The 60,948-nt window shown below is 48.1% G+C and overlaps 1 protein-coding gene across 1 annotated transcript; it reads left to right on the forward strand.

The window, feature by feature from the left end:
* The first annotated feature begins 27,997 nt into the window (after positions 1-27,997).
* On the forward strand, positions 27,998-60,567 carry snrnp40 (small nuclear ribonucleoprotein 40 (U5)). Its single transcript, XM_072500933.1, has 10 exons — positions 27,998-28,156; positions 31,853-31,982; positions 33,541-33,634; positions 39,363-39,528; positions 40,917-41,039; positions 51,877-51,997; positions 53,471-53,553; positions 55,316-55,377; positions 56,607-56,710; positions 60,113-60,567. Exons 1-10 carry the CDS (start codon positions 28,052-28,054, stop codon positions 60,160-60,162), a joined length of 1,038 nt encoding a protein of 345 aa, XP_072357034.1. The 5' UTR covers positions 27,998-28,051; the 3' UTR covers positions 60,163-60,567.
* Positions 60,568-60,948: the final 381 nt, after the last annotated feature.

Raw genomic sequence — 60,948 nt, forward strand, 5'->3', positions numbered from 1 at the left:
ATGCTTCTAGCCAGGAGCATGTCAGAATCCATGACATGCTCCTTACTCTGATCTACAAGCGGAGGGGAGAAAGGGATGAAATTAGAAATTGCCGACCCAATTCACTATTGAATGTGGACTATAAAATTCTGTCCAAGGTCATCGCAAATCGGGTCAGGTCTACTCTGGAGTAGGTGATCCACCCTGACCATACCTGCTCTGTACCCGTCAGGAAGACCTCTGATAGTCTCACGCTACTCAAGTATACGATTGCTTGTTACGCAGAGGCCCCCGAGGAGGGGCTACTCAGGGAGCGACGGAACCTCCAGACGGAAGTCGACCTGTTGACCACGGGGAAAGCAGAGGCACAGTGGAGGAAAGCGCAAGGGGCGGTTTATGAGTATGGGGAGAAGGCGAGTCGGATGCTGGCACACCAGCTTCGTAAGAGGGAGGCAGCGAGGGAGATTGGTGGAGTTAGGGATAGAGGGGGGAATACGGTGCGGAGTGCGGTGAGAATAAACAAGGTATTTAGGGACTTCTATGGGGATCTGTACAGGTCTGAGCCCCCAGCGGGGGAGCAGGGGATGCAACGATTCCTAGATCAGCTGAGGTTCCCGAGGGTGGAGGAGAAGCAGGTGGCTGGTTTGGGGGTGCCGATTGGGCTGGAGGAGCTGGTTAAAGGATTGGGGAACATGCGGCAGGGAAGGCCCCGGGACCGGATGGGTTCCCGGTTGAATTTTATAGGAAATACGTGGACCTGCTCGGCCCGTTGCTAGTGAGGACTTTTAATAAGGCGAGGGAGGAGGGGACCCTGCCCCCGACAATGTCCAGGGCGCTGATTTCTTTGATCTTGAAGCGGGACAAGGATCCATTGCAATGTGGGTCGTATAGACCGACTTTGTTGACGCTAAGTTGCTGGAGAAGGTGCTGGCTACGAGAATTGAGGACTGTGTCCCGGGGGTGAGTCATGAGGACCAGACGGGATTTGTGAAGGGTAGGCAGCCAAATACAAATGTGCGGAGGCTCCTCAATGTGATTATGATGCCCTCGGTGGAGGGGGAAGCGGAGGTAGTGGCAGCTATGGACGCGGAGAAGGCCTTTGATCGGGTGGAGTGGGAGTATCTTTGGGAAGTGTTGCGGAGGTTTGGGTTCGGGGAGGGGTTCATCAGTTGGGTCAGACTGCTATATAGAGCCCCGGTGTCGAGTGTGGCTACGAACCGGCGGAGGTCGGAGTACCTTCGGCTGTACCGGGGGACGAGACAGGGATGCCCCTTATCCCCTTATTGTTTGCACTGGCAATTGAGCCGCTGGCCATGGCACTGAGGGAGTCCAGGAAATGGAGGGGATTGGTTCGGGGGGGAGAGGAACACCGGGTGTCGTTGTATGCCGATGACCTGTTGTTGTATGTTGCGGATCCAGTGGAGGGGATGGCAGAGGTCATGCAGATCCTTCGGGAGTTTGGGGACTTTTCGGGGTATAAACTCAAAGTAGGGAAGCGTGAGCTTTTTGAGGTGCACTCAGGGGACCAGGAAAGGGGGATAGACGAGCTACCGCTGAAGAGGGCGGAAAGGAGCTTTCGGTACCTGGGGATCCAAGTAGCTAGGAGTTGGGGGGCCCTGCACAAGCTTAATTTGACATGGTTGGTGGAGCAGATGGAGGAGGATTTTAAAAGATGGGATATGCTGTCACTCTCGCTAGCGGGTAGGGTGCAGTCGGTAAAAATGACGGTCCTTCTGAGGTTTCTCTTTGTGTTCCAGTGCCTTCCCATTTTGGTCTCCAAGGCCTTTTTCAAACGGGTAAGCAGGAGCATCATGGGATTTGTGTGGGCGAATAAGACCCCGAGGGTGAAGAGGGTGTTTCTGGAGCGTAGCAGGGACAGGGGGGGGGCTGGCGCTGCCAAATCTGTGTGGCTATTATTGGGCAGGCAATGTGGCGATGATCCGTAAGTGGGTAATGGAGGGAGAGGGGGCGGCGTGGAAGAGGCTAGAGATGGCGTCATGTGTGGGCACGAGCCTGAGGGCGCTGGTGACGGCACTGCTGCCGCACTCGCCGACAAGGTACACCATGGGTCCAGTGGTGGCGGCGATGCTAAAGATCTGGGGGCAGTGGAGGCGACACAGGGGCGAGGTGGGGCCCTCGATTTGGTCCCCAATTCGGGAGAACCATCGGTTCGTCCCGGGAAGGATGGATGGGGCTTTCGGAGCTGGCATCGGGCAGGAATTAGAAGAATGGGGGACCTGTTCATCGATGGGACGTTTGTGAGCCTAGGGAAGTTTGGGCTACCCCGGGAAACGCTTTCAGGTACATGCAAGTGAGGGCGTTTGTGAGGTCGCAGGTGAGGGAATTCCCGCTGCTTCCGGCACGTGGGATTCAGGTTAGGGTGATTTCGGGTGTATGGGTTGGAGAAGGCAAGGTTTTGGCGATTTATTAGGACTTGCAGGAAGAGGAGGAGGCCTCGGTGGAGGAGTTAAAGGGCAAGTGGGAGGAGGAGCTGGGGGAGGAGATAGATGAGGGTCTGTGGGCTGATGCCCTGAGTAGAGTTAATTCTTCCTCCTCTTGCGCCAGGCTCAGCCTAATACAGTTCAAGGTTACTCACAGAGCGCATATGACAGGGGCGAAGTTGAGTAGGTTCTTTGGAATGGAGGACAGATGTGGGAGGTGCTCGGGGAGCCCGGCAAATCACGTCCATATGTTCTGGTCGTGCCCGGCACTGGATGGGTTATGGAAGGGTCTTGCGAGGACTATGTCCAAGGTGGTGAATGCCCGGGTCAAGCCGAGCTGGGGATTAGCATTATTTGGGGTATCGGACGAGCCGGGAGTGCAGGAGGCGAAAGAGGCCGGTATTCTGGCCTTTGCGTCCCTGGTAGCCCGGCGGAGGATTTTGATACTTTGGAAGGATGCGTAGCCCCCTGGTGTGGCAGGGTTCATCAAGCTGGAGAGGATAAAGTTTGCCTTGCAAGGGCCTGTGCAGGGGTTCCTTAGGCGGTGGCAACCGTTCCTAGACTATCTCGCAGAGTGTTAGGAGGAGGTCAGCAGCAGCAGCAGCCAGGGGTGGAGGGGGTGGGGGGGGGGGGGGGCGGGGGGGGGGGGGGGGAGGGGGGGGGGGGGATGGGGGGGAGGAATGGGGGGTTTCTCTTGGGGTGGTGTTTGGGTTAAGGTGGGTTTTTTCCCCCTATTTGTGCTTTTTACTGTTATATGGGGGGTTACTGTATATGGGGGAAATCCATTGTATAATTTCTACTTGTTGTGTTCTTGTTGCTTTCCCACAGGGGTGCGGATATCTGCCTCATCAGCCTGGATCAGGAGAAATTCTTTGACAGAATAACACACACCTTGAGCAGCACAGTAGAAGAAGTGGATAGCACTGTGGCTTAACAGCGCCAGGGTCCCAGGTTCGATTCCAGCTGGGTCACTGTCTGTGCGGAATCTGCACGTTCTCCCCGTGTCTGCGTGGATTTCCTCCGGGTGCTCCGGTTTCCTCCCACAGTCCAAAGACGTACAGGTTAGGTGGATCGGCCATGATAAATTGCCCTTAGTGACCAAAAAGGTTAGCTGGGGTTTCGGGTTTACGGGGATAGAGTGGAAGTGAGGGCTTATGTGGGTCGGTGCAGACTCGATGGGCCGAATGGCTTCCTTCTGCACTGTATGTTCTCTGCACTCTATGTACTATGTACGTGGTGGATGTGCTCGCCAAAATGGGTTTTGGGGAGTGAATCTGCAACTGGATCCAACTGTTCTACCCAAACATAAGTAACACAATTTCAATCAACGGGTGGGAATCAGAAAGCTTCCCAATAAAATCTGGAGTCAGGCAGAGCTGCCCTCTTTCTCTCTTGTCTTGTTTGTGTGTTGCATAGTGATGTGTTAGGCAGGTTGGTTCGATGTGGACTGCACTCGGTGCAGGGAAGTTAGAAACAGACGTCTAACACAGGAGAAGATCCCACACTGTTTTATTCAACTAGATGAACTGCTGTACATATTCAGCTGTGGGTCGACACTATACTGATCTGACGAGTGACCTTGTAGTAGCCTGACCAGACTTACTAGCTCCCGCATGGTGTTTGTGCTTGCTAGCTCGTGGACTCTGACTGTCTCAGTGGCTGGGTCCCGAGAGAGCGGGAAACCTAGTGCCCTCTGGCTTTATAGTGGTCGTGCCCTGTCTGGTGATTGGCTGTGCTGTCTTGTATGCTTACTGGTCATCCTGTGTGTCAATCACTGCCTGTCTGCATCTCATTATATACATGTGTGGATATTATGACACATAGAACCTTTTGCTGAGTCCATCAGGAAGGATTTGGGCATAAGAGTGGCAATCTCAGGCAGTGGAGTCACTCAAGTCAAAGCCTCCCTGTACATGGATAATGTCATCTGCTCGGATCTGCTGTCGGTGTTCAGATAGATCAACATCTGCGACCAGGTCGAACTGGCCCCCCTGCCCTGCCAAGTCACTCACCATTCTTACTTGAGAATATATCGCTGTTCCTTCACTGCGGCTGGGTAAAAACCCTGTAACTCCCTCTCTCTCAGAACTGTGGGTGTAATTACACATTAGGACTGCAACGATTCAAGAAGGCAGCTCAAGGGGCAATTAGAGATGGGCAATAAATGCAGGCCTTGCCAGCAGAGCCTCCATCCCATTAATGGAAAAAATAAAGGCCATGCAAAGTAGGTTCTAAATTATTCATTCGGCTACACATTATTGACTTCACCTATAATGGTGCTATTGAAATGAATGGTTTATTTATAAGGGTTACTATGCACTAACTGCCACCGATTTCTGGCAAATCTTTCCTGAAAACAAAAGACATGCATTATTAATCTTCCTGCATCCCAGCTGATGGTGTGAATGTAACAGTTCAGCTTAACACCCGCTGTGATTGACAGTACAGTATTGTAAATCAAAGAGTTCCTTCAGTGGGATGGATTCAACACTTCTGAAAAAAATTGTACTCGCCAAAAACATGGATGTCTGCATGTTTATAATTTACCAGCATGTCCCGCTTTGTGTCAAATCTCTACATGTTTGTAATGGGGACTAGGGAATGGCAGACTAACTGTGATGTTTCACACTTCATTCTGAGGCAGGAAGGCACACAACTGAGTGACTGTACAGCCTCAAATATTTGACTTTTAAACAACACATTTATGACATTTACAAATAATGTTCACCATTATTCAGAATCAGCAACAATGTGTATTTATATACAACAGCAAAATACTTCACAGGTGTTGGAAATTGCAATAAAAACAGAAAATGCTGCAAATATTCAACTGATCTGGTAGCAGCTGTGGAGAGATATTGCATCTCTAATGTTTTTCACTTCTGATGAAAGATCATTGACTTGAAACGTTAGCTCTGTTTCCCTCTCCACAGATGATGCCTGACCTGCTGAGTCTTGCCAGCATTTTTACTTTTTGTATAATGCCTTTGATACAATAAAACCTTCCAAAACGCTTCATTGGAACACAATTAGACACAAAATCAACAACTAGCAAGAGCAACGGACATTTGCCCAGATGTCACAATGGCAAAACTGTCAGCCTTTGGCATCATTACTTTTGTGAAATTAATATGAACTGCCATCATCCGCACATGTGCAGTTAAACACGGAAATTCAAGAGTTACCAACAAATACCTTCTTCAGCTATTTCAGCAATGACCATCCATCCGTCGTATGATCAGAAGTGGGGATACTCACCGAGGTATCCAAGTGGCGCGGGAATGGGACCGGCTGCATAAATTGAATCTGGCCCGGCTGGAGGACCAAATGAAGGACAATTTTCATTGACTCTGGCTGGGAGTGCGGTGGACTGGCTGGAACGGTGAAGATGACGGTCCTCCCGAGATTCCTATTTGTATTTCCGTGTCTCCCCATTTTTATTCTGCGGTCCTTTTTTAAGCGGGTCAACAGAGTGATCACGGGCTTCATCTGGGCAGGCAAGACCCCGCGAGTAAGGAGGGTAATGCTTGAGCGGAGTCGGGGAGAGGGCGGGCTGGCGCTGCCAAATTTTAGCAACTATTACTGGCCAGCTAATATAGCCATGATCAGGAAGTGGGTGGTGGGGGAGGGGTCGGCATGGGTGCGCATGGAAGCGGCTTCATGTAAGGGCACCAGTTTGGGGACGTTGGTAACTGCGCCTCTACCGTTCCCGCCGGCACAGTACTCCACCAGTCCAGTGGTGGTGGCGGCCCTGAGAGTTTGGGGCCAGTGGAGGCAGCATGTGGGAGCAGTGGGAGCATCGGTTTGGGCCCCAATCTGTGATAATCACCGGTTTGCCCCGGGAAGTATGGATGGGGGGTTCCGGTTATGGCGGAGAGTGGGGATTGAGAGGATGGGGGATATGTTTATAGAGGGGAGCTTGCCGAATTTGAGGGCGCTGGAGGAGAAGTTTGGGTTGGCGAGGGGAAACAAATTCAGGTATCTGCAGGTGCGGGACTTCCTACGTAAACAGGTGTCAACTTTCCCGCTCCTACCGCTAAGGGGGATTCAGGACAGGGTAGTTTCCAGAGAGTGGGTAGGAGCAGGGAGAGTCTCGGACATTTACAAGGAACTTATGGGGGTCAGAGGAGACGCAGATCAAGGAGCTGAAGCGCAAGTGGGAGGAGGAGCTGGGAGGTGAGATGGAGGATGGTCCAAGGACGGACGCGTTGAGTAGAGTCAACACGTCCACAACATGTGCCAGGCTCAGCCTGATACAATTTAAGGTTGTTAACCGGGCTCACATAACAGTGGCCCGGATGAGCAGATTCTTCGGGGTTGAGGACAGGTGCGCAAAATGTGAGGGAGGACCGGCAAACCATGTCCACATGGCTTAGGGGATTTTGGCAGGGATTGGCGGACGTCATGTCCACGGTGTTAAAGACAAGGGTGACGCTGAGTCCAGAGGTGGCGATTTTCTGGGTGTCAGAAGACCCGGGAATCCAGGGGAAGAAAGAGGCCGACGTTCTGGCCTTTGCTTCCCTGGTAGCCCGGAGACGAATACTATTAGCTTGGAGGGACTCAAAGCCCCCGAAGTCGGAGACCTGGCTATCGGACTTGGCTAGCTTTCTCTGTTTGGAGAAAATCAAGTTCGCCCTGAGAGGGTCAATGTTAGGGTTCACCCGGAGGTGGCAACCGTTCGTCGACTTTCGACTTCTTCGCGGAAAATTAATCGTCAGCAGACCGGGGGGGGAGTAGTTTAGATTAGAGTAGAGTAGGGGGTCAATAAGGGTGGAACCTGTACAAGAGGTAAATGGCTTTTGCAATATGTTTATAGTTTCATGTATATTGTTTATTTTTTTGTTGTTGCTATGCCGAAAATACCTCAATAAAATGTTAATTAAAAAAAAAAGAAAAGTGGGGTTGCTCGCTAATCATTGCACAATGCTCACACAATCCTCAGGTACTGAAGCAATGCATGACCATAAGCAACAAGATCGGGACGACACTCAGACTTGATATAGTAAGTGGCAAGCATTATTCACACAAAACAAATCTAACCATCTCCCCTTGACATTTAATGGCATGACCATTACTGAATCCCCCGCTGTCAACATCTTTTTTTTAATATATTTTATTCAAGATTTTTTGGCCAAACATAACAGTACATGGTTTTTCTTTTAAACAACAATAAAGCAATATAAATAACAGTGGCCAGTTTTAAACAAATAAATAAATAATATATAAACAGAAACAAAAACAAAACTAAATGGCAACTGCCTTGTCAAAAATAAATACTCTCCAAAGATACAATCCAACAGTCCAATATACATTACCTATAGCAAATGTCTATACATATACAATGACATCCCTAAGAGCCCGCCCGGATCCTTCCACCCCCCCCCCCCCCCCCCCCCCCCCCGCCCCCCTGGGTTGTCTTTCTTTCTTTTCATTCCCTCTATCGTTCTGTGAAGTAGTTGACGAACGGTTGCCACCGCCTGGTGAACCCTTGAGCCGAACCCCTTAATACGAACTTGATCCGTTCTAACTTTATAAACCCTGCCATGTCGTTTATCCAGGTCTCCACGCCCGGGGGTTTGGCTTCCTTCCACATAAGCAATATCCTGCGCCGGGCTACTAGGGACGCAAAGGCCAAAACATCAGCCTCTCTCGCCTCCTGCACTCCCGGCTCTTCTGCAACCCCGAATATAGCCAACCCCCAGCTTGGCTCGACCCGGACCCTCACCATCTTCGAAAGCACCTTCCCCAACCCCACCCAGAACCCCTGTAATGCCGGACATGACCAGAACATGTGGGTGTGATTCGCTGGGCTTCTCGAGCATCTCCCACACCTATCCTCTACCCCGAAAAATTTACTGAGCCGTGCTCCAGTCATATGCGCCCTGTGTAGAACCTTGAATTGTATCAGGCTTAGCCTGGCACACGAGGACGACGAGTTTACCCTACGTAGGGCATCAGCCCACAGCCCCTCCTCAATCTCCTCCCCCAGCTCTTCTTCCCATTTCCCTTTCAGCTCATCTACCATGATCTCCCCCTCGTACCTCATTTCCCTGTATATGTCCGACACCCTACCATCCCCACCCATGTCTCTGAGATCACTCTATCCTGCACCTCCTGCGTCGGGAGCTGCGGGAATTCCCTCACCTGTTGCCTCGCAAAAGCCCTCAGTTGCATATACCGAAATGCATTCCCTTGGGGCAACCCATATTTTTCCGTCAGTGCTCCCAGACTCGCAAACGTCCCATCTACGAACAGATCTCTCAATTGTACTACCCCAGCTCTTTGCCATGCTCCAAATCCGCCATCCATTCTCCCCGGAACAAACCTATGGTTATTTCTTATCGGGGACCGCACCGAGGCTCCCGTCCTTCCTCCATGAAGTCTCCACTGCCCCCAAATTTTTAATGTTGCCACCACCACTGGGCTTGTGGTGTATTTCGTCGGTGAAAACGGCAACGGTGCCGTCACCATTGCTTGTAAACTGGTCCCCTTGCAGGACGCCCTCTCCAATCTCTTCCACGCCGCTCCCTCCCCTTCTCCCATCCACTTACACACCATTGAAATATTGGCGGCCCAGTAATAATCATTTAGGCTCGGTAGTGCCAACCCCCCCCTATCCCTACTACGCTGCAAGAACCCCCTCCTCACTCTCGGGGTCTTCCCGGCCCGCACAAAACTCATAATGCTTTTCTCAATTCTCTTAAAAAAAGCCTTCGTGACCATCACCGGGAGGCACTGAAACACAAAGAGGAATCTCGGGAGAATCACCATTTTAACCGCCTGCACCCTACCCGCCAGTGACAGGGACACCATGTCCCATCTCTTGAAGTCCTCCTCCATCTGTTCCACCAATCGTGTTAAATTAAGCCTGTGCAATGTACCCCAATTCTTGGCTATCTGAATCCCCAAGTATCGGAAGTCTCTTGTTACCTTCCTCAGCGGTAAATCCTCTATTTCCCTGCTCTGCTCCCCCGGATGCACCACAAACAACTCACTTTTCCCCATGTTCAATTTATACCCTGAAAAATCCCCAAACTCCCCAAGTATCCGCATTATCTCTGGCATCCCCTCCACCGGGTCCGCCACATACAACAACAAATCATCCGCATACAGAGATACCCGGTGTTCTTCTCCTCCCCTAAACACTCCCCTCCACTTCCTGGAACCCCTCAGTGCCATGGCCAGGGGCTCAATCGCCAGTGCAAACAATAACGGAGACAGGGGACATCCCTGCCTCGTCCCTCTGTAAAGCCGGAAATAATCAGACCCCCGTCCATTCGGAACCACACTCGCCATCGGTGCCCGAGACAGCAGCTGTACCCATCCGATATATCCATCTCCGAAGCGAAATCTCCTCAGCACCTCCCACAGATAATCCCACTCCACACTATCAAATGCTTTCTCGGCATCCATCGCCACCACTATCTCCGCTTCCCCCTCTGGCGGGGGCATCATCAATACCCCTAGCAACCTCCGTATGTTCGTGTTCAGCTGTCTCCCCTTCACAAACCCAGTCTGGTCCTCATGTACCACCCCCGGGACACAGTCCTCTATCCTCGTCGCCATTACCTTGGCCAGAATCTTAGCATCCACATTTAAAGGAGAAATGGGCCTATAGGACCCGCATTGCAGCGGGTCTTTTTCCTTCTTTAGGAGGAGCGATATCTTTGCCTCTGACATAGTCGGGGGCAACTGCCCCCTTTCCCTAGCCTCATTAAAGGTTCTCGTCAGAAGCGGGACCAGCAAGTCCATATACTTCCAATAAAATTCCACCGGGAATCCGTCTGGTCCCGGGGCCTTCCCCGGCTGCATGCTCCCAATCCCTTTCACTACCTCCTCCATCTCAATCTGTGCTCCCAGTCCCGCTCTCTCTTGCTCCTCCACCTTCGGGAATTCCAGCTGATCCAGAAAGCACATCATTCTCTCCTTCCCTTCCGGGGGCTGAGCTTTATATAATCTTTCGTAGAATACCTTGAACACCCCATTTACTCTCTCCGCTCCCCGCTCCATCTCTCCCTCCTCGTCTCTCACTCGCTGAATCTCTAAAATCTCCCTCGCTGCTCCCCTCTTCCTCAGTTGGTGGGCCAACAACCGGCTCGCCTTCTCCCCATATTCATACTGTACACCTTGTGCCTTCCTCCATTGTGCCTCTGCATTACCCGTAGTCAACAAGTCAAATTCTACATGAAGCCTTTGCCTTTCCCTGTACAGTCCCTCCTCCGGTGCCTCCGCATATTGTCTGTCCACCCTCAAAAGTTCTTTCAGCAACCGCTCCCTTTCCCTACCCTCCTGCTTTCCTTTATGTGCCCTAATAGATATCAGCTCCCCTCTAACCACTGCCTTCAACGCCTCCCATACCACTCCCACCTGAACCTCCCCATTGTCGTTAAGCTCCAAGTACCTTTCAATACACCCCCTCAGCCTTAAACATATCCCCTCATCTGCCAATAGTCCCATGTCCATTCTCCAGGGCGGGTGCTGTTCTTTTTCCTCCCCTATCTCCAGGTTCACCCAATGTGGAGCGTGGTCCGAGATAGCTATTGCCGTGTACTCCGTCCCTGTCACCTTCGGGATCAGCGCCCTTCCCAATACAAAAAAATCTATCCGTGAATATACTTTATGGACATAGGAGAAAAACGAGAACTCCTTACTCCTAGGCCTGCTAAATCTCCAGGGGTCTACTCCTCCCATCTGCTCCATAAAGTCCTTGAGCACCCTAGCTGCAGCCGGCCTCCTCCCGGTCCTGGACCTCGATCTGTCCAGCCCTGGGTCCAGCACCGTATTAAAGCCTCCCCCGATTACCAACTTTCCCGCCTCTAGGTCCGGGATACGTCCCAACATTCGCCTCATAAAATTGGCATCATCCCAGTTCGGGGCATATACGTTCACTAGAACCACCGCCTCCCCTTGCAATCTGCCACTCACCATCACGTATCTACCCCCGCTATCCGCCACTATGGTCTTTGCCTCAAACAGTACCCGTTTCCCCACTAATATAGCCACCCCCCCTGTTCTTTGCGTCTAACCCCGAATGAAACACCAGCCCCACCCATCCTTTGCGTAGTTTGACCTGGTCTATCAGTTTCAAATGCGTCTCCTGCAACATAACCACATCTGCCTTTAATTTCTTTAGGTGTGCGAGTACCCGTGCCCTTTTAATCGGCCCGTTCAGCCCTCTCACGTTCCACGTGATCAGCCGGGTTGGGGGGCTCCTAATCCCCCCCCCCTTGTCGACTAGCCATCCCCTTTTTTAATCCGGCTCCTCACCCGGTTCCCACGTAGCCGTATCTCCCCCCGACGGCGCCCTCCTGCCTCGACCACCCCACCCCGTACCAGCTCCCCCTTCTCCCCAGCAGCAGCAACCCAGTTAATCCCTCCCCCCCCCGCTAGATCCTCTTCTAGCGTAATTGCACCCCCCATGTTGCTCCCAGAAGTCAGCAAACTCTGGCTGACCTCGTCTTCCCTCCGTGACCTCGGCCCCTACTGTGCGAGGCCCCCTCCTTCCTGTTTCCCTGTTCCCGCCATGATTACCATAGCGCGGGAACAAAGCCCGCGTTTCCCACTTGGCCCCACCCCTAATGGCCGCCGCCCACAATTCCTCATCCTTCCCCCCCCCCCTCCCCCACGACATGGGGAAGAGAGAAAAGTTACAGGGTCGCAAGATTAACAACTTGAGAAATCATCCCTTCCCCCTTTTCCCCCCCCTTCACCCCACGTAATCACACCACCACTTTGTCCCAAACGTTCTTTTTCTGGCCCGCCTATTCCAGCTGCTCCTCCACAATAAATGTCCACGCCTCTTCTGCCGTCTCAAAGTAGTGGTGCTTCCCTTGGTGTGTGACCCACAGTCTTGCCGGTTGCAGCATTCCAAATTTGACCTTCCTTTTGTGAAGCACCGCCTTGGCCCGATTGAAACTCGCCCTCCTTCTCGCCACCTCCGCACTCCAATCTTGATATACGCGGATCACCGCGTTCTCCCACCTACTATTCCGAGTTCTCTTCGCCCATCTGAGGACCATCTCTCTGTCATTATATCGGAGAAATCTCACCACTATGGCTCGAGGTATTTCTCCAGCCCTCGGTCTTCGCGTCATAACTCGATAAGCTCCCTCCACCTCCAATGGGCCCGTCGGGGCCTCCGATCCCATTAACGAGTGAAGCATCGTGCTCACATATGCCCCGACGTCCGCCCCCTCCGCACCTTCGGGAAGACCAAGAATCCTTAAATTCTTCCTCCTTGCATTATTCTCCAACACCTCCAGCCTTTCCACACACCTTTTGTGTTGTGCCTCGTGCATCTCTGTCTTCACCACCAGGCCCTGTATTTCGTCTTCATTATCCGCGGCCTTTGCCTTCACGACCCGAAGCTCCTGCTCCTGGGTCTTTTGTTCCTCCTTTAGCCCTTCAATCGCCTGTAATATCGGGGCCAGCAGCTCCTTCTTCATCTCCTTTTTAAGTTCTTCCACACAGCGCCGCAGGAACTCTTGTTGGTCAGGGCCCCATACTAGACGGCCACCTTCCGACGCCATCTTGCTTTGTGCTTGCTTTCCTTGCCGCTGCTCTAGAGGATCCTCCGCAATCCGGCCACCTTCCTCTCCTTTTTCCATCTGTGTCCAGAAGGAATTCCCTTCTGGTTTACCGCACAGTGTTTTTAGCCGTTAAAATTGCCGTTGGGGCTCCTATTAAGAGCCCAAAAGTCCGTTCCACCGGGAGCTGCCGAAACGTGCGACTTAGCTGGTCATCGCCGCACCCGGAAGTCCGCTGTCAACATCTTGAGGGTTACCTGTTGTGTGATGTAGTTTGGAATAACACAGGCTGCCACTTGGTGCAGTTTTAAGTAAAATGAAATGATATAATGACAGAGAGATGGTCCTCAGATGGGCGAAGAGAACTCGGAATAGACTTTGAAATGAGTTCAATGTGTTTATTGAACTATTAGCACAGTTCTCAATGAGTTTGACTCTCTGCTAATCTAAATGTAACAACTCAGGCTAACTGAACCAGCCTTGCTCTAAGCCACGTGCTGGGGTGTGATGCTGAGGATACACCCTGTCTCACTCTCTAGATGTTGGTCTGTGAAAAGAGGCGGGGTGTGAATGCCTCATCCCTTTTATAGTGAGGTACCACCCCTGAGTGTCCTGACTGCTCATTGGTCGTGCCCTATTCTAAGTGTTCATTAGCTGCATGTTTGCATATCATGACATCTTCCCTTTTTTATGTTTTGTTGGTGTATGCGAATGTGTGTACATGTGAATGAGTCTGTCTAACGTGACTGACTGAGGAATACAGAACAAAGGAAACAAAACAAATGTTCATAAGTCCAGTCTCTGAGCTTGGGTCTGATCCTGGTCGACCACCGGAGAGGTAGTGGAGGGGATGACGGCGCCTTGACAGGTGGGATGGAAGCCTGACCGGTGGCCTCGTGGTTCAAGGTATCAGGAGGTGGCAATTCAACATGTGGAAATGGAGGGGAAAGTGGTTGAGGGCAAGCAACTTTGCGCAGTGCCCGTCGATTCCTTTTGCACGATGGAGCCAACAGCCTTACGTATAACATAAGAGCATTGTTGTACGAACGACAGCCAGAGCAGACCACCCACCATCCGGTATCTTGATCCTGACAGTGTCTGCCGGGGATAGCATGGCCAGATCGGTGGCATGGGCATCATAGCCCTCGTCCGCAGGTATCTGTTCATCAGGATTTGAGCCGGCGACATGCCAGTGGACAATGGAGTCGCCCTGTATGCGAGCAGTGCAAGGTGTATGTCGGAAGCAGAGTCCGCAGCCTTGCAGATGAGCTGTTTAACAATGTGCACCCCTTTCTCGACTTTTCCATTGGACTGCGGATAGTGCGGACTGGAGGTGACATGCTGGAAATTGTATGACCTGGCAAACGTGGACCATTCTCGACTGTGAAAGCACGGGCCATTGTCGCTCATGACGGTGATTGGGATGCCATGCCTTGAGAATGTTTCCTTACAGGCTTTGATGATAGTCCGTGAGGTGAGGTCTGGTAGCTTCAGCACCTCAGGGTAGTTCGAGAAGTAGTCAATATGTAGTCGCGACCATTCGCATGGAAGAGGTTGATGCCAACCTTGGACTACGGAGAGGTCTTTAGGTCATGCGGTTGGAGCGTCTCCTTGCTCTGCGCTGGCTGGAACCGCTGACAGGTAGCACAGTTCAGGACCATGTTTGTGATGTCCTGGCTGATGCTGGGCCAGTAGACAGCTTGCCGGGCTCTGCATCTGCACTTCTTGATGCCCAGGTGTCCCTCATGAATCTGGCGCAGCACCAAGCTCTGGAGACTGAGCGGAATGACAATCCTGTCCAGCTTGAGGAGGATGCCATCGATCACCGTCAGGTCGTCCTTAACATTGTAAAATTGTGGGCATTGCCCTTTCTGCCAGCCATTGGTGAGGTTGTGGATGACTCGCTGCAGCAGGGGGTCTTTGGCTGTCTCATCTCGGATGAGAACGATCTTCTCATCTGTCGCCGGGAGAGTGCTAGCACACAGCTGCACCTGTGATTCGATGTGCTGGATGATCTCCAGCGGCTCACTGGGCGAGTTGATGGAGCGGGACAATGCATCAGCGATGATGAGCTCCTTGCCAGGTGTGTACACCAAGTTGAAGTCATACCTCCTAAGTTTAAGCAGGATTCTCTGCAACCGAGGCGTCATGTCATTCAGGTCCTTGTGGATGATGTGGACCAGAGGCCTATGATCCGCCTCGACAGTGAATGTCGGCAGGCCATTGACATAATCATGAAATTTGAGGATGCCGGTGAGAAGACCCAAGCATTCCTTCTCAATCTGTGCATATCTGGTTTCAGTGGATGTCATTGCCGTGACGCGTAAGCTACTGGTGCCCAGGATGATGTGCCATCCCGTTGAAGTAACATCGCACCAATGCCATCCTGACTCGCATCTGTGGATATCTTTGTCTCCCGGTCTGGGTCGAAGAATGCTAGGACAGGTGCAGTGGTGAGCTTGGCTTTCAGCTCCAGCCACTCTGTCTGGTGTTCCGTCTTCCACTCAAAGTTGATTTTTTTTACCAGGTTGCGTAGGGCAGTGGTGTGTGTGGCCAAGTTCGGGATGAACTTGCCAAGGAAATTGACCATACCCAGGAAGTGCAGCACCGCCTTCCTGTCCTCAGGGATTTTCATTGCCTCGATGGCCTTGATTTTGTCTGTGTCCGGGCGCACACCATGTTGCGAGATCTGGTCGCCTAGGAACTTGAGCGTGGATGTCCCGAAACAGCACTTGGACCTGGTTAACTTTAGGCCGTAGTCATGTACACGGCGGAATACCTTCTGGAGACGAGACACATGTTCTTCAGGGGTCGTGGTCCAGATGATGATATCGTCCACGTACACACGAATCCCTTAAATGCCCTCCATCATCTGTTCCAGGATGCAAAGAACAAAGAACAAAGAAATGTACAGCACAGGAACAGGCCCTTCAGCCCTCCAAGCCCGTGCCGACCATGCTGCCTGACTAAACTACAATCTTCTACACTTCCTGGGTCCGTATCCCTCTATTCCCATCCTATTCATGTATTTGTCAAGATGCCCCTTAAATGTCACTATCGTCCCTGCTTCCACCACCTCCTCCGGTAGCGAGTTCCAGGCACCCACTACCCTCTGTGTAAAAAACTTGCCTCGTACATCTACTCTAAACCTTGCCCCTCTCACCTTAAACCTATGCCCCCTAGTAATTGACCCCTCTACCCTGGGGAAAAGCCTCTGACTATCCACTCTGTCTATGCCCCTCATAATTTTGTAGACCTCTATCAGGTCGCCCCTCAACCTCCGTTGTTCCAGTGAGAACAAACCGAGTTTATTCAACCACTCTCCGCCCAAGTTACCAAACAATCTAAATCCTGCTGTATCCTCTGATGCAATGGAATATCTCCAATGCCGAGATGACGCCAAATGGCATGCGATTGTAGCAGTATCTGCCAAAAGGCGTGTTGAAGGTGCAGAGCCTTCTGCTGGACTCTTCCAGTTGGATTTCCCAAAATCCCTGTGAAGCGTACAATTTTGTGAAGAAGCGCACGTGTGCCACCTCACTCGTGAGTTCCTCCCGCTTCGGGATGGGGTAGTGTTCACGTATTATATTCTTATTGAGATCCTTGGGATCAATGCAGATGCGCAGGTCCCCCGAAGGCTTCTTTACACACATTAATATGGATGATAATGGCATAGTGTAGGTTAGATGGCTTTTGTTTTGGTGCAACATCGTGGGCCGAAGGGCCTGTACTGCGCTGTATTGTTCTATGTTCTACGTTCTAGCATCGAGCTGACCCAGTCAGTCGATTCGGTGACCTTGGATATGATGCCTTTTTGCTGAAGATCCTTGAGCTGTGCCTTCAGGCGCTCTCTCAGTGGAACAGGGACTCGTCGTGGGGCGTGGACCACTGGCTTGGCATCAGGTCATAGCAGAATCTTGTATCGATACGGCAGCGTGCCCATCCCGTTGAACACATCTGGATATTGGGTGAGGATGTCGGCGATGCCAGCCTGAAGATCCAAATGGGAGGACATCGTGGTGTAAACACTTTGAATGAGGTTCAGCTGCTTGCAGGCGTGTGCACCTAGTAGGGATGCTCTGCCTGGCTTAACAATTTCAAAGTGTAACCGTGCTTGTGTGTGTCGGTTGGATACTTTCAGATGGCAGGATCCCAGTGCTGTGATGGCATTCACATTGTAATCCAGGAGCTCACAGGCAGCTGGAAGGACCATGGGGGGCTTCTTGATTCTTTTAAAGTCCGCCTGTGAGAGGAGGTTGACAGAGGCACCTGTGTCCAGCTTGAACTGGATGGGGCAGTGGTTGACCTTCATCACTGCGCGCCATTCATCCTCGGAATCCACAGGTAGGATTGATTGGACTTGCGATGTGTCTGGTGTGGCATATTCATACTTTGTAATAATGCCCACACAGTAAGTGTTGTCCAGGCATTCAGCATCTGGATCCATTGCACTGCCGGGGTCAGAATCCTGTAGGCGTTGTTGCACACTCCGGATGTGCCGTCGTCGGAATTGGGAGCGCTGGCTCCTGACTGATGGCGCAGATCTGCACAGGGCTGCATAGTGGCCTGGCCTCCCGCAGTTTAAACAGCGTCTGCCTCTTGCAGGGCAGTGTTTCTTTAAATGGGCGGTGCCACAGTTCGCATACGTCATGACGTCAGCATCATGATGCTTCGTGCGTCGTTGCGCATGCGGAGTGCGGTTGTCGGACGTCTGCACCTGCGCAGTGCCGGTTTCGGCCGCTTCGTTATCCCGATCGCATTGCGCATGTGTCGGGCCCCGGGAAGAGCGCGCAAAATGGCCGCTTTCATCAATGTTGAGGCGCTGCATCCGGGAGATGGCCTGCACACTCTCCACCTCGTGGGAGGCTGGTTTTTAACTTTCTGCCGTTTTGTACTGGGAATAGCGATTTTTAGCGTGCTCATGCACTGTGCAAGTTTCAATCGCGACTGGCAGGGTCATATGCTTGATCTTCAGTAACTGCTCTCAGAGGATCAGAGTGAACTCCAAAAACAATTTGTTCTCTGATCATGGAGTCAGTGATATCACCGAAGTTGCAGGATTGCGCTAGCAGTCTAAGGTTAGTTATATAGGAGTTGAAGGATTCGTCTTTACCTTGCAATCGCTACTTGAATATGTAGTGCTCGAAGATTTCATTGGTGTCCACCTCACAGTGGCTGTCAAATTTGTCCAGGATGGTCTGAAACTTTGTCTTGTCCTGGTCTTCGGTGAAGTGAAAGGAGTTGAATATTTCTATGGCATGATCACCCACTGTGGTGAGAAGAAGAGCTATCTTCCGTGCATCAGACGCACTATTGAGGTCTGATGCTTCGACGTAAAGCTGAAATTTCTGTTTGAATGTCTGCCAGTTGACACTGAGATTGCCGGTGGTCTTGAACTGGTGAGGAGCCTGAATCTTTTCCATTGTGCCGGTATGCAGTCACTGGTCGTCACGGATCTTGCTGAGTTGAACTAACTAGGTTGAACAGACTCCTGGTACCATGTTGTGTTATGTAGTTTGGAATAACACAGGCTGCCACTTGGTGCAATTTTAAGTAAAAGATGCTCCAGACTTTGAAATGAGTTCAATGTGTTTATTGAACTATTAGCACAGTTCTCAATGAGTTTGACTCTCTGCTAATCTAGTTGTAGAAACTCAGTCTAACTGAACCAGCCTTGCTCTAAGCCACGTGCTGGGGTGTGATGCTGAAGATACACCCTGTCTCACTCTGTAGATATTGGTCTGTGGAAAGAGGCGGGGTGTGAGTGCCTCATCCCTTATATAGTGAGATACCACCCCTGAATGTCCTGACTGCTCATTGGTCGAGTCCTATTCTAAGTGTTCATTAGCTGCATGTTTGCATATCATGATACCCATGACCATAAGCAACAAGATCGGGACAACACTCAGACTTGGTATAGTAAGTGACAAGCATTATTCATACAAAACAAATCTAACCATCTCCCCTTGACATTCAATGGCATTACCATTACTGAATACCCCGCTGTCAACATCTTGAGGGTTACCATTGACCAAAAACTGAACTGGACTATCCATATAAATACAGTGGCTACAAGAGCAGGTTCGAGGCTGGGAATTCTGTGGTGAGTAACCGGTCTCCTGACTCCCCAAAGCCTGTCCACCATCTACAAGGCACAAGTCAGTAGTATGATAGATTATTCGCCACTTTCCTGGTTGAGTACAGCTGCAACAATACTCAAGAATCTCAATACCATCAAGATAGCCCAACCTGATTTTTTTAAACATTATTTGACATCATTTACATTCAACAGCTTTCATTTGACATCAATTGTTCGCAAGTGCAATCATTTTGTCATCATTTGATATCACTTGTTCCCACAAGCAATCATCTAGCTATCGTTCAACTTCACTTTCTCTCCGAATTGGTCACTTAGCTCTCATTTCAGAAACTTGTTTGCAATGTCAGATAATAGTCATCAACTGACACCGCTGTCATCAATTGGCATCCTGCAGTGATCACAAAACATATGTGACTGTATATTTAATAATAAATTATTTTTTAATAATCTTTATTGTCACAAGTAGGCTTACATTGCAATGAAGTTACTATGAAAAGCCCCTAGTCACCACATTCCGGCATCTGTTCGGGTACACAAAGGGAGAATATCCAATTCACCTAACAGCACGTCTTTCGGGACTTGTGGGAGGAAACAGGAGCACACGGAGGAAACCCACGCAGACACGGGGAGAACGTGCAGACAGTGACCCAAGCGGGAATCGAACCTGGGATACTGGTGCTGTGAAGCAACAGTGCTAACCACTGTGCTGCCGGGCCACCATATACAGTTAATTATGGAAGCACTCCACTCCCACTCAACCTATCTCTCCCTCATCTCCTTGATCTCTCTCCCTTCCCTCCCACCATACCCTATAGTCCCCCCAAAGCCCTTACTCCTCCCCCAAATCCCTCTTATTCCCCTTTTTCTTTCCCCCTTCCTGCTACTCCCCCTTCCCTCTTTCCTCTTTTTTCCCTCTTCCCTCCAGTCACATATATCCCTCCCCTTCCCCGCCTGCTCCTCTGCCCCTTTCCCTCGTGTTCCCTCCATATCCTCTAACCCCCCCCCGCCTCCCCCTCCCCATCTTTCCACCTCTCCCACTCTATCGCCCCCTCCTCACTCCATCCTTCTCTCTCTTCCCCAGCCCCTTCTCATCCTCCTCCCCCCACAAACTGATGATCTCTATTCACAGACCTGGCTGGGAACTGGATGTGATGTTTTCAAGGGCAGCCCTGTGAGGATATAAAACCAGTGAGGCCGTGATCGGAGCGGAGCAAAGCCAGGAGTGGAGTGGAGAGAGGCCAGGAGCAGAGGGAAGAAGGTCAGGATCGCAGCAGAAGGACGTCATGTTCAGAGCAGGAGGTCATGATCGAAGCGGGGATGTCAGGATTGGAGTGAAGGGGGGGCGGCACGGTTGTGCAGTGGTTAGCACTTCTGCCTCATGGCGCTGAGGACCTGAATTCGACCCCGCCCCCGGGTCACTCTCCGTGTGGAGTTTGCATATTCTCCCTGAGTCTGCGTGGATTTCACCCCCACAACCCAAAAATGTACAGGGTAGGTGAATTGGCCACGCTAAATTGCCCCTTAACTGGAAAAATAGAACTGGGTACTCTAAATTTTTTTTTTTTTTAAAGGATTGGAGTGAAGGGAGGCCAGGGTCGGAGCGAGGTCAGGATTAGAGTGGAGGGAAGTTGGGATCAGAGCAGAGAGAGGCTGAAGATGGAGCAGAAATGAAAATTGCTTATTGTCACAAGTAGGCTTCAAATGAAGTTACTGTGAAAAGTCCCTAGTCACCACATTCCAGCACCTGTTCAGGGAGGCAGGTACGGGAATGAGGTCAGGGTCCAGCCTGGAAGTGGAGCGTGAGGCCAGGGCCAGAGCGGAACAATGGGCGCAATTCTCCACTCCTGCGCCGATTGGGAGAATCGCCTGGGCCGCCAAAATTTGCCGGGAAGCCGGTCCGACGCCCTCCCGCGATTCTCCCAAGCGGTGGGAACGGCCCGGTCGAGTTTCGCGGGCCGCAGGCCAGAGAATTGCCGGAGACACCCAAAATGGCGATTCTCCGGCACCGCCGCTATTCTCAGACCCGGATGGGCCAAGCGGCCAGGCCAAAACGGCGGGTTCCCCCCAGCGCCGTCCACACCTGGTCGCTGCCGTCGTGAGCGGTGCGTGAACGCTGGGGGAGCGGCCTGCGGGGGGGCGAGGGGGGATCCTGCACCAGGGGGTACTTGAAATGTGGGGTGGCCCGCGATCGGTGCCCACCGATCGTCGGGCCGTCCTCTCTGAAGGAGGACCTCCTTCCTTCCGCGGCCCTGCAAGATCCGTCCGCCATCTTCTTGCGGGGCGGACTTAGAGAGGACGGCAACCACGCATGCGCGGGTTGGCGCCGGCCAACCCACGCATGCGCGGATGATGCCAGTTATGCGGTGCCGGCCGCGTCATCTATGCGGCGCCGCCTTTACGCGGGCGACAAGGCCTGGCGCATGTAGATGACGCGGCCCCGATCCTGGCCCATTGTCAGGGCCTGAATCGGTCGGGATCGGGGCCGTTTCGCGCCGTCGTGAACCTCGACGGCGTTCACGACGGCGCGGCCACTTCGGCGCGGGAGTGGAGAATCCCGCCCATTGTTTTGGGACGAAATGAAAAACTGAATAAATCAGATGTTATTTTAAATAAGTAATTTCCTTGTACTTTTCAATGTAAGTTGCTAAGCCCGTTTAATAGCTATGAGTACGCTGGGATAGCTTTGAGCATGCCATCAGATTTGATATCAAATTCATTCTGAATGAGAACTATTGATGTCAAATTGTATTTGAGAGCATTGGATTCACAAGGAAGCAAAAATGTCAAAATATTTGGGGAGAGCAAGCAGGCCGCATAATTGCCAACCCACCCACCACCTTAGATGTTCACTCCCTCGCCCACTGACGCACAGTAGCAACAGCCTGTACAATCTACAAATGCACTGCCTCATTCTGCTCTGTCCTCAGCCTCTCTCCACTCCAATCCTGACCTCACTCCAATCCTGACCTCACCAAGAGTCCTTCGACAGCACTTTCTCCATCCACGACCTCCACCAGTTAGAAGGATAGAGCAGCAGTTGCATGGGGTCACCACCACTCGTACATTCCCCTCCAAGTCACACACAATCCTAACTTGGAACTATATCGGCGTTCCTTCATGGTCACCGGGTCAAAATCCTGGAACTCCCACCCAAACAGCACTGTGGGTGTACCTACACCACCTGGACTGCAGGATTAAATAAGTCAGCTCACCACCAACATTTCAAAAGCATTTAGTAATGGGCAATAAATTCTGGCCGAGCCAGTACTGCCCAAATCCTATGAAATATTTGTTTTAAAGTTGCTTATTGATTCACTGCTTCTCCACAGGGTGTGCTGTTGAAGATCTCACTGACAGAAATGAATAGAAATCATTTGACGTCAACTTCCTTTTTATATGCTGTTACTCTTTCTGTAAAAGTTTACAATCCATATCTGAGGGCGTATTCTGAATGTACATTAAACTAATACATGGAGGAAATAGCAATATGTTGCATCCGGCACAAATTAAGGCATGCACTGCATGAATCTGTACATATCAGCAGGATCATAGGTGTAAGAGTAGGCCATTCAGCCCCTTAAGCATGTTCCAATGTGTAACTAAATCATGGCTGATTTACTACCTCAACACCATCTGGGCTGGTTTAGCATAGGGCTAAATCGCTGGCTTTGAAAGCAGGCCAGCAGCACGGTTCAATTCCCGTACCAGCCTCCCCGAACAGGCGCCGGAATGTGGTGACTAGGGGCTTTTCACAGTAACTTCATTTGAAGCCTATTTGTGACAATAAGCGATTTTCATTTCATTTCTTCCTGCACTATCCCTGTATCCCTTGATGTCCCTGGCATCAAGGAATCTATCAACCTCTGTTTTGAACATGCTCAATGATTGAGCCTCCATAGAGCTCTGGGATAGAGAATTACAAAGATTCACCACTCTCTGACTGAAGAGATCCCTCCTCTTCTCAAGGAGATTTCAAGTGGCATTGCTCTTATCCTGAGACTGTGACCCCAGGTTCTCCACCATCCAATCAGGGGACACAACCCTTCCCGCATCCACCCCATCGCGCCCTGTAAGAATTTTGTACATTTCAATGAGATCGCCTCACGTTCTTCCAAACTCTAAAGAATACAGGCCCAGTCTCCTCAATCGCTCCTCAACGAACAATCGTGCCATCGCCGGTAAGGTAACCATCAGGTAACAGAGTGTATTCCATGTAGTTGAGTATCCCCGAATTCTTCAGTTGTACACAAAAGGTGAGCCAAGTTACAGGATTCAGTATCATTATGAACTTAAGTGATGAAGGTGGCCTTGAAGAAAAAAGTACAAAGCACAAGTTTGTTTTACTTCACGCAAAAGGAAAGACAAGTAATATATCCGTTAGAAGTGTGAAGGAACATGATAAACAGCACTTATCTCTGTGTAACGGGGCTAAGACTTCGTATATATATTTTTATAAAATATATGTTTTATTCATTGATGTCGCTGGCTAGGCCAGCATTTATTGCCCACCCCTAATTGCCCTTGAGAAGGTGTTGGTGAACTACTTTCTTAAACTGCTGCAGTCCATGGGTGTAGTTTTACCCAGAGTGCTGTTAGGCAGGGAGTTCCAGGATTTTGACGCAGCAACAACAGGAATAGGAATTACAGAGGACCATAGGGACCTTGGGATGCATGCCCAAAGATTCCCGAAGACAGCAGGGCAGATAGATAAGGTGGTTGAGAAGGAACATGGGGAGACTTCAGGTGGCAGCCATGGAGTGAGTGGTCTCACGTTTGGCAGCTCCCACTCAAGGTGACTTTTTCGAACCTTTTCCCCACTTGTTGGGTGGATGTTTCGTTGAAGAAAAAGTTTAGGGGCGACTGAAGAAAGTTAAACTCCACTGGTGGGGCTGGTGGATGGATCCACCGACCAGAAGTGGGTCAAGAAGAAGGGAGCAATTGGAGCACATGGTGGAGGGTAAAGATGGTGGAGGTTAAAGGATCAGCCCTGCCTTCCAAGTGGTCAATGGAGCAACTAGTGGACATCTTAAATGAGAAGTTCAGCTGGCAGAGGAGGGAAGCCCAGGGGGACCTCGCCAAGGCAGTGGAATCACTAAAAGCGGGAATTGACCGGGTGCAACAGAGGCTGGAATCCCAGTGCCCGGCTATTCGAAACGTGGAGGAGGTGGTGGGGGAGCACGAGGAGCAGCTTGCATCGTTGGCGGCTGAAATAGAAAAGATGCGGGAGACCGAGACGCGGTTAAAGGAAAAGGTGGAGGACCGGGAGACAAATCTACGAACCGTGGGGATGCCTGAAGGCATTGAGGGAGCGGACGCTGGCATGTATGTAGCCAAGATGTTGGGGACGCGGATGGGGGAGGGGGTCTTTGACCGGCCCCTGGAGGTCCACCGAGCGCACGGCACTGATAAGGAGGCCACAGTTGAACGAGTCGCCAAGGACGATGGTGGTGCGTCTCCACCGGTTCCTGGAAAAGGAGAAGATATTGAGATGGGCAAGGCAGATGAGGAGGTGCACCTGGGAAGGAAATGAGCTTCGGATGTACCAGGACCTGGGTGCAGACCTGGCAAAGAGGGGAGACAGGTTTAATCAGGTGAAAGCTGCCCTCTTTAAAAAGGGGGTGATGTTTAGGATGTTGTACCCGGCCCGCCTCCGGGTGACTTTTAACAGCCGAGAACATTATTTAGGGATACCAGAGGAGGCGATGTACTTTTTAAGAGACAATGGACTGGCAGGAGAAGGAGGACATTGAACTTTGGAGGAGGTGTGAGGAAATCTTTGCTTTTTCTGTATTTTTTGTTTGTTGGTTGTTGGAGAACTTTACTCTTTTAAGATGTTTTGTTGGGTTTGGTGGCGGGATGCTTGGGGAGCATCAGAGGTGAGCACATGTTTTTTACTTGGTTCATTGTTGTTTGTGTTATGGATGCGAGCGGGGGGGGGCGGAATCAGTGGGGGGGTAGGAGGCTCAGTAGCCTTGAGCGGGGCCTGCCAGGCTAGCTAGGCGGGCTGGCGAACGGGAGCACAGTGGGGGGGTGACCAGGTGGTCAGCGCAGAAGAGGGGGATGCGGGGTCACTTTTTTATTCAGGGGAGGGGAGGGGAAGGAGTTGCTGACAAAGGTGTGGTTGCTGTTGCCCATCAAGAAAGGGAGTGTTGACGGTGGGCATCCGAGGGTGGGTCTGGAGGGTCGAGTGACACAGGCTTGGGGCTGGCCCAAGAAAAGATATGGTTGATCGGCAGGGGAGGGGGGGAAGGGGCCCCACGACCAGGCTGGTCACATGGAACGTGAAGGGGCTGAATGGGCCAGTCAAACGGTCTTATGTGTTCGCGCACTTGAGGAGCTTGAAGGCGGACGCCGCCTTTTTGCAAGAAACCCATCTGAAGATCGGGGATCAGATAAGGTTCAGGAAAGGGTGGGTAGAGCAGGTCTTTCACTCGGGATTGGACATGACGATGAGGTGGATGGTGTTGTTGGGAAATAAACAGGTGATGTTTGAGGTGGGGAACATTGTGCCTGATTCGGTAGAAAGGTTCGTGATGGTGAGTGGGAAGCTGGAGGGGATGCCGATGGTTTTGGTTGATGTTAATGTCCCAAACTGGGACGATGTGGAGTTTATGAGGTGGGTGCTGGGGAAGCTTCTAGACCTGGACTCACACCGGTTGATCCACACTGGGTGGATTTTAACACGGTCATTGAACCAGGTTTGGACTGGTCGAGCACGAGGTCGGGGAGGGTGTAGGCGGTGGCGAAGGAGCTGAAGGGGTTCATGGAGCGTATGAGAGGGTAGACCCGTGGAGGTGTGGGAGACCGAGGGCGAAGGAGTTCTCGTACTTCTCCCATGTGCACCAGCTGTACTCTCGGATTGATTATTTTATGGTGGGTAAGATATTATTGGCGGGGGTGGGCGACTCGGGGTACTCGGCGATCGTGGTTTCAGACCACACTGCGCACTGGGTAGATTTTCAAGTGGACCGGGGGACAGCCCAGCGCCTGCAGTGGAGGCTGGTTGCGGATGAGGAGGTATGTGAGCAGATGAGAGCTGAATGATACAGGGGAGGTCTCGGCCGCCACGCTATGGGAGCTGCTCAAGGCAGTGTTAGGGGGAAGTTCATATCGATCCGGGCGCACAGGGAGAAGGAGGAGCGAGTAGAGATGAGAAGGCTGGTGGCCGAGATCCTGCGGGTGGACAGGAGGGACTCTGAGGCCCTGGAGGCCGGATTGTTGAAGGAGAGAGCTCCAGATGGAGCTCAGGCTGGTGTCCACGGGGAAGGCAGTGGGGCAGTTGCGGAGGGCCACAGGGGCAGTGTATGAGTACAGGGAAAAGGCTAGTAGGATGCTGGCCCACCAGTTTAGGAAACAGGAGGCGGTGAGGGAGATTGGAAGGGTGAAGGGTGGGAGGGGAAGAGCGGTACTGAACCTGGTGGGGGTGATTGGGTATTTGAGGAGTTCTATAGGAGGCTTTATGAATCGGAGCCCTCGGCCAGGGGGGAAGGATCCTGGGTGGGTTGGTCCCCAGGTGGAGGCGGAACAGGTGGAGGGGTTGGGGCCCTCCATTAGGCTGGTAGAGGTGATGGAGGACATGGGGGCGATGTAGGCAGGGAGGGCCCCAGGCCCGGATGGGTTTCATGTAGAATTTTATAAGAGGTTTGGGGGGACCTGGGGCCTCTGCTGGTGAGGGCATATAATGAGGCAAGGGAAAAGGGGGAATTCCCCCTACATTATTGCAGATATCCCTAATACTAAGAAAGGATAGGATGCAGAGTAATATGGGTCCTACCGCCCAATATCGTTATTAAATGGGGATGCTAGGTTGCTGGCAAAGATCCTGGCCTTGTGTGTCGAGGACTGTGTGCCGGGTTCACAAAACCCTGCCCGAATGGTGGGCGCCTATTGGACCGGAACAATGTCAATCTAGCCGCGCTGAGTAAGGGTCCTCGCTATTGGCACCCCCCCACCCTCCCCCGGCTTGGGGCGTTTGCAGGATGGCAGGGGACTGGGCTTTGTGCTGCAGCAACGGGCTTTTAGTCAGTCGTTTTCTTTCCCGTCTGGTCAATTATTTGGATTTTCTGATCAACTGTTTTTACATTTAATGTACGAGTTAGGCTGCCGTTATATTTCAATAATACAAATGCAAAGTGCTGTGGATGTTTGTGAAATGCAAAGTGCTGTGGATGTCAATGAACATCAAGCAGTTTCATCATCATTACCACCCCAAAATCTGGGCTCGAAATGTGCAAGGACAACTCAAGCTGTCACATCCTAATCCAAAATAAAGTGGGAGGAGACCTCCTTCAATGGGTCACCTTGCTCCCACCTCACCTTACACAACCAGTGGCGGATGTTCAACCAGATGTGAACACATATTTTCAAAATAGCCAGGACATAGGTCCTGTGTCCTTTGGAGAACTGCGGATGCAGTCTGCAGTGTGACTTGAGGGAGTTCAGTAGTAGCTGTACAATGACACTACTGTACAGATGTCAGTTATTGCCAGGTGATCGAAGATGATTTGGACTCAAAACCTTAACTGAGTTAGCTGTCTGATTTGAGCATTTCCAGAATTTTCTATTTTTATTTCGGATTTCCAACATCCACAGCACTTTGCATTTGAATTAGTGAAATATAACGGCAGCCTAACTCGTACAGTAAATGTAAAAACAGTTGATCAGAAATTCCAAATAATTGACCAGACGGGAAAGAAAACAACTGACTAAAAGCCCGTTGCTGCAGCACAAAGCCCAGCCCATGCCATCCTGCAAACGCACCAAGCGGGGGGCCAATAGCGAGGACCCTTACTCAGCGCAGATAGATTGACATCGTTCCGGTCCAATAGGAGTCTAGGGCTACATCGGCACCGCCCACCTCGACTAAGCGCAGCCAATGGTAATGGAGGGGAGGCGGGACGCCGCCGGGGGGAGTAAGCAATGAGAGGCCTCCTTATTGGGAGGTGCACTGGCCTGGCTGACAGGCCTTTCAGCTGAAGCCGCCGCCACCACCACCACCAGCAGAGATGATCGATCAGAAGCGCAAGGCGCAGGAAATGGCGCTGGTGCCGTCCAAACGGCCGAGGAATGAGGCGGCGCAGGGGGGCCCGCAGCAGGCCGTGCTGCAGGCGGTGAGGCCGGAGACGCCGGGTCTGCACTCGGGGCAGCGAGGGTGGAGTCAGAATGTTTCTCTCCGCCCCCCCCCCAAAAAAATCCGTCGCCACCCCCCCCCAAATCCGTCGCCACCTCTTCCCCCCCCCCCCCCCCCCCAAATCCGTCGCCACTTCCCCACCCCCCAAATCCGTCGCCACCTCCCCCCCCCCCCCCACATCTGTCGCCACCTCCCCCCCCCCCCACATCTGTCGCCACCTCCCCCCCCCCCACATCTGTCGAAAACTCCCCCCCCCCACATCTGTCGCCACCTTCCCCCCCCCCAATCTGTCGCCATCTCCCCCCCCCCCATATCCGTCACCACCCCCCATATCCGTCGCCACCCCCCATATCTGTCGGCACCCCCCCCCCCATATCCGTCGGCACCCCCCCCCCCCATATCCGTCGGCACCCCCCCCATATCCGTCGGCACCCCCCCCCATATCCGTCGGCACCCCCCCCATATCCGTCGGCACCCCCCCCATATCCGTCGGCACCCCCCCATATCCGTCGGCACCCCCCCATATCCGTCGGCACCCCCCCATATCCGTCGGCACCCCCCCATATCCGTCGGCACCCCCCCATATCCATCGGCACCCCCCCATATCCGTCGGCACCCCCCATATCCGTCGGCACCCCCCCATATCCGTCGGCACCCCCCCATATCTGTCGGCACCCCCCCATATCCGTCGGCACCCCCCCCATATCCGTCGGCACCCCCCCCCCATATCCGTCGGCACCCCCCCCCCATATCCGTCGGCACCCCCCCCCCCCATATCCGTCGGCACCCCCCCCCCATATCCGCCGGCACCCCCCCCATATCCGCCGGCACCCCCCCCATATCCGCCGGCACCCCCCCCCATATCCGTCGGCACCCCCCCCCGTATCCGTCGGCACCCCCCCTATCCGTCGGCACCCCCCCGTATCCGTCGCCGCCCCCCCATATTCGTCGCCGCCCCCCCTATATCCGTTGCCCGTCGCCACCCCCGTTAATATCTCGGGTTTTCCACCTCTGCAGCCTTTTGTGTTTAGATTTCCACCGATCGAAAGACCCATAAACAACCAGGCCACGTGACATCATCGCCGGTCAGGCCTGAGCACATTGCAGAATGGTTACAATTGACAACAGTAGACCATTCGGTCCTTCATGTCTGTTGTATCACTAAAGGGAGCCTGCTTCCTTTTCCTTGCATTACAAGCCAACTGTTTGGCCCACTGTCCTAAACCAGCCCTTTCTCCACATAACTGAAGTTCCTCATCCATGGAACCATTTTCGTCAATCTTTTTTGCACTGTCTCCAATACCATTACATATTTCCTACAGTGCGGATGTAGTACTCCAGTTGAGGCTGAACTAATATTCTGTACAAGTTTAACATAACTTCCTTGCTTTTGTAAAATAAAAGCAAATTACTGTGGATTTTGGAATCTGAAACAAAAACAAAAAATACTGGACAATCTCAGCAGGTCTGACAGCATCTGTGGAGAGAGAAGGGAGCTAATGTTTCAAGTCTGGATGACTCTTTGTCCAAGCTTGTCCTTGCTTTGTATTCTGTGGCCCTATTAATAAAGTCTAGGATGCTATATACTTCATCAACTACACTCTCAACTTGTCCTGATACCTTCAATGACCTATGCACATGTACACCCAAGTCCCTCCGCTGCTGTACCACTTTCTGATTGCAAACATTAAAACCCCAGACTACTGTGTGCAATTTTGAGCTCCACACTAAAATACGGTTATTGAGTTTAAAAACAGAAAAAGGTGGAACTACTCACAGGTCAGGCAGCATCTGTCGAGGGAGAAACAGTTAACATTTGGAGTTTGATAGCCTTTCATCAGAACTCTAATAGGATATTTTGAGGCTTGATGAGTGGGCACAGGGCACAGCATTATCTTAAATTAGTCGGATAAGGGTGTGAAAGAGAAAGGAATTGTAAGTCACACTGATGGATGAGATGATGGTTGTGGGTTCATAAATATTGGTAAGTCGCGTGAAGTCCAGCTCTGGAATTTTGGCAAAGAGAGGACTTAACTTCGGGAATTTGATGAATGAGGGGAAAGGAGGAAAGACTTGCTTTTATATACTATGGGAATAAGTTCACTAAAGTCTCCGTAATCCCAGATGACCATAGGCTTCTTTCCCCTTTGAGGACATGAGCTGATTGGTGGTGATTTAACCTGAGGATCACCACACCTCAGGTGAGGGGCAAGGTTGAGAAGATGGGGCCTTCATGAATAACCTCAGCCGGTGCAGGAATTGAACCCACGATGTTAGCCTCACTCTACACTATGGGAATATGGATGGAACTAAAGCCTGACAAGTCCCCTGGACCTGATGACCTGTATTCTAGGGTCTTAAAATAAGTGGCTGCAGAGAGTGGTAACCTTCCAAAGGTTCCAGTTGATTGGAAAATCACAAATATAACACTTCTGCAAAAAAGGGAGACAGAAAGCAGGAAACTATGGGCTAGTTAGCTTAATATCCGTTCATTAGGGAAAATGCTGGAATCCATTACTAAAGAGGTAATAGGACATTTAGGCCTGTAACCTCAAGTTGGGGGGATACCCCAAAGATGTGCAGTGGATCCCACCCCAACAGATGTACTCCGGTAAGGATTGCACGGCAGTTGGCCGAGAAGTTCAAACATCCATTGCGTAATTGTGCTGCATGGGAACCATCTGAAAATACAATGTAAATCACAAACTTTAGATAGTTCTGACTGCCTCACAGTAATAGTTCCCCAAGAAAAGTTAGAATTTGAACCACTTCTAACTGCTGGACAACTATAGTACTGACCCCCAACCCTCCCAAACCCCCACAGGCTGGATTTCAACTCGTAAAAATTTGGAGCAGCGTGGCAATCAAACTCTCATTGCCATTCCTTGGAAGTTATTAGAAAATCATAATACTATCGGGCAGAGTCAACGTGGTTTTGTGAAAGACAAATCATGTTTGATAAATTTGAGGACAAAACAAGCAGGGCAGCTATAGGGGAAACCAATAGATGCATTTGGATTTCCAAAGGGCATGCAGTAAGGTGCCACATCAAAGGTTATACACAAGCTAGGGGCATATGGAGATAAATTATTAGCATGAATAGAGGACTGGCTAATTAGCAGGAAACAGTTGAGATAAATGGGTAATTTTCAGGTTGAGGACTGTGACTGGTGGGGCCACAGGCATCAGTGCTGGGGTTTCAACTATTTACTATCAGCTTGTCATGACGTGCCTGTTTCTGTCAATATAATTTGAGGCATATCACAAGTATGATCTCAATGGAGGCTATAATATGATTGATAGGGTGTAGCTGGGTAAACTCTGATTTTGAAATTTGACACTGCATAAGATCAGCAGAACATGTGCTGGTTCCAGTTTGGCTGGTGTGTGCCCATGTCAAGTGTCTGTACTTGAACTGTGTTCATATTGTGGTTTTTTGGGGCAGTGAGCTTTTTTACTTGAACTATGTCCATATTGCACTTTTATTTTAGGATTTTTTGGGGGGGAGAGGGGAGTGAACTTTTGCAACAATTTCATTTGGAATTTTGGCTTTGAGAGACCTGCATCCAATTTTACGTTGTACAGTCTATACAAGCTGTTCTAAGATGGGTGGGAAACGGCGTTGGACATTCATACTGATCTAATTTCCTCATTTGCTTTTCTGCTAATAATTTAGGGTCCCCCGAGAACATCAAGTCTTCAAGCTCCTATAATGCTTCTAACAGGTCATGAGGGAGAGGTTTATTGTTGCAAGTTCCACCCAAATGGATCAGTACTGGCATCCGCAGGATTTGACCGACTCATATGTAAGTGATAAAGAGAATTTTATTTTTGTTCTGTTTTCAGCCATACAGGCTTGGTAAAGTAGATATATATAAGCAAATAGATATAAATAAACTTTAATTATTTTGGAATAAAAACAGAAAATGTTGGAAAAACACAGCAGGTCTGGTAGCTTCTGTGGAGAGAGAAACAGAGTTAACATTTCAAATTCAATATGACTCAGAACTCCAGCATGAGAAGTATTTTGCTTTTATTTTACTGATAATTATTCTGGAACTTCTTAATATGCAATGCCCTGATTATTTTGTTAATAGTCGTGCAATCATTTGCCCCATTATACCAATAGTAGCTATCGTTGGAATGTTATCCTTTGGTGATAATTGGGTGACAGTGGTTCGTACTGTTGCTTCACAGCGCCAGGGACCTGGGTTCGATTCCCGGCTTGGGTCACTGTCTGTGCGAAGCCTGCACATTCTCCCCGTGCCTGTGTGGGTTTCCTCCCACAAGTCCCAAAAGACGTGCTTGTTAGGTGAATTGGACATTCTGAATTCTCCCTCTGTACCCGAACAGGTGCTGAATGTGACAACTGGGGGATTTTCACAGTAACCTCATTGCAGTATTAATATAAACCTACTTGTGACACTAATAATGATTATTATTACAGTACTGTAGTGCATAATTTAAATGAGAACAAAGTCCATACCGAGCATGTTTAGCCTCCCGGTATTCGCAGCGCTAAGAAGCACCATTCTATCGAACAGCAGTCGGGTTAGATAGGGGCCTCAGTGGGGAATGGGTGGCCAAGGCCGCACATCGCCGGTTTTCTGCACTGAGGAGCTCCGTGGGCCCTCCATCAAAGATTACTTGTGTCTACAGTACAGAAACTTGTTGGACCAACAGACCCATAAAGTTGTTTATGTTCCACATGAACGTCTATACATTAACTTCCCTCCACAGATGCTGCCTGACCTGCAGCATTAACAATATTTTAGTTTTTATTGCAAGAAGTCTTACAACACCAGGTTACAGTCCAACAGGTTTGTTTTGAATCACTAGCTTTCGGAGCGCAGCTCCTTCCTCAGGCCTCAGATGGCTGTCTATGTGGAGTTTGCACTTTCTCCCAGTGTATGCGTGGAGTTTCCTCCGGGTGCTCTGGTTTCCTCCCACAATCTAAAGATATGCAGATTAGGTGGATTCGCCAAGCTAAATTGCCCCTTAGTGTCCAAAAGGTTAAGTTGGGTTACAGGGATAGGTGTAGGGGTGGGGTTACGTAGAGTGCTCTTTCCAGACTCGATGGGCCGAATGGCCTCTTTCTGCACTGATTCTATGAGAATGCTTGTGAAATTCGGTCATCTCAAGTTAACAAAACAGCACCTTTTTAATGTTTTGGTAAGTGCGCAAAAGGCTATGGCCAGGAATGTCCGACCCCTTTGTGGCAGGACGCGCTGCAAGCAGCTCAACTAAAAGCCCATTGACGTTCGGCAGGACTGGAAGATCCCAGTGGAGGGTGGGGCTGGGAAATCTTGCCCTATGTGTGGTTTAAGGTCCTTCATGTTCTTATTTCTCATTCTTTCTCTTTAGTGTTATGGAATGTGTATGGAGACTGTGATAATTATGCTACATTGAAAGGCCACAGTGGAGCTGTCATGGAATTGCATTACAACACAGATGGCAGGTACAGTAATATTGGATTGTCATATTTAAAGGAAGCTGATTTGCTTTTTGACAAATGATTGAGCTGTATCAGAAAGTATAGAATGGCATTTTTGAAATTTGGGGACAGTTGGCAGAGGTTAAATCTTCTTTTCCAGTCCTGCATGTTCCTGTGTTCCTTTGTGTGAGAAAATGCTTCAATTTTAATGAGTTACTTGATGCCATGCCATTAGAAAAAAGAAAGACTTGCATATGTGTAGCATGTGACTGTCTCCCTCTCTGAAGCACGGTCTTCCAAATCCTCGCTACCGTAGCTACCAGACAAATGACAAAATCAAACTTACCACCCCCCAAAAAAAACACTTTCGGCAAGAAGACCAGTAAACAAGGGAATAAAAATAAAAATTGGGCAGAACAGTTACCTTAACGGCTGCACCCGGCCTGCCAATGATACGGGGATGCTGTCCCACCTCAACAAATCAGCCTGACCTTGCCCACCGGGCTCGTGAAATTCAATTTACAGAGCCGCATGCGATCCCGAGCCACCTGCACGCCCAGATACTTGAAGTGAGTAGTCACCACACAAAACGTCAATTCCCCAAAGCCAGCTCCCATCCCTGGTGGGGAGAGCAAAAAGCACTTATTCTTTTCCAAATTCAATTTGTATCCTGAAAAAGTAGCAAAACGCTTAAGCAGCCCCATTATATAGGGCAGCACAATATCATAGTGGTTAGCACAGTTGCTTCACAGCTCCAGGGTCCCAGGTTCGATTTCCGGCTTGGGTCACTGTCTGTGTGGATTCTGCACATTCTCCCCGTGTCTGCGTGGGTTTCCTCCGGGTGCTCCAGTTTCCTCTCACAGTCCAAACATGTGCGGGTTAGGTGGATTGGCCATGCTAAATTGCCCTTAGTGTCCAAAAAGGTAAAGTGGGGTTACGGGGATAGTGTGGAGGCGTGGACTTGAATAGGGTGCTCTTTCCAAGGGTCGGTGCAGACTCGATGGGCTGAATGGCCTTCTACTGCACTGTAAATTCTATGATACCACCGTGGGAATGAAAGGTCATCAGCATCCGATGCCCAACCCCCTCCAATTATCCTGGCTCCTCAGCATAATGGCCAAGGGCTCTTATCACCAGTGCAAACAAAAGGGGGGACATGGGACACCCCTACCTCGTTCCCCTATTCAGCTGAAAATATCTGGAGTTCACCTCATTCGTACGAACACTCTCCTTCATTTCCTTCTTTCCTTATACAACAATTTGACCCACACTGCAAACTTAGCCCAATCCCAAATCATTCCAACATTGCAAACAAATAACTCCACCACGTCCTGCTCTCGCCGCCACCTCCTCTCTTTCTTTCCCCCCCCCCCCCCATCCTCTTCTGATGAGAGCACCACGTTTAACAAATACTGAACATTCAAGGACAATGCCTACCCTTTACAAACAACAACAAAATTTGTCTCCGGAAGCCCCCCCCCCCACACACACACACACACACACACACGCGCACTTTCACTGTGAGACACTCCAGCCCCAACAAAGGTTCCCTCAAATCCAACTCATATACAGCCTCTTATAAAATTCCTAAAATGCCCTATCCATCTGCTCCAGCGCAACCTCTTGCCCCATCCCAGACCTGAACAATCTCCCGGGGGGATTCAGTGATGGTAATGATTGAATGTCAAGGCGTTTTAAATTCCTTTGCGGGATGTGGGCGTCACTGGTTTGGCCAGCATTTATTGCCCATCCCTAGTTGCCCTTCAGAAGGTGGTAGTGAGTTGCCTTGTTGAACCGCTGCAGTCCCTTCAGTGTAGGTGTATCCACGGTGCTGTTAGGGAGGGAGTTCCAGAATGTTGCCCCAGTGACAGTGAAGGAACGGCGATATATTTCTAAGTTAGGATGGTGAGTGACTTGGAGAGGAAGCCCCAGGTTATGAGGTTCCCAGGTATCTGCTGGTTTTGTTCTAGATGGTAGTGGTCATAGGTTTGGAAGGTACTGTCTAACCTTGGTGAGTTACTGCAGTGCATCTTGTAGATGGTACATGCGGCTGTCACTGTTCGTAGGTGATGGAGGGTTTGAACGTTTGTGGAAGGGGGAGCAATCAACGGGCTGCTTTGTCCTGGATGGCGTTGAGCTTCTTGAGTGTTGTTGGAGCTGCACTCATCCTGGGAAGTGGAGAGTATTCCATTGCACACCTGACTTGTGCCCTGAAGATGGTGGACAGGCTTTGTGGAGTCAGGATGTAGGCAAAATGTCAAACTGCGTTTGCAGTTCCTTTTTACTGGCCAAAGGTTCCAGAGTGGGATCCCCGCATACTTCCCATCCACTTCCAAAAGTTTGTCTACAAACCGCTGCCGCTCCACTATTGCCTCCCTATCCACTGCGCCTTAAATGAGATGTTCTCGCCCCTCACCAGTACCTCCCAAACCACCAACGGTGAGGCCACCCCTATCCACCTGCGCCTTAAATGAGATGTCTCGGCCCTCACCAGTACCTCCCAAACCACCGATGGTGAGGCCTCCCCATTTTTATTGAAGCCCACATAATCATCAATCACATTTGCCATCCTGACACAAAAACTTGGATCCACAAGCAGCCCCACATCCAACCTCCACGCCGGCCTCTGTACAGGTCCCTTCCCCAAGACCACATCCAACCGTAACAGCCTCCCCGAACAAGCGTCAGAATGTGGCGACTAGGGGCTTTTCACAGTAACTTCATTTGAAGCCTACTTGTGACAATAAGCGATTTTCATATTTTTTTTCAACCTCCACACTGGCCTCTGTGCAGACCCCATCTCCAAGACCACATCCAACCTCCACGCCGGCATCTATGCAGGCATCTTCTCCAAAACCACATCCACCAAGTGCGGGACATGATCTGAAATAACAATCACCGAGCATTCCGCTTTCCTCACCCCCGACAACAACAACCGCCCCCCAAGAAAGAAATCAATCCTCGAATATACCTTGTGCGTTGGTGAAAAAAGGAATGCTCTCTGCCCCCTGGAGGCAAGAACCGCCACAGATCCACTCCTCCCCCCCCCCCCCCCCCCCCATCTTCATAAACGCTGCCAACACCCTTGCCACTCCCCACAAAGGGGTCAACGAGCGCCGCTTAGATCGATCCATCTTCGAATGCAACACTGTGTTTAAATGCCCACTAAAATTAACTGATGCGTATCCAGGCTCGGAGTGGCCGCCATCATCTTCTTCATAAACCTGACATGAAAATGAAAATTGCTTATTGTCACAAGTAGGCTTCAAATGAAGTTACTGTGAAAAGCCCCTAGTCGCCACATTCCGGCGCCTGTTCGGGAAGGCTGGTACATCATCCGAATTTGGGGCATACACACTAATCAACACCTCCAAAGTGGCCATTACTATAACATATGTCCCGCTGATCTGCCACCACCGTCTCCATCTGAAACCTAACTCTCTTACCCACCAGTACCGCTAGCTCCCGGGCACTGCTATCAAAGCCCGAGTGGAACACCCGACTCACCCAACCCTTACAAAGCCTAACCTGGTCCTTTACCTTCAAATGAGTCTCCTGCAACAGCCCCACATCTGCTCTCAAGCTCTTAAAATACGAAAAGTCTCTTGCCCGCTTCACCTGTCCACCCAACCCTGCACGTTCCATGTTACCATTTGGGCTGGGGTCTCTCTCTTTTCACATTCTCCTCCCCCCCCCCCCCCCCCCCCCCCCCTCAGCCATAAGCACCCTGCGGGGCATACATGTCCCCCTTCACCGACCTCTTAGGCTCGCCCTCCACCCAAAATGGCCCTCTGGCCCCACCCCACAAATGAGACCAAGACCTGCCCCTGGTCACCATTATCCAACTACCCCTCCCCCATCCTAGAAAACCCCTAACCACTTCCTTTTGAAACCACTCCTTTGCATGTTCCCAATCCCCTGACCAGTCACACCTTCTAGGCCAGTCGAAACCTGTCCAACCAGGCTCAGCCGGCTGTTGCCCCTCCCCCCACCATGTTCCCGTTCACCAGTCAACTTGTTCGCTAGCAAGGTGGCCCTCACCAGAACCCCCGCCCTCCCCATACCTAACACAACAACTAACAGAGGAGCCCCTCCCCCTTCCCCCCCATATCCAACCCTTCTAAACAACCCAACATGTTAAACGCTAAAACGAAGGGGAAAAACCACAACACATTATCCCACCGTCCCAAACCATCGCCTCCCAACCATAACATGAGAAATCAAAGTCCAAACTCAGTTCGGTCCCAGTCCTTCAGCCCTCACGAACATCTCCACTTCCTCCCCATCTCGCCGCATAGACCACCCCAAACCATACATCACTTTTATAAAGCGCTGCCTTTGCCCTATTGAAGGGCGCCTGCCTTTTTCCCAGTTCCACCCTGACTCCCTTGTATATATGATAACCATGCACTTCGGACCTCGCCTCCCGATTCCGCTTGGCCCATCTCAAGATTTTCTCCTTCGTCTAATAGCCGTGAAAACAGACTATCGCAGGTCTTGGTGGATCATCAGCCTTTGGCTTCGCCGGAGCGACTGATGAATCGTATCCAGCTCAAAGAGGGAAGTGTCCTCCTCCTCCCCCAACAATCTGGCGAACATCCCCCAAAAATACTCAGTGCCTACTTTCAGCCCCTCAGGCAGTCCCACAATCTGAAGATTCTGCCACCGTGACCTGTTGTTCAGGTCCTCCACTTTGGCTCTCACCCTTTATTACTTTCCTTGACCGTCTGCAGCTCCTCTCCCATTGAGGTGAACTAGTCGCTGTGCTGCGACAATGCCTCCTCCATATTTCCATGCTCCTGCACCGTCTCCAATATCTTTCCAAGAGCCTCCTTTATCGGGGCCAATGTTCCAAGAGCCTCCTTTATCGGGGCCAGTGTATCTTCCACCAACTGATTGAGCATTCCCACCATCACCTACCCATGCCGTTCAAAATGCTTGGCAAACTGCCAGTCGAACTCTACTGCCATCATTTCAGCCAGCATGCCCATCATAATGGCTGGAGCCCCACCCGGCAAGCTTGCTCCCGCCATCTTTCCTCCCACAGAACCTCGCACCGAGCTCAGGCCCTCAGGCGGACTAGCGCTCGTTCCTTTTTGTGCCACATTCTCGTCAGGATTTCAACACCCTCTCCCACAATTTTACTGAAGGCAGCACGTATAAAAAGTCCACCAAAATGAAAACGGCCAAAAAACGAGGACTCGAGCGGGAGCCACCCAACGTGCATCCTCCACCTCCATATCACCGCCAGACGTTCTGGTCTGTGGATTTTTAGATGCAGTAGTTGCTTTAAAGTTCAAGTGAAGGTCTTGTAACAAAAGTGATTCTCAGCAGGTTTCTTGTAGTTGAATTTCTACGATCTTGGATCTCGGTGAACTTGAAGTTGGAATAGGTTGTGGAGTCTCTGACAGAATCTCCCACTTTCAAGGTGTATTGCTGGTTATTAGCTTGGCTGTTGCACGACTTACAGCGAGTTTGATGGCTTTTAATGGAGCTCTCTGCCTCCAAGCAGCTTCTTACTGATTTAAAAGCAGACTGCAAAGTATGATTCCCTCATCAGGTGGCTTCCACAAGGTCAATCCTTTTTCCTAACAAAGGGACACAAGTTCAAAATGCTAGGATCACACAATTTGGAGCTGCCATTTTCATATCCTCGTGTGTCCAGTTTTTCAAAGTATTGACTGAAAGTTCTTAATATATTAGAATCTGGCACTACCTTGCACATGGGTTAATTGTTTTACTTTGTCTTCAGCATGCTTTTTTCAGCATCAACAGATAAAACAGTAGCAGTGTGGGACAGTGAAACAGGTGAAAGAATCAAGAGGTTGAAAGGCCACACTTCCTTTGTGAACTCCTGTTACCCGGCAAGACGAGGACCACAGTTAGTCTGTACAGGAAGCGATGATGGAACTGTAAAGGTGATTGCAATTTACTTTTGCTAACCAAGTGGTTTGTGGGATAGAACTGAAAGATGAATTCTAAAGCAGAGGCTTGCAAGGATAGAATCATAGAATTTACAGTGCAGAAGGAAGCCATTCGACCCATCAAGTCTGCACCAGCCCTTGGAGAGAATACCCCACTTAAGCCCACACCGGTGCAGGAGCATGGAAATATGCCAGTAACCCCACCTAACCTTTTTTCGATACTAAGGACAATTTAGCATGGCCAATCCACCTAACCTGCACATCTTTTGACTGTGGGAGGAACCGGAGCACCCAGAGGAAACCCATGCAGACACGGGGTGAACGTGCAGAATCCACACAGACAGTGACCCAAGCCGAGAACCGAACCTGGCACCTTGGAGCTGTGCTAACCACTGTGCTACCATGCCTCCCAGGATTAAAATATCCTGGCCCGGACTGAACAGATTCCAGTGTAAATGTATTACCCTCTCCTTGGGATAATTGTGTTTGGTAGGGAGCGGGGCTCTGCCAATAGCTCAGTGAGTTTATCCAGTGAATAACTAAGCCAGACAGACCAGAAATACCAAGTCCAACCTTGGATCTGTGCTGAATTTACTGATTTGAGCCAGGGTTGCAATTGCATGATTAGCTTTGGCTTCAGTGCTAGGAAAGAAAGAGAAGTGTTAGCAGGATTTCTGCTCTTGACTGGCCATTTAGTTACTCCCTGCTAGAAACTACATTTTGGCTGAGAATGGTATCTGGATGTTTTCATTGTCAATTCTCTAGCCTCATACATCAAGAATTGCTATTTGTGCAAAGTGCCAAAGATTGGTGGCAACTGTTGAGTTGAACCCCAACAAAGGTCAGTGCCTTCAGAAGAGAGGCACAAGTGGGCAAATATATTGGTTAGATTGCTTGTACGGGTAATATAATTAAATTTAGACAGGTCTAATTATTGCTCAAATTTGAAACATGAGTAGGTGTATAAAGAAAGTCATACCTTTAACAGAACGTACAAATTATCCATAGGTCACTGTTCGAAAGGAATACATTAAAATTGCCATCCTTCAGCAAAAGACCAATGTGTATTAGACTTTAGACTAATAAATATTATTTGTAAACTAGTTACTGTTTATGCAAATTCTGTTCCTGTGAAACACCACCTATGACAAAATGGAAGCAGGTGGACAGTTTGGATTCTGCCCCTTCCATCTCTTTCCTTTCTTCATTCACTTGCTCCACCTCTCCTTTATCTTGTTTGCTTCTCTTCTTCACTTGTTTGCACACCTCTCTTTTCCCCCCCCCTCTCTTTTCCCTGTCCATTGTGTCTTGTCTTTTTTTTTTAATGATCTTTATTTTCTTTAATGTATTTTTATATCTAATTTGCATGTTTGATTCCCTAGCTATGGGATATTCGAAAAAAGGCTGCTATCCACACATTTCAGAACACATACCAAGTACTTGCGGCAACATTTAATGACACAAGTGATCAGATTATCTCTGGTGGTATCGATAATGACATTAAGGTAAGATGCTCCTTAGGGTCATTCATTAGCCACAATCAGCATCAAAAATAACAGTCTTAGAATCCATTAAAATTTATGGTTGTAATTTTTTAGTAAATTACAGTGAATTTCAGCAAGTGCAGGTGTATAGTTGAATACTGGTCTATTGTCTTTGCCCTAGGTTTAACAGATAGGCTTCCTAAGAAATGGCCAATTGTATGGCTTGGCTTGGTGGTCAGAGAGAGATTTTATATGGATCTACTTTGTAGGTACTGCTGCTCTCTGTGGGAATGCATTAGGTGAATTGGACATTCTGAATTCTCCCTCCGTGTACCCAAACAGGCGCATGGTGGACTTTTTATTCAGTAACTTCATTGCAGTGTTTATGTAAGCCTTCTTGTGACAATAACGATTGTTATTATATATCCCAAGGTTTATGGACCCATCAGACACCTACTGACATACTGTTCACATGAAGTTCCAGCTTTTTGAGAAATGGGTCACCTTATACTGTTTCTAAAGAGCATCTCTGTCAAATCATTGGGCAAAATGTTTGGAATCTGTTCTTGCTTTTCATCCTGATTCACTTCTAAACTGGTAATACTACAGTTAGCAGTAAATCATAACTACTAATGGTATCTCACCTGAATCTTTTTTGGTGGGAATGTTGTAGCAGGAATGGCAAACACCTGCAAGAATCAGGCAGCAGAAATCTTATCTGCTGTTTTCTAGAATAGACTACTGAAGTTCTATTGTTCAAGATCTGAGTAGTAACCAATAATTCTCCAATGTTCTGGCTCTGCTAGCGTGCTAATGGTAGTTATTGCTACCTATTGTGTGTAGCTATTAAAGATGCCTACTTGGAGAACCTATTATTTTGTTCCAAAAGTCATAGAATGGTTACATCACAGAATGGGGCCATTCAGCCCATCATGTCTGTGCTGGCTCTCTGAAGGAGCAATTCGCCTGGTGCCATTCCCCGGCCTTCTCAGCGCAGCTCTGCATGTGCTTCCTTTTTAAGATAATTGTTGAGGGAGTTCTTTATTGTTCTCAATTTTATTTTATGGGGCTTTGATTAAAGTATAATTTTCCCCAATAGCTTGCCCAAGTGGCCATTCTTTTTCTTTGAAAATTTTTTTAAATTCTCCTTTCCCACATTTTCTCCCAAATTTACACCTAACAATAATCAGTAACGAATGTAATGTCAATCCCCATATCAATAACAACGATCCCATCCTCCCACCAAACCCCCAAACATTAGCTCGCATGTTAACATCAACAAATAACAAAAAGGAATTAGGAATCACCCATAGTCACCATTAACACATATAGTCCGCCTCCCCCCAGCCCCTCACCCCCCTAATGTTCAATGTGATCCAATTCTTGAAAGTGCATAATGAATAACGCCCATGAATTGTAGAATCCCTCCATCCTTCCCCTCAGTTCAAATTTGACCTGTTCAAGCGTCAAGAATTCCAGCAGGTCCCCCCGCCACGCCAGGACACAGGTTGGAGAGGTTGATCTCCACCCTAACAGGATCCGCCTTTGGGCGATCAACGAGGTGAAGGCTACAATATCTGCCTCCACATACGTTTCCAACCCCGGCTGGTCCGACACCCCAAATATGGCCTCCTGAGGGCCTGGGTCCAGTTTCACGTGCACCACTTTAGAGATTACCCTAAACCCCACCTCCCAGTAATCCTCCAGCTTTGGACAGGACCAAAACGTGTGAACGTGGTTTGCGGCCCCCCCCCCCCCCCCCCCCCCCCCCCCCCCCCCCGCAACGTTCACATACATCTACCCCCTCAAAGAGCCGTCTCATCCTCGCCCTTGTAAGGTGCGGTGTGCTCTATACACCACCTTCAGCTGTATCAGCCCCAACCCTCACACATGAGGTGGAGGCGTTCACCGTCCAGAGCACCTCACACCAGAACCCCATCTCCATATCCTCTCCTAACACTTCCTTCCACTTTGCCTTGATCCCTTGTAGCGGCTCCTTCTCCCCCTCTAAAATAGCCTTGTAAACCGCCGATACTACCCCCTTCTCCAGTCCCCCTGTCGTCAGCACCTCCTCCAGCAATGTGGGAGCCAGCTCTACTGGGAAGCTCTGTATCTCCTGACTGGCAATGTCTCAAACCTGCATGTATCTAAATATTTCCCCTTGCTCCAGCCCATACTTCGCTCCCAGCTCCTTCAATCCCGCAAAACGACCCCCAAGAAACAAATCTTTCAGTCTTATAATTCCTTTCTCCTCCCATATCCAAAAAATTCCATCCCACTTCCCTGTCTCAAATCTATGGTTCCCCCGAATCGGCATTTCCCTTGACCCAGCCCCAACCCGAAGTGCTGTCGAAACTGCCTCCAAATTCTCAACAAAGCTATTACTACCGGACTCCCTGAGTATCTCCCCAGGGCCGTCGGGAGCGGCGCTGTCGCTAGCGCCTTCAATCCCGACCCCCTACCCAAACTCATTGGGAGTCAACCCCTCTGACCCAGCTCCGTACCTTCTCCACATTCGCAGCCCAGGAATAATACATCAGGTTCGGAAGACCCAAACCCCCTGCCTGGCTTCCTCTCTCTAGTAGCACGTGGCCATTCTTTTAAGGGGAGATGCCGGTATTGTCACTAGACTAGTAATCCACGATTTGGGGTAATAATGGGTTTTGAATCCCACCACGGCAGGTGGTGAAATTTGAATGAAAAAGTCTAATGATCATGAAACCATTGGCCGATTGTCCTGAAAAGCCATCTGTCATCCTTATCTGGTCTGGCCTATGTGTGACTCCAGACCCACAGCAATGTGCTTGACTCTTAAATGGCCTACCAAGCCAGAGCAAATAAGGAATAAATGCTGGCCCAGCCAGCAGTGCCCACATCCCTTGCATGAATAAAAATAAATCTTGATGTTTTGATAGGCTACTTAACTATTGTGTGTACCAACAGAGCTTCACCCTGTTCTCACCTAGCATCTGCACATAAACATTTCTATTGGGGGTAAGCAGATGGTAACCAGGACTAGAAGCGCTGGCCAGTGTTTCCTTTTTCTACAAAAATCATGGTGTTTCTGTGAGCAATTGTAGCACCCAGCAAAAGGCAACCAAGTAGGATTATATTCATTGGAGTTTAGAAGTAGGATTATATATTCACTTGAGTTAGAAGAGTGAGAGGGGATCTCATATAAACTTATAAAATTTTAATTGGATTAGACAGGGTAGATTCAGAAAGAATGTCCCTGATGTTGTTGGAGTCCAGAACTAGGGATCATAATTTGATGATAAGGGGTAAACATTTTCAGACTGGTGAGGAGACATTTCTTCACCCAGAGAGTGGTGAATCTGGAATTCACTACCACAAAGTAGTTGAGGCCAAAACGTTGTGTAATTTCAAGAAGGAATTAGATACAGCTCTTGGGGCTAAAGACATCAGTGTATTGAATTTGATGATCAGCCATGATCAGAATGAATAGCGGAACAGTTTAAAAGGGCGGAATGACCTACTCCTATTTTCTGATGTATGTTTCTGTGTAAGTCAGCGCGGGCTGGAAATCGCACAAGGCTATCTTGGTTCAGTTGCTCACAGGATGGATTCGCTAAACATTGATTCTAGCTTAGATTTTGATATTCATAGAACTGTACAGCACAGAACAGGCCCTTCGGCCCTCAATGTTGTGCCGAGCCTTGTCCAAAACCAAGATCAAGCTATCCCACTCCCTGTCATTCTGGTGTGCTCCATGTGCCTATCCAATAACCGCTTGAAAGTTCCTAAAGTGTCCGACTCCACTATCACAGCAGGCAGTCGATTCCACACCGAACCTACCTCGGACATCCCCTCTATATCTCCCACCGTGAACCTTATAGTTATGCCCCCTTGTAACAGCTACATCCACCCGAGGAAATAGTCTCTGAATGTCCACTCTATCTATCCCCCTCATCATCTTATAAACCTCTATTAAGTCGCCTCTCATCCTCCACAACAAAGAGAAAAGCCCTAGCTCCCTCAACCTTTCCTCATAAGACCTATCCTCCAAACCAGGCAGCATCCTGGTAAATCTCCTTTGCACCCTTTCCAATGCTTCCACATCCTTCCTATAGTGAGGTGACCAGAACTGCACACACTACTCCAAATGTGGTCTCACCAGGTCATGTACAGTTGCAGCATAACCCCACGGCTCTTAAACTCACGCCCCTGTTAATAAACGCTAACACACTATAGGCCTTCTTCACGGCTCTATCCCCTTGAGTGGCAACCTTCAGAGATCTGTGGACATGAGCCCCAAGATCTCTCTGTTCCTCCACATTCCTCAGAACCCTGCCGTTGACCCTGTAATCCGCATTCAAATTTTTCCTACCCAAATGAATCACCTCGCACTTATCAGGGTTAAACTCCATCTGCCATTTTTAGGCCCAGCTCTGCATCCTATCAATGTCTCTTTGCAGCCTACAACAGCCCTCCACCTCATCCACTGCTCCACCAATCTTGGTGTCATCAGCAAATTTACTGACCCACTCTTCAGCCCCCTCCTCCAAGTCATTGATAAAAATCACAAATAGCAGAGGACCCAGCACTGATCCCTGTGGTACACCACTGGTAACTGGTCTCCAGTCTGAAAATTTTCCATCCACCACCACCCTCTGTCTTCTATGTGATAGCCAGTTACTTATCCAATTGGCCAAATTTCCCTCTCTCCCACATCTCCTTACTTTCTTCATGAGCCGACCCATGGGGAACCTTATCAAACGCCTTACTAAAATCCATGTATACAACATCAACTGCTCTACCTTCATCTACACACTTAGTTACCTCCTCAAAGAATTCAATCAAATTTGTGAGGCAAAATTTACCCTTCACGAATCAGTGTTGACTAGCCCGGATTAAGCTGCATCTTCCAAATGGTCATAAATCCTATCCTTCAGGACCTTTTCCATTAACTTACCGACCACCAAAGTAAGACTAACCAGCCTATAATTACCAGGGTCATTCCTATTCCCTTTCTTGAACAGAGGAACAACATTCGCCACTCTCCAGTCCTCTGGCACTTTCCCCGTGGACAGTGAGGACCCAAAGATCGAAGGCTCTGCAATTTCATCCCTTGCCTCCCAAAGAATCTTAGGATAAATTCCATCTGACCCAGGGGACTTGTCGACCCTAAGGTTTTTCAAAATTGCTAATACATCCTTCCTCAGAACATCTACCTCCTCCAGCCTACCCGCCTGTATTACACTCTCATCCTCAAAAACATGGCCATGGTCCTTGGTAAACACTGAAGAAAAGTATTCATTCAACGCCTCTCCTATCTCTTCTGACTCCATGCACAAGTTCCGACTACTGTCCTTGACTGGCCCTAACCTCACCCTGGTCATTCTTTTATTTCTCACATAAGAGTAAAAAGCCTTGGGGTTTTCCTTGATCCGACCCGCCAAGGACTTCTCATGCCCCCTCCTAGCTCTCCTAAGCCCTTTTTTTAAGCTCATTCCTTGCTACCTTGTAACCCTCAAGCAACCCAACTGAACCTTGTTTTCTCATCCTTAAATACGCTTCCTTTTTCCTCTTGACAAGACATTCAACCTCTTTTGTGAACTATGGTTCCCTCACACGGCCATTTCCTCCCTGCCTGACAAGGACATACCTATCAAGGTCACGCAGTATTTGTTCCTTGAACAAGCTCCACTTTTCATTTGTGCCTTTCCCTGACAGTTTCTGTTCCCATCTAATGCTCCCTAATTCTTGCCTAATCGCATCATAATTACCCCTCCCCCAATTATAAACCTTGCCCTGCCTTATGGCCCTATCCTTCTCTATTGCAATAGTGAAAGACACCAAATTGTGGTCACTATCTCCAAAGTGCTCTCCCACAAACAAATCTAACACTTGGCCCGGTTCATTACCCAGTACCAAATCTAATGTGGCCCCACCTCTTGTCGGCCTATCCACATATTGTGTCAGGAAACCCTCCTGCACACACTGTACAAAAACTGCCCCATCCGAACTGTTCGACCTATAGAGGTTCCAATCAATATTTGGAAAGTTAAAGTCACCCGTGACAACTACCCTGAGACCTCCACACCTATCCATGATCTGTTTTGCAATTTCTTCCTCCACATCTCTATTACTCCTAACAACGTGACCGCTCCTTCCCTATTTCTAACTTCAGCCCATATTGCCTCAGTAGGCAGATTCCCCTTGAACTGCCTTTCTGCAGTCGTTAAACTATCCTTGATTAACAATGCTACTCCTCCACCTCTTTTCCCACCTTCCCTCATCTTACTGAAACACCTATACCCCGGAACTTTAGTTTAGATTTTGACATTTGTAAGGAAGTCTAAAAAAATAAGCTCTAATAAAACTTTCTATTCTGCTCGCCTTTTTAAGCCAAGGACTTTTGAGTACCCTTAAAATCCTTACTTTAATCATTTTTATGAATTATCACGCTTCTGACATTGACCAAACCAACTTCTAGCCTCAGAATCAGGAAAATTATGGCTGGGAAGCTTTATCTAATGCTTTCACCTTCATGTGCTGTAATGTAAAATTAAGCAGTTTATCTGAGGATTTTAACTTATTGGATTCTTTCTTGCTGATCACAATCGTTTAAATTGGTTAATTCTAGATATCTCTGCAATGTACAGAGGACATACTTTATGGCCTGGTGTACTAAAGACAATTGGGAGACCTGGTAGCTCAATATGTCAATACTTGTTAAATACAGAGCATTAAACATATCCCATCTAAAGCAGTGTCCCTGACAGTTGCCTGGGGCAGTAATAATTTCCTTCAATAGCAAATTGATCTATGTGGTTGGAACAGAACATTGGGTTTCTCCAATCAATCCATTCAGTTCGCGCACTATGTATGAATTCCTAGGAGGATTTTTTTTTTTTTAAAGTAATATTTGATTGGCAGCTACATCTGAAACTAAGACAAGTTCAGTTTGTGGAGCATAGCTGAAATTCTGTTTCGTCCCTTCAATGGACACTGTAGCCGAGTTTCATTAAATTTGGACCAGTGATACTCTCACCAGTCTGTCTGAAATTGTCAAAGTGGGAGTCTAGTCAGAGGACTTTGTAGTAGCCCTGTATTGTAAGCAACTATATTTGAAGTCTTAGCACAGGATATATGTCTGTCTTGTTTTGGCATTGAAGGAGATATGTAAAACTTGATAATTAGGTATGTTGAGTACTGTTCATTTTCCAATTTAGTTAATGGGCGCTACTTAACGGGGAAAAAAGCAGAGTCCTGTTTTGGGCACGTTTAGCTGAGTGTTTCTTGGTGCCTACAGCACCGAGAACCACCCTGCTTTAAATGAGACTTTTTTTTGCATCGGCGAGGAATGGCTCATCAGTGCAGTAAGAGATCACAGCCCCGTTTTTAAATGCCACCCCAATCTCATGACACCCCCACCCCAAAACACCCCAACTTACCTGTTGGGGGATCCTCGACCCCCCCTTCACCCCACCTCATGAGGGCAGGGTATCTCCGGGTTTGACCCCACACAGGCACCCAGGCACCTTGACACTGCCAGCTTGCTGCTGGGGTACACATGTGGCAGTGCCAGGGTGCATGTGTGGCAATGCCAGGGTGCACAGGGAGCCAGGGTACCACCTTGCCCAGAGCCCAACCATCCAGCGCCTCCGATGGCCAAGGAGACCCCACCCCAAACCCCGGTGTTATGCCTGGTGCACGTTTGTGTGTACCAGTGCTAAATGGCGCCATGGCGAGATCTCCCAGACATGAGCATTAGTTCCCGGGCCTTGGGAGAATCTGGCGGCGACATATTTAAGTGCGTCTAATTGCTCACTTAAGTATGTAAATCTGGATCACGCTCAATTAGGTCAAGATCCAGATCACGACATCTCGCAAGATGCCATTAGATCTCGCGAGGTGTTCCGAGCGTCACAAATCTCTTGAGATTTAACGGCCTTGTTACGTCACCGAGTTGGGCGCGACAAAGTTGTTCAATCACACCCAATATGGTGGGAATCTAGTGGGGATATATCTAATGTGAGGATTACTAATAAGAATGATCAATGATAGTCAACCCGAGGAAAATATCGGGTTTAAATACCTAAAAGTGTAATGCTGTCCACCACAGTTCTTTGTTCAAATAAACAAAACATATTTCTATTTTTAAGGGATTATTTTGTTCAAACAGTAACGCTAGGTCAATCCATTTTTTAATAATCTTGGGAAATGGATTGCTTTGTAACAGATTGCTGGCTCAAATCCAATCCTAACCCACCACTTCACACCCTTTTAAGGGCAGCAGTGGACTAGATTTGTAACATTACCACGTGTGGAACCAATTCTCAGTCATAAACTAAATTTAGCAGATCTTCACAAACAATGATATGCCTTCAGAGGGGTTGACTCCTAGTGGGTCAGAATGGAGGGGAATTTGTGTAGTGGGTTGCAATTTAAGGCGCTAGCAACAGCGCCACTCCCGATGACCCTGGGGAAATACTCGGGGAGTCCGGTAGTGAAATGAAATGAATGAAAATCGCTTATTGTCACAAGTAGGCTTCAGATGAAGTTACTGTGAGAAGCCCCTAGTCGCCACATTGTGCCGCCTATTCGGGGAGGCTGATACGGGATAGTGATAGCTTCGTTGAGAATTTGGAGGAAGTTTCGCCAGCACTTCGGGTTGGGGGCAGGGTCGGGGGAAATGCCGATTCGGGGGAACCACAGATTTGAACCAGAGAAGTGGGATGGAAATTTTCGGAGATGGGAGGAGAAGGGAATTAGGACACTAAAGGATTTGTTTTTTGGGGGTCGGTTTGCAGGCTGGGAACAAAATATGGGCTGGAACAGGGGGAAATGTTCAGATAAATGCAGGTTCGGGACTTTGCTAGGAAAGAGATACAGAGCTTACCGGTGGAGCCGGCCTCCACATTGCTGGAGGAGATGCTGATGACGGGGGGACTAGAGAAGGGGTATTGTCGGCGGTTTACGGAGTTATTTTGGGAGAGGAAAAGGCACCGCTGGAAGGGATCAAAGCAAAGTGAGAGGAAGAGTTGGGAGAGGATATGGAGGAGGGGTTCTGAGGTGCTGCAGAGAGTGAATGCCTCCACCTCGTGCTCGAGGTTGGGGCTGATGCAGTTGAAGGTGGTATATAGAGCACACCTTAAAAGGACGAGGATGAGCTGATTCTTTGAAGGAGTAGATAATGTGTGTGAACATTGGGGGGGGGGGGGGAGTAGTGGAGTGGGGAGAGGATATGGGGATGGATGGATGATGGGGAAAGGATGGGGGAGGGGGGGGGAAGGATGGGGGTGGGGGCCATAAACCACATTCATATGTTCTGGTCTGTCCAAAGCTGGAGGATTACTGGAAGGAGGCTTTTAAGAGTAGTTTCTAAAGTAGTGCACGTGAAACTGGAACTGGACCCCCGGAGACCATATTTGGGGTATCGGACCAGCCGGGGTTGGAAATGGGTGCAGAGGCAGAGGTTATAACCTTTGCTTTATTGATTCGAAGGTGGATCCTGTTGGGATGAAGAGCAACCTCTCCGCCCTGTGCCCTGGCGTGGCGGGGGGACCTGCTGGAAGTCTTGACTCTTGAGAAGGTTAAGTTTGAACTGAGGGGAAAGATGGAGGGGTTCGACAATTAATGGGCATTATTCATTCTGCACTTTCAAGAATTGGATTACATCGAACATTCGGGGGGGGGGGGGGGTTGGGAGGGTTTTGGGGGGGAGGGAGACTACATGTGTTAATGGTGACTATGGGCGTTTCCTGATTCCATCTTGTTTTTTGTTTATGTTAACATACGGGCTGTTTGGGGGTTTGGTGGGAGGATGGGATTGTTGTTGTTGATAAGGGGATTGACAATGTATTCGTTACTGTTTATTGTTCATTGGTGGGTGTAAATTTGGAAGAAAATGTGAAACAGGAGAATAAAAATATATTTTTTTAAAACAGTCATATGCTTTTCCAGTACCTCTATCATTAATTGACCTCTTACCTCTTTTGTGTGGTATGGGTAATAATGGCCCGAAGGCTTTCTTGATGGCATAGCAAGTTTTTACAAACAGACCAGGAAAGCCTAGATTTCGGTCCTTGAAATATGCTGTTTTATCTGATTTCAGTCAGTGAAACGTGTGTGTGGGTGCGCGCGTGTAGAGAGTATGGTGCAGCTGCCTATCATTCAGTATGATGGCACGCATGTTTAACAGCATTGCTGGTCTTTATCATGGGCATGTGCATACATATAGTTGATCGTCCCAAGTTTGAGATGTCGGGGGTGAGAGGTATATTGTAAGTTTAAACTTTCATTCAACTTGCTTGCCCTTCATTACTGGTTTAAAAGAAGAACTTGGGAAGGCGCTGTGGGGGGGGGGAAGAGAGAGAGAATACGATGAATGAAGTAAACCCAGTAAATCCCTGGATTTGATATGTCTTAAAGGGGTCATGACTTGCTTCTTTATTGCCCTGAGCTGCTTTGTTTAGGATATTGCACAAATCCATTGTATGAAAGAATGAGGTCATTCAGAATGTCTGCCAAAAATTAGGAGTCCATGCATCAGTTGTTTTGTAAATTGATAGTGGTTAGGGTGAGTTTACACTTGTTGAAACATTTAGTAATACAGATATTTGAGGTAACCGAGGAGTAACTCCATCAAGTGCCTATGTAGATTTGTAACATTTTAGGGAGACTTGCACATTCTAGCACAAACTACGTACGTAACTCAGTAGTAGAAGATCTACTGTATAAAATTCACTTTGTTGCACATTGCAAACATAAGGAATTTCTGCTGTGGTTAATCTTGGAGCGCTAAAAAATTTGTATATACTTCAATATTGTTTGGCAAGATGCTGACTGACTTAGGATTTATTTTAAAGTTCAACTTGTTTTTTCCTGTTAGGTTTGGGACCTACGACAAAACAAGTTAATTTATACCATGCGTGGTCATACAGACTCTGCGACTGGCTTGGCTCTAAGCGGTGATGGCTCTTACCTTCTTTCTAATTCTATGGACAATACAGGTAATAAAAGTGTGATTGTGTTACCGTTCTCTTGAAGACCCCTGAGAGTATTAAATAATAATTAAATAGGACAGGAGGTAACATTCATTTGTTCCTGTAAAATTTGGGAGAGAATGACAAAAAGTGTAGAAAGTCTGTAATACCGTCTAATTTCCCTGGCATGTCCCAAATTTACTTCGCATCCAATGAATTACCTTTACAATGTAGCACTATTGTAGCCAATTTGTACATCTACTCCTACAAACAGCAAAACCACGGAATGATGCAGCACAGAAGAGGACCATTTAGTTCATCATGACTATGCCAGCTCTTTGAAAGAGCTACCTATTAATCTCACATCCCTGCTTTTCCCACTATCCCTGTAAGTTTTTTGTTTTCAAGTGTATATCCAATTCTGTTTTGAATGTTACTATTGAACCTGCTACCACACCTTTGGGATCATATTTTGGATCAAAACTCATCAGGGGACAGTCCCGCTACTCCTTGAATCACCTGTGGAGACAAATGATGGTGCTTCCAGCGAGCATGAAACTGAATCTAGGATATGTGCTGAGGTCCTGGAGTAAGACTTGAACCAACAGCCTTCTGACTCAGAGGAGAGTGCTACCAAAATGGCAGGGCTAAGTAGCCTGTCTTTTTGATATTTGCACACACTAGGATCCCCACATGATGGCTACTTTTTATCAAGACCACTTTGTGTGACCTAACTGCTATGTCAGCTGAAAATGGCAAACTGTGTAGGCTAGGAATCGTACCTCTAACCTTAGTTAAACTGTGTGGCTTAGCTGCTCACAAACATCAAACAGACTTTACACCTTGCTGTCTTTTCACACTTCTTATAATGCACCCAGGTTTGTTCCCTATAATATTCACTCCACCAATTCACTTTGACTGCTGTCTTCTCTATGAAGACAATGATGGCTTTTTGGGCTGTGTCCCACTGGTGCCAGTTTTGTTCTGCTGTATCTTCTATAATTTGCCATGAACGCATTGTTATTTGACTATAGGGGAAGCAGCACCACCCCAGATGACCCTGACTGGTCCCATGATCTACTGATTCATATAATTGGGCCTGCTAAATATTGATAAAGAATAGTAACTGTCATTGAACTTTTCCTTCCAAATCGACAGCCGTTAAGGCCAATTATAGCTTCACGAACAATATCCTGGCTGAAGTCAGCTAACTCAACACAGGTCCAGGATTGTACCTGGGAACTTAAAAGTCTTTCTGGTTTGGCTCTAACAGGCTGAAGTGTTGGATCAGACTCTTCTGGGAGTTTTTTAACCATTGAGATTATTGTACATTAAATTACTGAAGTGAAGATTGATAGAAATCACATCATAAACTATGGCATTTGTGGCGAATGGGGTTCTGATTTGAATTAGTTTTGCCTCTTAATTATCAGAGTGTTTCTAAATCTGAAGAAATTGTAAATTGACAAAACATTATGATTTTTGTGTTTGGATTTACAGTGAGGGTCTGGGATGTCCGTCCCTTTGCTCCAAAAGAGAGATGTGTGAAAATATTCCAGGGTAATGTGCATAATTTTGAAAAGGTAGGGGAGTTTCGTTTAAATTAAATCAGTGCATTATCTAAGTGAATCAAAAATAACACAGGCTTCTTAAAAGACCCCAATGGTACTTAGATGCTCTGTTTGAGAATGCTGACCTCCTGTGCAACAAGAATGCAGTCTGTGATGCAGAATATAAAATGGTCGTAAGTAGCATTTAAGTAAAGCTGGAAAATGAGGACATATTTCAATTGTTTATCGTTATTAAGTGGTTATAGTAGTTTAAAAAGTTCAACAAAGGTTATTAATTTTGAAGCTGATATTGAAATCAGAAACAGTCATCATGAAGTCTTTTTAAAAAATTATTTTAATTTGTTTTTCAACAATTTATACATAAAATACAACAAGAACAACAGACAACCCCCCCCACACACGCACACACATTACCAACCAACACGCCATTACCTCAAAGAATAGCCCCACTTCCTGCAGCTGACAGTAACCAACTCTTTAAAGTGAAGAATAAACAGACCCCAACTCTTGTGGAACCCCTCAATCGCATCGCCCACCCCACCTCAAGGTACAGTTAATCTTCTCCAAATACAGGAACTTCATCAGGTCCGCAAGCCATTTGGAGGCATTGGAGGAGAGGCTGACCTCCACCCCATTAGGACCCGCCTACGAGCAATCGGCGAGGCGAACGTTAAAACGTCTGGCCCCGCTCCCATCTGCAACTCTGACAAGCCCAATACCCCAAATATGGGCCCCAGGGGACTGGGCTCCAAATCCAAGTGCAAGATCACTGACATGGTGCTGAAAAATGGCCCCATAATTTCTCCAACTTTGGGCACGACCCGAACACATGCACGTGGGTGGCCGGTCCTCTCCCACACCTCCCCTTTTCCCCCCTCCCTCAAGGCCCTCCCCCAACAACTTGATGAACATCTCGGAAAAGTACTTCTCCAGCCCCTCGGGCAACCCCACGATCCGAAGATTCTGCCACCGTGACCTGTTTCCCAGGTCCTCTGTTTTGGTTCTCAACCCCTTACTACTTTCCTCCACCTTCCGCAGCTCTTCTCCCATCGAGGCGAGCTGGTTGTTGTGCCATGACAATGTCGTCTCCACCTCCTTCAGCACCTCTCCTTGCTCGCGCACCACCATCAAAGTCTTTACCAGAGCCTCCTTTATTGGGACCAACCTCCTTTATCGGGGCCAACCTATCGTCCACCAACTGTTTGAGCGTTCACATCATTTCCCTCCCATGCCGTTCAAAATGCGTAGCAATCTTCTGTTCAAACTCCACCGCCATCACCTTGGCCAGTGTGTCCACTGTAATGGGCGAAGCCCCTCCGGCAAGCTTCCTCCCGCCATCTTTCCTCCCACAGCACTCCACACCGAACTTGAGCTCTCAGGCGGACTATCACTCATTCATTATTGTGCCTTCTTCTTCCCTTGGGTTTTCGACATCTTGTAATTACCACGACTTTACTGGAGACCATTCATATAAAATTTCCCCCCAAAAGTGGATGAAAAGGGCCAAAAAACAAAAGCTCTAGTGGGAGTCACTCGACGTGTGACCTCCACCTACATGTTACCACGGAGGTCCCCTCTTTCTCCCCCCCCCCCTCCCCTCCTTAAAGAGGGGTGTATCTTAATGAGTTAATGCTGCTCGTGTATTTCAGACTCAATTGAATAATTTGCGGTGGGAGTTGGGGACCAGAATCACATTAGCTCAGTAGTAGCATGTCTTTTTTTCACTCTCCGATGTTGATCCCTTGCGCCAAATTTGACATCCAATTTCTTGTAGAACCTCTTGAGGTGTTCATGGTCGACTGATGGAAGCAAAATAGCAGCTGGATCTGCTGACAGGTAAATATTGTTTCATGATAGCTTTGATGATAAATGTGAGATCGAGTTTGAAATTAATGGATGATCATTCATGTGAATTTTTTATATTTATAATGTCCATTTATTGATCTAAGTGATGAATTTTATGACAAGCTAAGAGCTGCATGCTGTGTATCTTGAATACACTCTCTCCCTATGATGACTTCTAATTTAATAACTACCGGATTTGAAACCACCTCTTTTACTGAATATCAGAATGATGAGTGCAAGAAATTGTTTAAACAAAGTTCTATGAAACAATGACATTTACCCACTTAAAAAAAGCGATGTGAACTTAACACCACAACAACGTAACCTGACTTCACAGTTAACCACCTGGTAGCATATATCGTGCCAAAAGTCTACAGATTCTAAAACTGATCTTTTCAAAGGAAGTAGGGAGCAGGGAATGTACTCCACAAATAATAGAGCAATATTTCTAAGTATTAGAACATAAAACATACAGTAAAGAAGGAGGCCATTCGGCCCATTGAGTCTGCACCGACCCACTTAAGCCCTCACTTCCACCCTATCCCTGTAACCCAATAACCCCTCCTAACCTTTTTGGACACTAAGGACAATTTAGCATGGCCAATCCACTTAACCTGCACGTCTTTGGACTGTGGGAGAAAACCAGCGCAACCGGAGGAAACCCACGCACACACTGGGAGAACGTGCAGACTCCGCACAGACAGTGGAATCAAACCTGGGACCCTGGTGCTGAAAGTCACAGTGCTAGCCACTTGTGCTACAGTGCTGCCCTTAATTGTGTCATATTAAGATTTTTGCCGGTACAACGCTGCATATATCTATGGAGTATATTAATTTGAAGTAGTGTCTTTGAGGATTTGCTACTGTAAAGGCACTATACAAATGCAAATTGTTAAAGAACGTTTAAAAAGACATCATAAGACTATAAGACATAGGAGCAGAATTAGGCCACTTGGCCCATCGATTCTGCTCCACCATTCAATTATGACTGATATGTTTCTCATCCCCATTCTCCTGCCTTCTCACTATAACCCATGATCCCCTTATTAATCAAGAACCTATCTATCTCTGTGTTAAAGACACTCAGTGATTTGGCCTCCACAGCCTTCTGCAGCAAAGAATTCAACAGATTCACCACCCTCTGGCTGAAGAAAGTCTTCCTCTGTTTTAAAGGATCGTCCCTTTAGTCTGAGGCTAAGCAATTGCACTATTTCTTTCAGATTTGTTTATGTCTGGGATACAACATCACGAAGAATCCTGTATAAATTACCGGGGCATGCAGGCTCAGTAAATGAGGTGGCATTTCATCCTGAAGAACCAATTAGTAAGTGTCTTGTTTTGACCAACACTTTGAAACCCCAGAGAGTTATATAATTACTTCCAACACTACGTTAGAAAAATTAATTGTTGGAATTGCACAGCTAATTCGAAATCAAAGGAAAAAACTGTACATGACACCTCGGATGTGTAATGTTCAGTAGGCTGAGCAACAAAGGGTACACACCTGAAATATTAATCTATGTTTTTTTCTTGACAGAGATTGACTGACTTGATGTGTATTTCCAGAATTTGCTGTTATTTGTGCATTTCACTACCATTCTATCATGTGCAGGCACATGTAGCAATGCAATTTAAGGAGCAGAATGAACAAGTGGATACTAAAGTGAAAGGAAAAAGCAGGAAATAAGTTAAGGGGTGGAGACAAAAGTATAGTTAAAGAGAAAAATTTAGTAACGGTGGGGATGGAGTTGGCAATGCCGAGAGATTATGGAAACTTTTTCCAAGAGGTGTAATGGCTGAGGAGAATCATATGGCAATGAGTAGATCATATTGAGGTAGGAGCAGGCAGCTGTATCAAGTGAAATGACCTGGGGCAAAGGCACTGTACTCTTGATCTACACGGTGTGCTCATTACCTGAGATTTGAGAATCAAAATTACAACGTTCTAATACTGGTGCTGTGCCTCCTGTTTTCATAATGTTTTTCAAAAACTTTATATTCATAGCTCTTCAAAAACTAGGGTTGAAAATTACAGTTGTGTCTTTTTCTAATATCAGCTTACAATTTAGCTACTTTAAATATTATTGGCAACTTACCTCTTGTGCCGTTTGTGGCATCTTGCTGTAACTGGCTTGGAAATCCAATAGCGCACTCCCTCAGCCAGGAAACAGCAGGAGTGTCTCCAGAGCAAACTGGTTGGCACCTCAAGTCCACAGAGGCTAGAAACCCCACTGGAGTCCCTAACCGTGACCTTGGATACAAGTGACAAAGGAGCCGGACTGAGGAGTTGCACCTTGCAGGACTCTGCCTGTGCTGGCTGTATGAGTTGGAACCTGGCACACTACACCGATATTTCAGTGTGTGTCTTTCCTCTCATCACTACACACTTTTCTTATTTCTGTTGCCTTGATATAATTGAGTGTCTCCACCTCATGAGCAGAAGGTTGAGAGTTCAATCCCCGTTACGGATTTGAGCACATGGCCTAGGTCAACACTTGTCTCGTCACTAAGGGAGAACTCCTCTTTTACAGGCACCATCTTTCAGGTACTTTAAATCATGATTGCAGGAGATCATATGGCAGTATTCAAACAAGAGTAGGGAGTTCAGCACAGTAATTTCTCGTTGTTGGTGGGAATGTGCAGTAAATCATTAGCTATGAATTGCTTTGGCACAACTCGACATGAAAAGTGCATGCTTTTCCATGGGGTTTTCGCCTTTCTTATTTGTAAAAGACCCTGTAACACAAGTACAATGCTGCTGAAAGCCATCATTTGCCCCATAAGCTGAGTTTGGTTACAAAACTTCAGTTGAAATCCCCAAGTAGTAATTACTAATAAATAAAAATGATTGGGAAATTAGCTTGTGACTAATTTGTGCTTTCAGACAATATTATGGTGTCAGCTGTAATGTAGCAATTTTATTGAACATGAAGATATTATTGAACTGGTTGAAAATTCAGCTGTTTCAACCTTGTGTTGTATTTGACAAGTCCCCAAAGGCACTTCTGTAAGACCATAAGACATAGGAGCAGAAGTAGACCATTTGGTCCATTGAGTCTGCACTGCCATTCAATGAGACCATGAGTAATCTGATATGATAATCCTCAAGTCTGCTTTCCTGCTTGATCCCCAGAACCATTGATTCCTTTACTGATTGATTAAAAATCTAACTATGTCAATCTTGACCGAACATAACGACCCAGTATCTACAGTCCTCTGCGGTAAAAAATTCCACAGATTCACTACCCTCTTGAGAGAAGAAATTCCTCCTCTGTCTTAAATGGGCAACCCTTAAAACTGAAACTATACCGTCTGGTCCTAGACTCTCTCACAAAAGGAAACATCCTCTCAACATCTACCCTGTTAAGCCCCCTAAGAATCCTTTATGCCCCAGTGACGTCGTGTATCATTCTTTTAAACTGCAATCTTTACTCATAAGAAAATCCCTCCATACCCAGGATCAACCTAGTGAACCTTCTGTAATGCCAGTTCTCAATCTTTCCCTTCACCTGGTTTAACCTGAGGTGTGGTGCTCCTCAGGTTAAACCACCACCAGTCATCTCCCCTACCCCCCACCCCCTCAAAAGAGAAAGCAGCGAATGGTCATCTGGGACTATGGCGACTTTACCTTACCTTATCTTTCCTTCGATAAGGGGACAAAATTGTTCACTGTATTCCTGGCGTGGTTTAACTTGTGCCTCATAAAGATTTAGCGAGACTTTCTATTTTTATACACCATTCCCTTTGAACTATAGGCCAGCATTCCATTTCCCTCTCCTATTACCTGCTGAGCTTGCATCCCAGCTTTTTGTGATTTATGCAGGAAGGCCCCACATCTCTCTTCTGCTTCAGCTTTCTCCATTTAAGTAATATTCCGCTCCATTATTCTTCCTAGCAAAGTACATAACTTCACATTTTCCTACATTATAGTCCATCTGCCAAATTTTTCCCCACTCACCTTACCTGTCTGTATCCCTCTGTAGATTATTTGTGTCATCTTCACCACTTGCCTTCCCACTTATTTCTGTGTCATCCACAAACTTCACTTCCTTCATCCAAGTCATTAATATATTGTAAATAATTGCGGCCCCAGCACTGATCCCTGTGGCACACCGCCAGTTATAGGTTGCCATCCTGAAAATGTCCACTCTCTCATCCCAACTCTGTCTTCTGTCAGTTAACCAATCCTCTACCTATGCTAATATACTAACTCCCACACCGTGGGCTCTTGTCTTATTAAGTAGCCTTTTGTGCGGTATCTTAAACTCTTTTTTGAAATCTAAGTATATTAAATCTACAGGTTCCCCTTTATCTATCCTGCTCATTGCCATCATAAATAATTTCTATAAATTTGGCAGGCATGATTTCCCCTTCATGAAGCCACGCTGACTGCTTGATTATATTATGTATTTCTAAATTTTCTGCTGTTACATCCTTTACAATGGACTCATAATATTTTCACAATGACAAATCTCACCAGCATTTCTGCTGGAATCGTGAACCTCCTGGTGACCATGGGTTATTGCTTTGTGAACTTGATGCATCGTCTTGTGGCCCTATTGAATCCTACTGTTTGCTGCTGTAATTGTCATAAGCAGATCAGAGAGATGACTGATATTTCTGAATAAGGACTAGGGGGTGCAGGTTTGAAATGTAACTAACTGCTTGTAACATCGGAATAAAATTTTAATTGACTGAAATCTACAATTTATTTTTATTCCAACAGTTCTTTCAGCATCCAGTGATAAAAAACTCTACATCGGAGAAATACAGTAAAGAGGAACAGTTTGTGCAGAGGAACTTGTCTCTCTTCAACTGGCAGCTGCACAGAAAATGTTCAATTGCCAGAGGAAAAAGTGTAATGTTGTTGGGGGAAGAAAAACATGTTAATGCTTGACAAATGATCAACCATGAATGGGTTTGAAGCATCATGAGTTTCATGAGCTGGCAAATGAGCCTGGCTGGTTTTGGAGGTCTGGGCCAGTTTGTTCAGTTCCTGTGGAGAGCAATCTGAGTGCAGAATCTGAATCTACGTAGTTTGTTGTAAAGTCTGGTCTGCATTCACTTTTGTACAGGTAATTTTATAATCTGTGTTTTTATAATATCCAGGAGAAATAAATTGTCACCTCTTTTGCTTGCAACTGCTACTGGATGCAAAGGTTGGGACACTTACAAAGCTTTTTTAACTGCTCAGCCTGTAATTTATGTCTCTTTTTCCCTGCAAATTTCAAAGTTAGATTGATACACTGTTATATGGATGACACTTGGGTTTTTATCTTTCTGAAATTTAACTAATTGCTAATTTAAGACTAGTAGTTAAATATACCATAATTTGCAACATTAGATAACACCATTTTCCAGCCCCAAGGTTTGTTTTTCATATACTCGGGTGTATAAATCAACCCCCTTTTCAGCCTTGGCATGCTTTGCTCATTAGTGGTCAGCCTCAATTCTGGTCTCCACAAGTGCGTGTTCTACATACCAATATCCTATAACTGGGTGGAAGGGACCAAGTAGATATTGTTGTGATGATATGTGAGAGTTTAAGACATGACCACTTTG

Source organism: Scyliorhinus torazame, chromosome 1, assembly GCF_047496885.1.
Source record: "Scyliorhinus torazame isolate Kashiwa2021f chromosome 1, sScyTor2.1, whole genome shotgun sequence".
Lineage (NCBI taxonomy): Eukaryota > Metazoa > Chordata > Chondrichthyes > Carcharhiniformes > Scyliorhinidae > Scyliorhinus > Scyliorhinus torazame.

Bases quoted from the DNA above. Each gene is read 5' to 3' on its own strand.
- snrnp40 (XM_072500933.1), top strand. From the start codon at position 28,052: ATGATCGATCAGAAGCGCAAGGCGCAGGAAATGGCGCTGGTGCCGTCC. The intron at 33,635-39,362 runs GTACAGTAATAT...CTTTGTCTTCAG, and splicing joins CATTACAACACAGATGGCAG to CATGCTTTTTTCAGCATCAA. The intron at 41,040-51,876 runs GTAAGATGCTCC...TTTTCCTGTTAG, and splicing joins GTATCGATAATGACATTAAG to GTTTGGGACCTACGACAAAA.